Genomic DNA, 72089 nt, shown 5'->3' on the forward strand with positions numbered 1-72089 from the left:
TTTCTGTGATTCATCGTCAATAAGAAGGTCCAAGGGATACAGTAAACCTGAAGTGAAGCATCCGACTCTATAACTAGTGTCACAGAAATGGTTGAAAACACAGACAGTAGGAAGAGTCAGTCTTCTTGTACTTAAGTCGGCATTGTGCCTTTTGTATTTAATTCCGATGCTATTTCTGTGTTTCATCGACAATAAGAAGGTCCAAGGGTAACAGTAAACCTGAAGTGAAGCATCGGAATCTATAACTAGTATCACAGGAATGGTTCAAAACATAGACAGTAAGAAGAGTCAGTCTTCTTGTACTTAAGTCGGCATTGTAGCTTTTGTATTTAATTCCGATGCAATTTCTGTGTTTCATCGTCAATAAGCACGTCAGAGGGATACAGTAAACCTGCAGTGAAGCATCGGAATCTATAACTAGTGTCACAGGAATGGTTCAAAGCATAGTCAGTAAGAGGAGTCAGTCTTCTTGTCCTTAAGTCGGCATTGTGCCTTTTGTATTTAATTCCGATGCAATTTCTGTGTTTCATCGGCAATAAGGTCAGAGGGATACAGTTAACCTGAAGTGAAGCATCGGAATCTGTAACTAGTGTCACAGGATTGGTTCAAAACATAGTCAGTAAGAAGAGTCAGTCTTCTTGTACTTAAGTCGGCATTCTGCCTTCTGTATTTAATTCCGATGCTATTTCTGTGTTTCATCGTCATTAAGCAGGTCCAAGGGAAACAGTAAACCTGAAGTGAAGCATCGGAATCTATAACTAGTATCACAGGAATGGTTCAAAACATAGACAGTAAGAAGAGTCAGTCTTCTTGTACTTAAGTCGGCATTGTGGCTTTTGTATTTAATTCCGATGCAATTTCTGTGTTTCATCTTCAATATGGTCAGAGGGATACAGTAAACCTGAAGTGAAGCATCGGAATCTATAACTAGTGTCACAGGAATGGTTCAAAACATAGTCAGTAAGAAGAGTCAGTCTTCTTGTACTTAAGTCGGCATTGTGCCTTTTCTATTTAATTCCGATGCTATTTCTGTGTTTCATCGTCAATAAGAAGGTCAGAGGGATACAGTAAACCTGCAGTGAAGCATCGGAATCTATAACTAGTGTCACAGGAATGGTTGAAAGCATAGTCAGTAAGAGGAGTGAGTCTTCTTGTCCTTAAGTCGGAATTGTGCCTTTTGTATTTAATTCCGATGCAATTTCTGTGTTTCATCTTCAATAAGGTCAGAGGGATACAGTAAACCTGAAGTGAAGCATCGGAATCTATAACTAGTGTCACAGGAATGGTTGAAAACATAGTCAGTAAAAAGAGTCAGTCTTCTTGTACTTAAGTCGGCATTGTGCCTTTTCTATTTAATTCCGATGCAATTTCTGTGTTTCATCGTCAATAAGAAGGTCAGAGGGATACAGTAAACCTGAAGTGAAGCATCGGAATCTATAACTTGTGTCACAGGAATGGTTCAAAACATAGTCAGTAAGAAGAGTCAGTCTTCTTGTACTTAAGTCGGCTTTGTGCCTTTTGTATTTAATTCCGATGCAATTTCTGTGTTTCATCGTCAATAAGAAGGTCCAAGGGATACAGTAAACCTGAAGTGTAGCATCGGAATCTATAACTAGTTTCACTGGGATGTTTCAAAATATAGACAGTAAGAAGAGTCAGTCTTCTTGTACTTAAGTCGGCATTGTGAATTTTGTATGTAATTCCGATGCAAATTCTGTGATTCATCGTCAATAAGAAGGTCCAAGGGATACAGTAAACCTGAAGTGAAGCATCGGACTCTATAACTAGTGTCACAGAAATGGCTGAAAACACAGACAGTAGGAAGAATCAGTCCTCTTGTACTTAAGTCGGCATTGTGCCTTTTGTATTTAATTCCGATGCTATTTCTGTGTTTCATCGTCAATAAGAAGGTCCAAGAGAAACAGTAAACCTGAAGTGAAGCATCGGAATCTATAACTAGTATCACAGGAATGGTTCAAAACATAGACAGTAAGAAGAGTCAGTCTTCTTGTACTTAAGTCGGCATTGTGGCTTTTGTATTTAATTCCGACGCAATTTCTGTGTGTCATCGTCAATAAGAAGGTCAGAGGGATACAGTAAACCTGCAGTGAAGCATCGGAATCTATAACTAGTGTCACAGGAATGGTTCAAAGCATAGTCAGTAAGAGGAGTCAGGCTTCTTGTCCTTACGTCGGCATTGTGCCTTTTGTATTTAATTCCGATTCAATTACTGTGTTTCATCGGCAATAAAGTCAGAGGATACAGTAAACCTGAAGTGAAGTATCGGAATCTATAACTAGTGTCACAGGAATGGTTCAAAACATAGTCAGTAAGAAGCGTCAGTCTTCTTGTACTTAAGTGGGCATTGTGCCTTTTGTATTTAATTCCGGTGCTATTTCTGTGTTTCATCGTCAATAAGAAGGTCCAAGGGATACAGTAAACCTGAAGTGAAGCATCGGAATCTATAACTAGTGTCACAAGAATGGTTCAAAACATAGACAGTAAGAAGAGTCAGTCTTCTTGTACTTAGGTCGACATTGTGCCGTTTCTATTTAATTCCGATGCAATTTCTGTGTTTCATCGTCAATAAGAAGGTCAGAGGGATACAATAAACCTGATGTGAAGCATCGGAATCTATAATTAGTGTCACAGGAATGGTTCAAAACAAAGTCAGTAAGAAGAGTCAGTCTGCTTGTCCTTAAGTGGGCATTGTGCCTTTTGTATTTAATTCCGATGCAATTTCTGTGTTTCATCGTCAATAAGAAGGTCCAAGGGATACAATAATCCTGGAGTGTAGCATCGGAATCTATAACTAGTGTCACAGGAATGGTTCAAAACATAGTCAGTATGAGGAGTCAGTCTTCTTGTCCTTAAGTTGGCATTGTGCCTTTTGTATTTAATTCCGATGTAGTTTCTGTGTTAATTCGTCAAAAAGAAGGTCAGAGGGATACAGTAACCTGAAGTGAAGCATCGGAATCCACATCTAGTGTGACAGAATTGGTTCAAATCATAGGCATTAGGAAGTGTCAGTCTTCTTGTAATTAAGTCGGCATTGTGCCTTTTCTATTTAATTCCGATGCAATCTCTGTGTTTCATCGTCAATAAGAATGTCCAAGGGATACAGTAAACCTGGAGTGAAGCATCGGAATCTATAACTAGTGTCACAGGAATGGTTCAAAACATAGACAGTAAGAAGAGTCAGTCTTCTTGTCCTTAAGTTGGCATTGTGCCTTTTGTATTTAATTCCGATGTAATTTCTGTGTTACATCGTCAATAAGAAGGTCAGAGGGATACAGTAAACCTTAAGTGAAGCATCGGAATCCACAACTAGTGTCACAGGAATGGTTGAAAACATAGGCATTAGGAAGAGTCAGTCTTCTTGTACTTGAGTCGGCATTGTGCCTTTTCTATTTAATTCCGATGCAATTTCTGTGTTTCATCGTCAATAAGAATGTCAGAGGGATACAGTAAACCTGAAGTGAAGCATCGGAATCTATAACTTGTGTCACAGGAATCGTTCAAATCATAGTCAGTAAGAAGAGTCAGTCTTCTAGTACTTAAGTCGGCATTGTGCCTTTTGTATGTAATTCCGATGCAATTTCTGTGTTTCATCGCCAATAAGAAGGTCCAAGGGAAACAGTAAACCTGAAGTGAAGCATCGGAATCTATAACTAGTATCACAGGAATGGTTCAAAACATAGACAGTAAGAAGAGTCAGTCTTCTTGTACTTAAGTCGGCATTGTGGCTTTTGTATTTAATTCCGATGCAATTTCTGTGTTTCATCGTCAATAAGCAGGTCAGAGGGATACAGTAAACCTGCAGTGAAGCATCGGAATCTATAACTAGTGTCACAGGAATGGTTCAAAGCATAGTCAGTAATAGGAGTCAGTCCTCTTGTCCTTAAGTCGGAATTGTGCCTTTTGTATTTAATACCGATGCAATTTCAGTTGTTCATCGGCAATAAGGTCAGAGGGATACAGTAAACCTGAAGTGAAGCATCGTAATCTATAACTAGTGTCACAGGAATGGTTCAAAATATAGTCAGTAAGAAGAGTCAGTCTTCTTGTACTTAAGTCGGCATTGTGCATTTTGTATTTAATTCCGATGCTATATCTGTGTTTCATCGTCAATAAGAAGGTCCAAGGGAAACAGTAAACCTGAAGTGAAGCATCGGAATCTATAACTAGTATCACAGGAATGGTTCAAAACATAGACAGTAAGAAGAGTCAGTCTTCTTGTACTTAAGTCGGCGTTTTGGCTTTTGTATTTAATTCCGATGCAATTTCTGTGTTTCATCGTCAATAAGAAGATCAGAGGGATACAGTAAACCTGCAGTGAAGCATCGGAATCTATAACTAGTGTCACAGGAATGGTTGAAAGCATAGTCAGTAAGAGGAGTGAGTCTTCTTGTCCTTAAGTCGGCATTGTGCCTTTTGTATTTAATTCCGATGCAATTTCAGTGTTTCATCTTCAATAAGGTCAGAGGGATACAGTAAACCTGAAGTGAAGCATCGGAATCTATAACTAGTGTCACAGGAATGGTTCAAAACATAGTCAGTAAGAAGAGTCAGTCTTCTTGTACTTAAGTCGGCATTGTGCCTTTTCTATTTAATTCCGATGCAATTTCTGTGTTTCATCGTCAATAAGATGGTCAGAGGGATACAGTAAACCTGAAGTGAAACATCGGAATCTATAACTTGTGTCACAGGAATGGTTCAAAGCATAGTCAGTAAGAAGAGTCAGTCTTCTTGTACTTAAGTCGGCATTGTGCCTTTTGTATTTAATTCCGATGCAATTTCTGTGTTTCATCGTCAATAAGAAGGTCCAAGGGATACAGTAAACCTGAAGTGTAGCATCGGAATCTATAACTAGTTTCACTGGGATGTTTCAAAATATAGACAGTAAGTAGAGTCAGTCTTCTTGTACTTAAGTCGGCATTGTGCCTTTTGTATGTAATTCCGATGCAAATTCTGTGATTCATCGTCAATAAGAAGGTCCAAGGGAAACAGTAAACCTGAAGTGAAGCATCGGACTCTATAACTAGTGTCACAGAAATGGTTGAAAACACAGACAGTAGGAAGAGTCAGTCTTCTTGTAATTAAGTCGGCATTGTGCCTTTTGTATATAATTCCGATGCTATTTCTGTGTTTCATCGTCAATAACAAGGTCCAAGGGAAACAGTAAACCTGAAGTGAAGCATCGGAATCTATAACCAGTATCACAGGAATGGTTCAAAACATAGACAGTAAGAAGAGTCAGTCTTCTTGTACTTAAGTCGGCATTGTGGCTTTTGTATTTAATTCCGATGCAATTTATGTGTTTCATCGTCAATAAGAAGGTCAGAGGGATACAGTAAACCGGCAGTGAAGCATCGGAATCTATAACTAGTGTCACAGGAATGGTTCAAAGCATAGTCAGTAAGAGGAGTCAGGCTTCTTGTCCTTAAGTCGGCATTGTGCCTTTTGTATTTAATTCCGATGCAATGTCTGTGTTTCATCGGCAATAAAGTCAGAGGGATACAGTAAACCTGAAGTGAAGTATCGGAATCTATAACTAGTGTCACAGGAATGGTTCAAAACATAGTCAGTAAGAAGCGTCAGTCTTCTTGTACTTAAGTCGGCATTGTGCCTTTTGTATTTAATTCCGGTGCTATTTCTGTGTTTCATCGTCAATAAGAAGGTCCAAGGGATACAGTAAACCTGAAGTGAAGCATCGGAATCTATAACTAGTGTCACAAGAATGGTTCAAAACATAGACAGTAAGAAGAGTCAGTCTTCTTGTACTTAAGTCGACATTGTGCCTTTTCTATTAAATTCCTATGCAATTTCTGTGTTTCATTGTCAATAAGAAGGTCAGAGGGATACAATAAACCTGATGTGAATCATCGGAATCTATAATTAGTGTCACAGGAATGGTTCAAACTAAGTCAGTAAGAAGAGTCAGTCTGCTTGTCCTTAAGTGGGCATTGTGCCTTTTGTATTTAATTCCGATGCAATTTCTGTGTTTCATCGTCAATAAGAAGGTCCAAGGGATACAATAATCCTGGAGTGTAGCATCGGAATCTATAACTAGTGTCAAAGGAATGGTTCAAAACATAGTCAGTATGAAGAGTCAGTCTTCTTGTCCTTAAGTTGGCATTGTGCCTTTTGTATTTAATTCCGATGTAATTTTTGTGTTAATTCGTCAATAAGAAGGTCAGAGGGCTACAGTTAACTTGAAGTGAAGCATCGGAATCCACATCTAGTGTGACAGAATTGGTTCAAATCATAGGCATTAGGAAGAGTCAGTCTTCTTGTAATTAAGTCGGCATTGTGCCTTTTCTATTTAATTCCGATGCAATCTCTGTGTTTCATCGTCAATAAGACGGTCCAAGGGATACAATAATCCTGGAGTGAAGCATCGGAATCTATAAATAGTGTCACAGGTATGGTTCAAAACATAGTCAGTAAGAAGAGTCAGTCTTCTTGTACTTAAGTCGGCATTGTGCCTTTTGTATTTAATTCCGATGCAATTTCTTTGTTTCATCGTCAGTAAGTAGTTCCAAGGTATACAGTAAACCTGGAGTGTAGCATCGGAATCTATAACTAGTGTCACAGGAATGGTTCAAACATAGACAGTAAGAACAGTCAGTCTTCGTGTACTTAAGTCGGCATTTTGCCTTTTGTATTTCATTCCGATGCAATTTCTGTGTTTCAACGTCAATAAGAAGGTCAGAGGGATACAGTAAACCGGAAGTTAAGCATCGGAATCTATAACTAGAGTCACAGGAACGGTTCAAAGCATAGTCAGTGAGACGAGTCTGTCTTCTTGTGCTTAAGTCGGCATTGTGCCTTTTGTATTTAATTCCGATCCAATTTCTGTGTTTCATCTTCAATAAGAAGGTCCAAAGGAAATAGTAAACCTGGAGTGAAGCATCGGAATCTATAACTAGTGTCACAGGAATGGTTCAAAACATAGACAGTGAGAAGAGTCAGTCTTCTTGTACTTAAGTCGGCATTGTGCCTTTTGTATGTAATTGCGATGCAATTTCTGTGATTCATCGTCAATAAGAAGGTCCAAGGGATACAGTAAACCTGAAGTGAAGCATCGGACTCTAAAACTAGTGTCACAGAAATGGTTGAAAACACAGACAGTAGGAAGAGTCAGTCTTCTTGTACTTAAGTCGGCATTGTGCCTTTTGTATTTAATTCCGATGCTATTTCTGTGTTTCGTTGTCAATAAGAAGGTCCAAGGGAAACAGTAAACCTGAAGTGAAGCATCGGAATCTATAACTAGTATCACAGGAATGGTTCAAAACATAGACAATAAGAAGAGTCAGTCTTCTTGCACTTAAGTCGGCATTGTGGCTTTTGTATTTAATTCCGTTGCAATTTCTGAGTTTCATCGTCAATAAGAAGGTCAGAGGGATACAGTAAACCTGCAGTGAAGCATCGGAATCTATAACTAGTGTCACAGGAATGGTTCAAAGCATAGTTAGTAAGAGGAGTCAGTCTTCTTGTCCTTAAGTCGGCATTGTGCCTTTTGTAATTAATTCCGATGCAATTTCTGTGTTTCATCGGCAATAAGGTCAGAGGGATACAGAAAACCTGTAGTGAAGCATCGGAATCTATAACTAGTGTCACAGGAATGGTTCAAACATAGACAGTTAGAAGAGTCAGTCTTCTTAACTTAAGTCGGCATTGTGCCTTTTGTATTTAATACCAATGCTATATCTGAGTTTCATCGTCAATAAGAAGGTCAGAGGGATACAGTAAACCTGAAGTGAAGCATCGGAATCTATAACTAGTGTCACACGAATGGCTCAAAACATAGTCAGTAAGAAGAGTCAGTCTTCTTGCCCTTAAGTCGGCAGTGTGCCTTTTGTATTTCATTCCAATGCAATTTCTGTGTTTCATCGTCAATAAGAAGGTCCAAGGAATATAGTAAACCTGGAGTGAAGCACCAAAATCTATAACTAGTGTCACAGGAATGGTTCAAAACATAGACAGTAAGAAGAGTCAGTCTTCTTGTACTTAAGTCGGCATTGTGCCTTTTGTATGTAATTCCGATGCAATTTCTGTGATTCATCGACAATAAGAACGTCCAAGGGATACAGTAATCCTGAAGTGAAGCATCGGACTCTATAACTAGTGTCACAGAAATGGTTGAAAACACAGACATTAGGAAGAGTCAGTCTTCTTGTACTTAAGTCGGCATTGTGCCTTTTGTATTTAATTCCGATGCAATTTCTGTGTTTCATCGTCAATAAGAAGGTCCAAGGTATACACTAAACCTGAAGTGAAGCATCGGAATCTATAACTAGTGTCACAGGAATGGTTCAAAACCTAGTCAGTAAGAAGAGTTAGTCTTCTTGTAACTAAGTCGGCATTGTGCCTTTTGTATTTAATTCCGGTGCAATTTCTGTGTTTCATCGTCAAAAGGTTGGTCCAAGGGATACAGTAAACCTGGAGTGAAGCATTGGAATCTATAACTAGTGTCACAAGAATGGTTCAAAACATTGACAGTAAGAAGAGTCAGTCTTCTTGTACTTTAGTCGACATTGTGCCTTTACTATTTAATTCCGATGCTATATCTGTTTTTCATCCTCAATAAGAAGGTCAGAGGGATACAGTAAACAGGATGTGAAGCATCGGAATCTCTAATTAGTGTCACAGGAATGGTGCAAAACAAAGTCAGTAAGAAGAGTCAGTCTTCCTGTCCTTAAGTGGGCATTGTGCATTTTGTATTTAATCCGATGTAATTTCTGTGTTTCATCGTCAATAAGAAGGTCCAAGGGATACAATAATCCTGGAGGGTAGCATCGGAATCTATAACTAGTGTCACAGGAATGGTTCAAAACATAGACAGTAAGAAGAGTCTGTCTTCGTGAACATAAGTCGGAATTTTGCCTTTTGTATTTAATTCCGATGCAATTTCTGTGTTTCATCGTCACTAAGAAGGTCCAAGGGATACAGTAAACCAAAAGTGAAGCATCGGAATCTATAACTAGTGTCACAGGAATGGTTCAAAACATAGTCAGTAAGAAGAGTCAGTCCTCTTGTACTTAAGTCGGCAATGTGCCTGTTTTATTTCATTCCGATGCAATTTCTGTGTTTAATCGTCAATAAAAAGTTCCAAGGGATACAGTAAACCTGGAGTGAAGCATCGGAATCTATAACTAGTGTCACAGGAATGGTTCAAAACTTAGTAAGGAGAGTCAGTCTTCTTGTCCTTAAGTTGGCATTGTGCCTTTTGTATTTAATTCCGATGTAATTTCTGTGTTACATCGTCAATAAGAAGGTCAGAGGGATACAGTAAACCTTAAGTGAAGCATCGGAATCCACAACTAGTGTCACAGGAATGGTTCAAAACATAGGCATTAGGATGAGTCAGTTTTCTTGTACTTAAGTCGGCATTGTGCCTTTTCTATTTAATTCCGATGCAATTTCTGTGTTTCATCGTCAATAAGAAAGTCCAAGGGATACAGTAAACCAGGAGTGAAGCATCGGTATCTGTAACTAGTGTCACAGGAATGGTTCAAAACATAGACAGTAAGAAGAGTCAGTCTTCTTGTACTTAAGTCGGCATTGTGCCTTTTGTATGTAATTCCGATGCAATTTCTGTGATTCATTGTCAATAAGAAGGTCCAAGGGATACAGTAAACCTGAAGTGAAGCATCGGACTCTATAACTAGTGTCACAGAAATGGTTGAAAACACAGACAGTAGGAAGAGTCAGTCTTCTTGTACTTAAGTCGGCATTGTGCCTTTTGTATTTAATTCCGATGCTATTTCTGTGTTTCATCGTCAATAAGAAGGTCTAAGGGAAACAGTAAGGCTGAAGTGAAGCATCGGAATCTATAACTAGTATCACAGGAATGGTTCAAATCATAGACAGTAAGAAGAGTCAGTCTTCTTGTACTTAACTCGGCATTGTGGCTTTTGTATTTAATTCCGATGCAATTTCTGTGTTTCATCGTTAATAAGCAGGTCAGAGGGATACAGTAAACCTGCAGTGAAGCATCGGAATCTATAACTAGTGTCACAGGAATGGTTCAAAGCATAGTCAGTAAGAGGAGTCAGTCTTCTTGTCCTTAAGTTGGCATTGTGCCTTTTGTATTTAATTCCGATGCAATTTCTGTGTTTCATCGGCAATAAGGTCAGAGGGATACAGTAAACCTGAAGTGAAGCATCGGAATCTATAACTAGTGTCACAGGAATGGTTCAAAACATAATCAGTAAGAAGAGTCAGTCTTCTTGTACTTAAGTCGGCATTGTGCCTTTTGTATTTAATTCCGATGCTATTTCTGTGTTTCATCGTCAATAAGCAGGTCCAAGGGAAACAGTAAACCTGAAGTGAAGCATCGGAATCTATAACTAGTATCACAGGAATGGTTCAAAACATAGACAGTAAGAAGAGTCAGACTTCTTGTACTTAAGTCGGCATTGTGGCTTTTGTATTTAATTCCGTTGCAATTTCTGTGTTTCATCATCAATAAGAATGTCAGAGGGATACAGTAAACCTGCAGTGAAGCATCGGAATCTGTAACTAGTGTCACAGGAATGGTTGAAAGCATAGTCAGTAAGAGGAGTGAGTCTTCTTGTCCTTAAGTCGGCATTGTGCCTTTTGTATTTAATTCCGATGCAATTTCTGTGTTTCATCTTCAATAAGGTCAGAGGGATACAGTAAACCTGAAGTGAAGCATCGGAATCTATAACTAGTGTCACAGGAATGGTTCAAAACATAGTCAGTAAGAAGAGTCAGTCTTCTTGTACTTAAGTCGGCATTGTGCCTTTTCTATTTACTTCCGATGCAATTTCTGTGTTTCATCGTCAATAAGAAGGTCAGAGGGATACAGTAAACCTGAAGTGAAGCACCGGAATCTATAACTTGTGTCACAGGAATGGTTCAAAACATAGTCAGTAAGAAGAGTCAGTCTTCTTGTACTTAAGTCGGCATTGTGCCTTTTGTATTTAATTCCGATGCAATTTCTGTGTGTCATCGTCAATAAGAAGGTCCAAGGGATAGAGTTAACCTGAAGTGTAGCATCGGAATCTATAACTAGTATCACTGGGATGTTTCAAAATATAGACAGTAAGAAGAGTCAGTCTTCTTGTACTTAAGTCGGCATTGTGCCTTTTGTATGTAATTCCGATGCAATTTCTGTGATTCATCGTCAATAAGAAGGTCCAAGGGATACAGTAAACCTGACGTGAAGCATCGGACTCTATAACTAGTGTCACAGAAATGGTTGAAAACACAGACAGTAGGAAGAGTCAGTCTTCTTGTACTTAAGTCGGCATTGTGCCTTTTGTATTTAATTCCGATGCTATTTCTGTGTTTCATCGTCAATAAGAAGGTCCAAGGGAAACAGTAAACCTGAAGTGAAGCATCGGAATCTATAACTAGTATCACAGGAATGGTTCAAAACATAGACAGTAAGAAAAGTCAGTCTTCTTGTACTTAAGTCGGCATTGTGGCTTTTGTATTTAATTCCGATGCTATTTCTGTGTTTCATCGTCAATAAGAAGGTCAGAGGGATACAGTCAACCTGCAGTGAAGCATCGGAATCTATAACTAGTGTCACAGGAATGGTTCAAAGCATAGTCAGTAAGAGGAGTCAGGCTTCTCGTCCTTAAGTCGGCATTGTGCCTTTTGTATTTAATTCCGATGCAATTTCTGTTTCATCGGCAATAAAGTCAGAGGGATACAGTAAACCTGAAGTGAAGTATCGGAATCTATAACTAGTGTCACAGGAATGGTTCAAAACATAGTCAGTAAGAAGCGTCAGTCTTCTTGTACTTAAGTCGGCATTGTGCCTTTTGTATTTAATTCCGGTGCAATTTCTGTGTTTCATCGTCAATAAGAAGGTCCAAGGGATACAGTTAACCTGAAGTGAAGCATCGGAATCTATAACTAGTGTCACAAGAATGGTTCAAAACATAGACAGTAAGAAGAGTCAGTCTTCTTGTCCTTAAGTCGACATCGTGCCTTTTCTATTTAATGCCGATGGAATTTCTGTGTTTCATCGTCAATAAGAAGGTCAGAGGGATACAATAAACCTGATGTGAAGCATCGGAATCTATAATTAGTGTCACAGGAATGGTTCAAAACAAAGTCAGTAAGAAGTGTCAGTCTGCTTGTCCTTATTTGGGCATTGTGCCTTTTGTATTTAATTCCGATGCAATTTCTGTGTTTCATCGTCAATAAGAAGGTCCAAGGGATACAATAATCCTGGAGTGTAGCATCGGAATCTATAACTAGTGTCACAGGAATGGTTCAAAACATAGTCAGTATGAAGAGTCAGTCTTCTTGTCCTTAAGTTGGCATTGTGCCTTTTGTATTTAATTCCGATGTAATTTCTGTGTTAGTTCGTCAATAAGAAGGTCAGAGGGAGACAGTTAACCTGAAGTGAAGCATCGGAATCCACAACTAGTGTGACAGAATTGGTTCAAATGATAGGCATTAGGAAGAGTCAGGCTCCTTGTACTTAAGTCGACATTGTGCCTTTTCTATTTAATTCCGATGCAATTTCTGTGTTTCATCGTCAATAGGAAGGTCCGAGGGATACAGTAAACCTGAAGTGAAGCATCGGAATCTATAACTTACGTCACAGGAATGGTTCAAAACATAGACAGTAAGAAGAGTCAGTCTTCGTGTACTTAAGTCGGCATTTTGCCTTTTGTATTTAATTCCGATGCAATTTCTGTGTTACATCGTCAATAAGAAGGTCAGAGGGATAGAGTAAATCTGAAGTGAAGCATCGGAATCTATAACTAGGGTCACAAGAATGGTTCAAAACATAGACAGTAAGAAGGGTCAGTCTTCTTGTACTTAAGTCGACATTGTGCTTTTTCAATTTAATTCCGATGCTATTTCTGTGTTTCATCGTCAATATGAAGGTCAGAGGGATACAATAAACCTGAACTGAAGCATCGGAATCTGTAATTAGTGTCAGAGGAATGGTTCAAAAGAAAGTCAGTAAGAAGAGTCGGACTTCTTGTCCTTAAGTCGGCATTGTGCCTTTTGTATTTAATTCCGATGCAATTTCTGTGTTTCATCGTCAATAAGAAGGTCTGAGGGATAGAATAAACCTGAAGTGAAGCATCGGAATCTATAATTAGTGTCACATGAATGGTTCAAAACAAAGTCAATAAGAAGAGTCAGTCTTCTTGTACTTAAGTCGGCAATGTGCCTTTTGTATTTAATTCCAATGCAATATCTGTGTTTCATCGTCAATAAGAAGGACAGGGGGATACAGTAAACCTGAAGTGAAGCATCGGTATCCACAACTAGTGTCACAGGAATGGTTCAAAACATAGACATTAGGAAGAGTCAGTCATCGTGTACTTAAGTCAGCATTGTGCCTTTTCTATTTAATTCCGATGCAATTTCTGTGTTTCATCGTCAATAAGAAGGTCCAAGGGATATAGTAAACCGGAAGTGAAGCATCGGAATCAATAACTAGTGTCACAGGAATGGTTCAAACCATTGACAGTAAGAAGAGTCAGTCTTCTTGTACTTAAGTCGATATTGTGCCTTTCGTATTTAATTCCGATGCAATTTCTGTGTTTCATCGTCAATAAGAAGGTCAGAGGGATACAGTAAACCTGAAGTGAAGCATCGGAATCTATAACTAGTGTCAATGCAATGGTTCAAAACATAGACAGTAAGAAGAGTCAGTCTTCTTGTCCTGAAGTCGGCATTGTGCCTTTTGTATTTAATTCCGATGCAATTTCTGTGTTTCATCGTCAATAAGAAGTTCCAAGGGATACAGTAAACCTGGAGTGAAGCATCGGAATCTATAACTAGTGTCACTGGAATGGTTCAAAACATAGACATTAGGTAGAGTCATACTTCTTGTACTGAAGTCAGCTATGTGCCTTTTCTATTTAATTCCGAAGCAATTTCTGTGTCTCTTCTTCAATAAGAAGGTCATAGGGATACAGTAAACCTGGGGTGAAGCACCGGAATCTATAACTAGTGTCACAGTAATGGTTCAAATCATAGACAGTAAGAAGAGTCAGTCTTCGTGTACTTAAGTCGGCATTTTGCCTTTTGTATTTAATTCCGATGCAATTTCTGTGTTACATCGTCAATAAGAAGGTCAGAGGGATAGAGTAAACCTGAAGTGAAGCTTCGGAATCTATAACTAGGGTCACAAGAATGGTTCAAAACATAGACAGTAAGAAGGGTTAGTCTTCTTGTACTTAAGTCGACATTGTGCTTTTTCAATTTAATTCCGATGCAATTTCTGTGTTTCATCGTCAATAAGAAGGTCAGAGGGATACAATAAACCTGAAGTGAAGCATCGGAATCTGTAATTAGTGTCAGAGGAATGGTTCAAAAGAAAGTCAGTAAGAAGAGTCGGACTTCTTGTCCTTAAGTCAGCATTGTGCCTTTTGTATTTAATTCCGATGCAATTTCTGTGTTTCATCGTCAATAAGAAGGTCTGAGGGATACAATAAACCTGAAGTGAAGCATCAGAATCTATAATTAGTGTCACATGAATGGTTCAAAACAAAGTCAATAAGAAGAGTCAGTCCTCTTGTACTTAAGTCGGCAATGTGCCTTTTGTATTTAATTCCAATGCAATTTCTGTGTTTCATCGTCAATAAGAAGGACAGAGGGATACAGTAAACCTGAAGTGAAGCATCGGTATCCACAACTAGTGTCACAGGAATGGTTCAAAACATAGACATTAGGAAGAGTCAGTCATCTTGTACTTAAGTCAGCATTGTGCCTTTTCTATTTAATTCCGATGCAATTTCTGTGTTTCATCGTCAATAAGAAGGTCCAAGGGATATAGTAAACCGGAAGTGAAGCATCGGAATCTATAACTAGTGTCACAGGAATGGTTCAAAACATTGACAGTAAGAAGAGTCAGTCTTCTTGTACTTAAGTCGTTATTGTGCCTTTCATATTTAATTCCGATGCAATTTCTGTGTTTCATCGTCAATAAGAAGGTCAGAGGGATACAGTAAACCTGAAGTGAAGCATCGGAATCTATAACTAGTGTCAATGCAATGGTTCAAAACATAGACAGTAAGAAGAGTCAGTCTTCTTGTCCTTAAGTCGGCATTGTGCCTTTTGTATTTAATTCCGATGCAATATCTGTGTTTCATCGTCAATAAGAAGGTCATAGGGATACAGTAAACCTGGGGTGAAGCACCGCAATCTATAACTAGTGTCACAGTAATGGTTCAAAACATAGACAGTAAGAAGAGTCAGTCTTCTTGTACTTAAGTCGGCATTTTGCCTTTTGGATTTAATTCCGATGCAATTTCTGTGTTTCATCGTCAATAAAAAGGTTCAAGTGATACAGTAAACCCGAAGTGAAGCATCGGAATCTATAACTAGTGTCACAGGAATGGTTCAAAACATAGTCAGTAAGAAGAGTCAGTCTTCTTGTACTTTTGTCGGCATTGTGCCTTTTCTATTTAATTCCGATGCAATTTCTGTGTTTCATCGTCAATAACAAGGTCCAAGGGATACAGTAAATCTGAAGTGAAGCATCGGAACCAATAACTACTGTCACAGGAATGTTTCAAAACATAGTCAGTAAGAAGAGTCAGTCTTCTTGTCCTTAAATTGGCATTGTGCCTTTTGTATTTAATTCCGATACAATTTCTGTGTTTCATCGTCAATAAGCAGGTCAGAGGGATACAGTAAACCTGAAGTGAAGCATCGGAATCCACAACTAGTATCTCAGGAATGGTTCAAAACATAGACAGTAGGAAGAGTCAATCTTCTTGTACTCAAGTCGGCATTGTGCCTTTTGTATTTAATTCCGATGCAATTTCTGTGTTTCATCGTCAATTGTAAGGTCCAAATAATACAGTAAACCTGAAGTAAAGCATCGGAATCTATATATAGTGTCACAGGAATTCTTCAAAGTATTATCAGTAAGGAGAGTCAGTCCTCTTGTACTTAAGTCGGCATTGTGCCTTTTCCATTTTAATTCCGATGCAATTTCTGTGTTTCCTCGTCAATAAGAAGGTCGGAGGAGTACAGTAAAAATGAGATGAAGCATCAGAAACTATAACTAGTGTCAATGGAATGGTCGAAAGCATAGACCGTAAGAAGAGTCAGTCTTCTTGTACTTAAGTCGGCATTGTGCCTTTTGTATTTAATTCCGATTCAATTTCTGTGTTTCATCGTCAATAAGAAGGTCAGAGGGATACAGTAAACCTGAAGTGAAGCATCGGAATCTGTAACTAGTGTCACAGGAATGGTTCAAAACATAGTCAGTAAGAAGAGTCAGTGTTCTTGTCCTTAAGTCGGCATTGTGCCTTTTGTATTTAATTCCGATGCCATTTCTGTGTTTCATCGTCAATAAGAAGATCCAAGGTATATAGTAAACCTGGAGTGAAGCATCGCAATCTATACCTAGTGTCACATGAATGGTTCAAAACATAGACAGTAAGAAGAGTCAGTCTTCTTGTACTTAAGTCGGCATTGTGCCTTTTGTATTTAATTCCGATGCTATTTCTGTGTTTCGTTGTCAATAAGAAGGTCCAAGGGAAACAGTAAACCTGAAGTGAAGCATCGGAATCTATAACTAGTATCACAGGAATGGTTCAAAACATAGACAATAAGAAGAGTCAGTCTTCTTGCACTTAAGTCGGCATTGTGGCTTTTGTATTTAATTCCGTTGCAATTTCTGAGTTTCATCGTCAATAAGAAGGTCAGAGGGATACAGTAAACCTGCAGTGAAGCATCGGAATCTATAACTAGTGTCACAGGAATGGTTCAAAGCATAGTCAGTAAGAGGAGTCAGTCTTCTTGTCCTTAAGTCGGCATTGTGCCTTTTGTAATTAATTCCGATGCAATTTCTGTGTTTCATCGGCAATAAGGTCAGAGGGATACAGAAAACCTGTAGTGAAGCATCGGAATCTATAACTAGTGTCACAGGAATGGTTCAAACATAGACAGTTAGAAGAGTCAGTCTTCTTAACTTAAGTCGGCATTGTGCCTTTTGTATTTAATACCAATGCTATATCTGAGTTTCATCGTCAATAAGAAGGTCAGAGGGATACAGTAAACCTGAAGTGAAGCATCGGAATCTATAACTAGTGTCACACGAATGGCTCAAAACATAGTCAGTAAGAAGAGTCAGTCTTCTTGCCCTTAAGTCGGCAGTGTGCCTTTTGTATTTCATTCCAATGCAATTTCTGTGTTTCATCGTCAATAAGAAGGTCCAAGGAATATAGTAAACCTGGAGTGAAGCACCAAAATCTATAACTAGTGTCACAGGAATGGTTCAAAACATAGACAGTAAGAAGAGTCAGTCTTCTTGTACTTAAGTCGGCATTGTGCCTTTTGTATGTAATTCCGATGCAATTTCTGTGATTCATCGACAATAAGAACGTCCAAGGGATACAGTAATCCTGAAGTGAAGCATCGGACTCTATAACTAGTGTCACAGAAATGGTTGAAAACACAGACATTAGGAAGAGTCAGTCTTCTTGTACTTAAGTCGGCATTGTGCCTTTTGTATTTAATTCCGATGCAATTTCTGTGTTTCATCGTCAATAAGAAGGTCCAAGGTATACACTAAACCTGAAGTGAAGCATCGGAATCTATAACTAGTGTCACAGGAATGGTTCAAAACCTAGTCAGTAAGAAGAGTTAGTCTTCTTGTAACTAAGTCGGCATTGTGCCTTTTGTATTTAATTCCGGTGCAATTTCTGTGTTTCATCGTCAAAAGGTTGGTCCAAGGGATACAGTAAACCTGGAGTGAAGCATTGGAATCTATAACTAGTGTCACAAGAATGGTTCAAAACATTGACAGTAAGAAGAGTCAGTCTTCTTGTACTTTAGTCGACATTGTGCCTTTACTATTTAATTCCGATGCTATATCTGTTTTTCATCCTCAATAAGAAGGTCAGAGGGATACAGTAAACAGGATGTGAAGCATCGGAATCTCTAATTAGTGTCACAGGAATGGTGCAAAACAAAGTCAGTAAGAAGAGTCAGTCTTCCTGTCCTTAAGTGGGCATTGTGCATTTTGTATTTAATCCGATGTAATTTCTGTGTTTCATCGTCAATAAGAAGGTCCAAGGGATACAATAATCCTGGAGGGTAGCATCGGAATCTATAACTAGTGTCACAGGAATGGTTCAAAACATAGACAGTAAGAAGAGTCTGTCTTCGTGAACATAAGTCGGAATTTTGCCTTTTGTATTTAATTCCGATGCAATTTCTGTGTTTCATCGTCACTAAGAAGGTCCAAGGGATACAGTAAACCAAAAGTGAAGCATCGGAATCTATAACTAGTGTCACAGGAATGGTTCAAAACATAGTCAGTAAGAAGAGTCAGTCCTCTTGTACTTATGTCGGCAATGTGCCTGTTTTATTTCATTCCGATGCAATTTCTGTGTTTAATCGTCAATAAAAAGTTCCAAGGGATACAGTAAACCTGGAGTGAAGCATCGGAATCTATAACTAGTGTCACAGGAATGGTTCAAAACTTAGTAAGGAGAGTCAGTCTTCTTGTCCTTAAGTTGGCATTGTGCCTTTTGTATTTAATTCCGATGTAATTTCTGTGTTACATCGTCAATAAGAAGGTCAGAGGGATACAGTAAACCTTAAGTGAAGCATCGGAATCCACAACTAGTGTCACAGGAATGGTTCAAAACATAGGCATTAGGATGAGTCAGTTTTCTTGTACTTAAGTCGGCATTGTGCCTTTTCTATTTAATTCCGATGCAATTTCTGTGTTTCATCGTCAATAAGAAAGTCCAAGGGATACAGTAAACCAGGAGTGAAGCATCGGTATCTGTAACTAGTGTCACAGGAATGGTTCAAAACATAGACAGTAAGAAGAGTCAGTCTTCTTGTACTTAAGTCGGCATTGTGCCTTTTGTATGTAATTCCGATGCAATTTCTGTGATTCATTGTCAATAAGAAGGTCCAAGGGATACAGTAAACCTGAAGTGAAGCATCGGACTCTATAACTAGTGTCACAGAAATGGTTGAAAACACAGACAGTAGGAAGAGTCAGTCTTCTTGTACTTAAGTCGGCATTGTGCCTTTTGTATTTAATTCCGATGCTATTTCTGTGTTTCATCGTCAATAAGAAGGTCTAAGGGAAACAGTAAGGCTGAAGTGAAGCATCGGAATCTATAACTAGTATCACAGGAATGGTTCAAATCATAGACAGTAAGAAGAGTCAGTCTTCTTGTACTTAACTCGGCATTGTGGCTTTTGTATTTAATTCCGATGCAATTTCTGTGTTTCATCGTTAATAAGCAGGTCAGAGGGATACAGTAAACCTGCAGTGAAGCATCGGAATCTATAACTAGTGTCACAGGAATGGTTCAAAGCATAGTCAGTAAGAGGAGTCAGTCTTCTTGTCCTTAAGTCGGCATTGTGCCTTTTGTATTTAATTCCGATGCAATTTCTGTGTTTCATCGGCAATAAGGTCAGAGGGATACAGTAAACCTGAAGTGAAGCATCGGAATCTATAACTAGTGTCACAGGAATGGTTCAAAACATAGTCAGTAAGAAGAGTCAGTCTTCTTGTACTTAAGTCGGCATTGTGCCTTTTGTATTTAATTCCGATGCTATTTCTGTGTTTCATCGTCAATAAGCAGGTCCAAGGGAAACAGTAAACCTGAAGTGAAGCATCGGAATCTATAACTAGTATCACAGGAATGGTTCAAAACATAGACAGTAAGAAGAGTCAGACTTCTTGTACTTAAGTCGGCATTGTGGCTTTTGTATTTAATTCCGTTGCAATTTCTGTGTTTCATCATCAATAAGAATGTCAGAGGGATACAGTAAACCTGCAGTGAAGCATCGGAATCTGTAACTAGTGTCACAGGAATGGTTGAAAGCATAGTCAGTAAGAGGAGTGAGTCTTCTTGTCCTTAAGTCGGCATTGTGCCTTTTGTATTTAATTCCGATGCAATTTCTGTGTTTCATCTTCAATAAGGTCAGAGGGATACAGTAAACCTGAAGTGAAGCATCGGAATCTATAACTAGTGTCACAGGAATGGTTCAAAACATAGTCAGTAAGAAGAGTCAGTCTTCTTGTACTTAAGTCGGCATTGTGCCTTTTCTATTTACTTCCGATGCAATTTCTGTGTTTCATCGTCAATAAGAAGGTCAGAGGGATACAGTAAACCTGAAGTGAAGCACCGGAATCTATAACTTGTGTCACAGGAATGGTTCAAAACATAGTCAGTAAGAAGAGTCAGTCTTCTTGTACTTAAGTCGGCATTGTGCCTTTTGTATTTAATTCCGATGCAATTTCTGTGTGTCATCGTCAATAAGAAGGTCCAAGGGATAGAGTTAACCTGAAGTGTAGCATCGGAATCTATAACTAGTATCACTGGGATGTTTCAAAATATAGACAGTAAGAAGAGTCAGTCTTCTTGTACTTAAGTCGGCATTGTGCCTTTTGTATGTAATTCCGATGCAATTTCTGTGATTCATCGTCAATAAGAAGGTCCAAGGGATACAGTAAACCTGACGTGAAGCATCGGACTCTATAACTAGTGTCACAGAAATGGTTGAAAACACAGACAGTAGGAAGAGTCAGTCTTCTTGTACTTAAGTCGGCATTGTGCCTTTTGTATTTAATTCCGATGCTATTTCTGTGTTTCATCGTCAATAAGAAGGTCCAAGGGAAACAGTAAACCTGAAGTGAAGCATCGGAATCTATAACTAGTATCACAGGAATGGTTCAAAACATAGACAGTAAGAAAAGTCAGTCTTCTTGTACTTAAGTCGGCATTGTGGCTTTTGTATTTAATTCCGATGCTATTTCTGTGTTTCATCGTCAATAAGAAGGTCAGAGGGATACAGTCAACCTGCAGTGAAGCATCGGAATCTATAACTAGTGTCACAGGAATGGTTCAAAGCATAGTCAGTAAGAAGAGTCAGGCTTCTCGTCCTTAAGTCGGCATTGTGCCTTTTGTATTTAATTCCGATGCAATTTCTGTTTCATCGGCAATAAAGTCAGAGGGATACAGTAAACCTGAAGTGAAGTATCGGAATCTATAACTAGTGTCACAGGAATGGTTCAAAACATAGTCAGTAAGAAGCGTCAGTCTTCTTGTACTTAAGTCGGCATTGTGCCTTTTGTATTTAATTCCGGTGCAATTTCTGTGTTTCATCGTCAATAAGAAGGTCCAAGGGATACAGTTAACCTGAAGTGAAGCATCGGAATCTATAACTAGTGTCACAAGAATGGTTCAAAACATAGACAGTAAGAAGAGTCAGTCTTCTTGTCCTTAAGTCGACATCGTGCCTTTTCTATTTAATGCCGATGGAATTTCTGTGTTTCATCGTCAATAAGAAGGTCAGAGGGATACAATAAACCTGATGTGAAGCATCGGAATCTATAATTAGTGTCACAGGAATGGTTCAAAACAAAGTCAGTAAGAAGTGTCAGTCTGCTTGTCCTTATTTGGGCATTGTGCCTTTTGTATTTAATTCCGATGCAATTTCTGTGTTTCATCGTCAATAAGAAGGTCCAAGGGATACAATAATCCTGGAGTGTAGCATCGGAATCTATAACTAGTGTCACAGGAATGGTTCAAAACATAGTCAGTATGAAGAGTCAGTCTTCTTGTCCTTAAGTTGGCATTGTGCCTTTTGTATTTAATTCCGATGTAATTTCTGTGTTAGTTCGTCAATAAGAAGGTCAGAGGGAGACAGTTAACCTGAAGTGAAGCATCGGAATCCACAACTAGTGTGACAGAATTGGTTCAAATGATAGGCATTAGGAAGAGTCAGGCTCCTTGTACTTAAGTCGACATTGTGCCTTTTCTATTTAATTCCGATGCAATTTCTGTGTTTCATCGTCAATAGGAAGGTCCGAGGGATACAGTAAACCTGAAGTGAAGCATCGGAATCTATAACTTACGTCACAGGAATGGTTCAAAACATAGACAGTAAGAAGAGTCAGTCTTCGTGTACTTAAGTCGGCATTTTGCCTTTTGTATTTAATTCCGATGCAATTTCTGTGTTACATCGTCAATAAGAAGGTCAGAGGGATAGAGTAAATCTGAAGTGAAGCATCGGAATCTATAACTAGGGTCACAAGAATGGTTCAAAACATAGACAGTAAGAAGGGTCAGTCTTCTTGTACTTAAGTCGACATTGTGCTTTTTCAATTTAATTCCGATGCTATTTCTGTGTTTCATCGTCAATAAGAAGGTCAGAGGGATACAATAAACCTGAACTGAAGCATCGGAATCTGTAATTAGTGTCAGAGGAATGGTTCAAAACAAAGTCAGTAAGAAGAGTCGGACTTCTTGTCCTTAAGTCGGCATTGTGCCTTTTGTATTTAATTCCGATGCAATTTCTGTGTTTCATCGTCAATAAGAAGGTCTGAGGGATAGAATAAACCTGAAGTGAAGCATCGGAATCTATAATTAGTGTCACATGAATGGTTCAAAACAAAGTCAATAAGAAGAGTCAGTCTTCTTGTACTTAAGTCGGCAATGTGCCTTTTGTATTTAATTCCAATGCAATATCTGTGTTTCATCGTCAATAAGAAGGACAGGGGGATACAGTAAACCTGAAGTGAAGCATCGGTATCCACAACTAGTGTCACAGGAATGGTTCAAAACATAGACATTAGGAAGAGTCAGTCATCGTGTACTTAAGTCAGCATTGTGCCTTTTCTATTTAATTCCGATGCAATTTCTGTGTTTCATCGTCAATAAGAAGGTCCAAGGGATATAGTAAACCGGAAGTGAAGCATCGGAATCAATAACTAGTGTCACAGGAATGGTTCAAACCATTGACAGTAAGAAGAGTCAGTCTTCTTGTACTTAAGTCGATATTGTGCCTTTCGTATTTAATTCCGATGCAATTTCTGTGTTTCATCGTCAATAAGAAGGTCAGAGGGATACAGTAAACCTGAAGTGAAGCATCGGAATCTATAACTAGTGTCAATGCAATGGTTCAAAACATAGACAGTAAGAAGAGTCAGTCTTCTTGTCCTGAAGTCGGCATTGTGCCTTTTGTATTTAATTCCGATGCAATTTCTGTGTTTCATCGTCAATAAGAAGTTCCAAGGGATACAGTAAACCTGCAGTGAAGCATCGGAATCTATAACTAGTGTCACTGGAATGGTTCAAAACATAGACATTAGGTAGAGTCATACTTCTTGTACTGAAGTCAGCTATGTGCCTTTTCTATTTAATTCCGAAGCAATTTCTGTGTCTCTTCTTCAATAAGAAGGTCATAGGGATACAGTACACCTGGGGTGAAGCACCGGAATCTATAACTAGTGTCACAGTAATGGTTCAAATCATAGACAGTAAGAAGAGTCAGTCTTCGTGTACTTAAGTCGGCATTTTGCCTTTTGTATTTAATTCCGATGCAATTTCTGTGTTACATCGTCAATAAGAAGGTCAGAGGGATAGAGTAAACCTGAAGTGAAGCTTCGGAATCTATAACTAGGGTCACAAGAATGGTTCAAAACATAGACAGTAAGAAGGGTTAGTCTTCTTGTACTTAAGTCGACATTGTGCTTTTTCAATTTAATTCCGATGCAATTTCTGTGTTTCATCGTCAATAAGAAGGTCAGAGGGATACAATAAACCTGAAGTGAAGCATCGGAATCTGTAATTAGTGTCAGAGGAATGGTTCAAAAGAAAGGCAGTAAGAAGAGTCGGACTTCTTGTCCTTAAGTCAGCATTGTGCCTTTTGTATTTAATTCCGATGCAATTTCTGTGTTTCATCGTCAATAAGAAGGTCTGAGGGATACAATAAACCTGAAGTGAAGCATCAGAATCTATAATTAGTGTCACATGAATGGTTCAAAACAAAGTCAATAAGAAGAGTCAGTCCTCTTGTACTTAAGTCGGCAATGTGCCTTTTGTATTTAATTCCAATGCAATTTCTGTGTTTCATCGTCAATAAGAAGGACAGAGGGATACAGTAAACCTGAAGTGAAGCATCGGTATCCACAACTAGTGTCACAGGAATGGTTCAAAACATAGACATTAGGAAGAGTCAGTCATCTTGTACTTAAGTCAGCATTGTGCCTTTTCTATTTAATTCCGATGCAATTTCTGTGTTTCATCGTCAATAAGAAGGTCCAAGGGATATAGTAAACCGGAAGTGAAGCATCGGAATCTATAACTAGTGTCACAGGAATGGTTCAAAACATTGACAGTAAGAAGAGTCAGTCTTCTTGTACTTAAGTCGTTATTGTGCCTTTCATATTTAATTCCGATGCAATTTCTGTGTTTCATCGTCAATAAGAAGGTCAGAGGGATACAGTAAACCTGAAGTGAAGCATCGGAATCTATAACTAGTGTCAATGCAATGGTTCAAAACATAGACAGTAAGAAGAGTCAGTCTTCTTGTCCTTAAGTCGGCATTGTGCCTTTTGTATTTAATTCCGATGCAATATCTGTGTTTAATCGTCAATAAGAAGGTCATAGGGATACAGTAAACCTGGGGTGAAGCACCGCAATCTATAACTAGTGTCACAGTAATGGTTCAAAACATAGACAGTAAGAAGAGTCAGTCTTCTTGTACTTAAGTCGGCATTTTGCCTTTTGGATTTAATTCCGATGCAATTTCTGTGTTTCATCGTCAATAAAAAGGTTCAAGTGATACAGTAAACCCGAAGTGAAGCATCGGAATCTATAATTAGTGTCACAGGAATGGTTCAAAACATAGTCAGTAAGAAGAGTCAGTCTTCTTGTACTTTTGTCGGCATTGTGCCTTTTCTATTTAATTCCGATGCAATTTCTGTGTTTCATCGTCAATAACAAGGTCCAAGGGATACAGTAAATCTGAAGTGAAGCATCGGAACCTATAACTACTGTCACAGGAATGTTTCAAAACATAGTCAGTAAGAAGAGTCAGTCTTCTTGTCCTTAAATTGGCATTGTGCCTTTTGTATTTAATTCCGATACAATTTCTGTGTTTCATCGTCAATAAGCAGGTCAGAGGGATACAGTAAACCTGAAGTGAAGCATCGGAATCCACAACTAGTATCTCAGGAATGGTTCAAAACATAGACAGTAGGAAGAGTCAATCTTCTTGTACTCAAGTCGGCATTGTGCCTTTTGTATTTAATTCCGATGCAATTTCTGTGTTTCATCGTCAATTGTAAGGTCCAAATAATACAGTAAACCTGAAGTAAAGCATCGGAATCTATATATAGTGTCACAGGAATTCTTCAAAGTATTATCAGTAAGGAGAGTCAGTCCTCTTGTACTTAAGTCGGCATTGTGCCTTTTCCATTTTAATTCCGATGCAATTTCTGTGTTTCCTCGTCAATAAGAAGGTCGGAGGAGTACAGTAAAAATGAGATGAAGCATCAGAAACTATAACTAGTGTCAATGGAATGGTCGAAAGCATAGACCGTAAGAAGAGTCAGTCTTCTTGTACTTAAGTCGGCATTGTGCCTTTTGTATTTAATTCCGATTCAATTTCTGTGTTTCATCGTCAATAAGAAGGTCAGAGGGATACAGTAAACCTGAAGTGAAGCATCGGAATCTGTAACTAGTGTCACAGGAATGGTTCAAAACATAGTCAGTAAGAAGAGTCAGTCTTCTTGTCCTTAAGTCGGCATTGTGCCTTTTGTATTTAATTCCGATGCCATTTCTGTGTTTCATCGTCAATAAGAAGATCCAAGGTATATAGTAAACCTGGAGTGAAGCATCGCAATCTATACCTAGTGTCACATGAATGGTTCAAAACATAGACAGTAAGAAGAGTCAGTCTTCTTGTACTTAAGACGGCATTGTGCCTTCTGTATTTAATTCCTATGCTATTTCTGAGTTTCATCGTCAATAAGAAAGTCAGAGGGATAGAGTAAACCGGAAGTGAAGCATCGGAAACTATAACTAGTGTCACGGGAATGGTTCAATTCATAGTCAGTAAGATGAGTCAGTCTTCTTGTCCTTAAGTCGGCATTGTGCGTTTTGTATTTAATTCCAATGCAATTTCTGTGTTTCATCGTCAATAAGAAGGTCCAAGGGATATAGTAAACCTGGAGTGAAGCATCGGAATCTATAACTAGTGTCACAGGAATGGGTCAAAACATAGACAGTAAGAAGAGTCAGTCTTTTTGTACTTAAGTCGATATTATGCCTTTCGTATTTAATTCCAATGCAATTTCTGTGTTTCACCGTCCATAAGAAGGTCAGAGGGATACAGTACACCTGAAGTGAAGCATCGGAATCTATAACTAGTTTCACAGGAATGGTTAAAACATAGTCAGTATGAAGAGTCAGTCTTCTTGTCCTTAAGTCGGCATTGAGCCTTTTGTATTTAATTCCGATGCAATTTCTGTGTTTCATCGTCAATAAGAAGGTCCAAGGGATACAGTAAACCTGGGGTGAAGCACCGTAATCTATAACTAGTGTCACAGTAATGGTTCAAAACATAGACAGTAAGAAGAGTCAGTCTTCTTGTACTTAAGTCGTCATTGTGCCTTTTGTATTTAATTCCGATGCAATGTCTGTGTTTCATCGTCAATAAGGAGGTCCAAGGGATACAGTAAACCTGAAGTGAAGCATCGGAATCTATAACTAGTGTTACTGGAATGGTTCAAAATATAGAAAGTAAGAAGAGACAGTCTTCTTGTATTTAAGTCGGCATTGTGGCTTTTGTATTTAATTCCGATGCAATTTCTGTGATTCATCGTCAATAACAATGTCCAAGGGAAACAGTAAACCTGAAGTGACGCATCGGAATCTATAATTAGTGTCACAGGAATGGATCAAAACAAAGTCAGTAAGAAGAGACAGTCTCCTTGACCTTAAGTCGGCATTGTGCCTTTTGTATTTAATTCCGATGAAATTTCTGTGTTTCATCGTCAATAAGAAGGTCCAAGGGATAAAATACATCTCGAGTGTAGCATCGGAATCTATAACTAGTGTCACAGGAATGGTTCAAAGCATAGACCGTAAGAAGAGTCAGTCTCCGTATACTTAAGTCGGCATTTTGCCTTTTGTATTTTATTCCGACGCAATTTCTGTGTTTCAACGTCAATAAAAAGGTCCAAGAGATACAGTAAACCAGAAGTGAAGCTTCGGAATCTATAACTAGTGTCACAGGAATGGTTCAAAACATAGTCAGTAAGAAGAGTCAGTCTTCTTGCTCTTAAGTCGGCATTGTGCATTTTCTATTTAATTCCGATTCAATTTCTGTGTTTCATCGTCAATAACAAGGTGCAAGGGATACAGTAAACCTGAAGTGAAGCATCGGAATCCACAACTAGTGTTTCAGGAATGGTTCAAAACATAGACAGTAGGAAGAGTCAGTTTTCTTGTACTCAAGTCGACATTGTGCCTTTTGTATTTAATTTCGATGCAATTTCTGTGTTTCATCGTCAATAAGAAGGTCCAAGGGATACAGTAAACCTGAAGTGAAGCATCGGAATCTACAACTAGTGTCACATGATTGGTTCGAAATATAGACAGTAAGAAGATTCAGTTTTCTTGTACTATAGTCGGCATTGTGTCTTTTCTATTTAATTCCGATGCAATTTGTGTGTTTCATCGTCAATAAGGAGGTCAGAAGGATACAGCAAACCTGAAGTGAAGCATCGGAATCTGTAACTAGTGTCACAAGAATGGTTCAAAACATAGTCAGTAAGAAGAGTCAGTCTTCTTGTACTTAAGTCGGCATTGTGTCTTTTGTATTTAATTCCGATGCAATTTCTGTGTTTCATCGTCAATAAGAGGGTCAGAGGGATACAGTAAACCTGAAGTGAAGCATCGAAATCTATAACTAGTGTCACAGGAATGGTTCAAAACATAGACAGTAGGAAGAGTCAGTCTTCTTGTACTGAAGTCGGCATTGTGCCTTTAGTATTTAATTCCGATGCAATATCTGTGTTTCATCGACAATAAGAAGGTCCAAGGGTTACAGTAAACCTGGAGTGAAGCATCGGACTCTATAACTAGTGTCAATGCAATGGTTCAAAACATAGACAGTAAGAAGAGTCAGTCTTCTTGTCCTGAAGTCGGCATTGTGCCTTTTGTATTTAATTCCGATGCAATTTCTGTGTTTCATCGTCAATAAGAAGTTCCAAGGGATACAGTAAACCTGGAGTGAAGCATCGGAATCTATAACTAGTGTCACTGGAATGGTTCAAAACATAGACATTAGGTAGAGTCATACTTCTTGTACTGAAGTCAGCTATGTGCCTTTTCTATTTAATTCCGAAGCAATTTCTGTGTCTCTTCTTCAATAAGAAGGTCATAGGGATACAGTAAACCTGGGGTGAAGCACCGGAATCTATAACTAGTGTCACAGTAATGGTTCAAATCATAGACAGTAAGAACAGTCAGTCTTCGTGTACTTAAGTCGGCATTTTGCCTTTTGTATTTAATTCCGATGCAATTTCTGTGTTACATCGTCAATAAGAAGGTCAGAGGGATAGAGTAAACCTGAAGTGAAGCTTCGGAATCTATAACCAGGGTCACAAGAATGGTTCAAAACATAGACAGTAAGAAGGGTTAGTCTTCTTGTACTTAAGTCGACATTGTGCTTTTTCAATTTAATTCCGATGCAATTTCTGTGTTTCATCGTCAATAAGAAGGTCAGAGGGATACAATAAACCTGAAGTGAAGCATCGGAATCTGTAATTAGTGTCAGAGGAATGGTTCAAAAGAAAGTCAGTAAGAAGAGTCGGACTTCTTGTCCTTAAGTCAGCATTGTGCCTTTTGTATTTAATTCCGATGCAATTTCTGTGTTTCATCGTCAATAAGAAGGTCTGAGGGATACAATAAACCTGAAGTGAAGCATCAGAATCTATAATTAGTGTCACATGAATGGTTCAAAACAAAGTCAATAAGAAGAGTCAGTCTTCTTGTACTTAAGTCGGCAATGTGCCTTTTGTATTTAATTCCAATGCAATTTCTGTGTTTCATCGTCAATAAGAAGGACAGAGGGATACAGTAAACCTGAAGTGAAGCATCGGTATCCACAACTAGTGTCACAGGAATGGTTCAAAACATAGACATTAGGAAGAGTCAGTCATCTTGTACTTAAGTCAGCATTGTGCCTTTTCTATTTAATTCCGATGCAATTTCTGTGTTTCATCGTCAATAAGAAGGTCCAAGGGATATAGTAAACCGGAAGTGAAGCATCGGAATCTATAACTAGTGTCACAGGAATGGTTCAAAACATTGACAGTAAGAAGAGTCAGTCTTCTTGTACTTAAGTCGTTATTGTGCCTTTCGTATTTAATTCCGATGCAATTTCTGTGTTTCATCGTCAATAAGAAGGTCAGAGGGATACAGTAAACCTGAAGTGAAGCATCGGAATCTATAACTAGTGTCAATGCAATGGTTCAAAACATAACAGTAAGAAGAGTCAGTCTTCTTGTCCTTAGGTCGGCATTGTGCCTTTTGTATTTAATTCCGATGCAATATCTGTGTTTCATCGTCAATAAGAAGGTCATAGGGATACAGTAAACCTGGGGTGAAGCACCGCAATCTATAACTAGTGTCACAGTAATGGTTCAAAACATAGACAGTAAGAAGAGTCAGTCTTCTTGTACTTAAGTCGGCATTTTGCCTTTTGGATTTAATTCCGATGCAATTTCTGTGTTTCATCGTCAATAAAAAGGTTCAAGTGATACAGTAAACCCGAAGTGAAGCATCGGAATCTATAACTAGTGTCACAGGAATGGTTCAAAACATAGTCAGTAAGAAGAGTCAGTCTTCTTGTACTTTTGTCGGCATTGTGCCTTTTCTAATTAATTCCGATGCAATTTCTGTGTTTCATCGTCAATAACAAGGTCCAAGGGATACAGTAAATCTGAAGTGAAGCATCGGAACCTATAACTACTGTCACAGGAATGTTTCAAAACATAGTCAGTAAGAAGAGTCAGTCTTCTTGTCCTTAAATTGGCATTGTGCCTTTTGTATTTAATTCCGATACAATTTCTGTGTTTCATCGTCAATAAGCAGGTCAGAGGGATACAGTAAACCTGAAGTGAAGCATCGGAATCCACAACTAGTATCTCAGGAATGGTTCAAAACATAGACAGTAGGAAGAGTCAATCTTCTTGTACTCAAGTCGGCATTGTGCCTTTTGTATTTAATTCCGATGCAATTTCTGTGTTTCATCGTCAATTGTAAGGTCCAAATAATACAGTAAACCTGAAGTAAAGCATCGGAATCTATATATAGTGTCACAGGAATTCTTCAAAGTATTATCAGTAAGGAGAGTCAGTCCTCTTGTACTTAAGTCGGCATTGTGCCTTTTCTATTTAATTCCGATGCAATTTCTGTGTTTCCTCGTCAATAAGAAGGTCGGAGGAGTACAGTAAAAATGAGATGAAGCATCAGAATCTATAACTAGTGTCAATGGAATGGTCGAAAGCATAGACCGTAAGAAGAGTCAGTCTTCTTGTACTTAAGTCGGCATTGTGCCTTTTGTATTTAATTCCGATTCAATTTCTGTGTTTCATCGTCAATAAGAAGGTCAGAGGGATACAGTAAACCTGAAGTGAAGCATCGGAATCTGTAACTAGTGTCACAGGAATGGTTCAAAACATAGTCAGTAAGAAGAGTCAGTCTTCTTGTCCTTAAGTCGGCATTGTGCCTTTTGTATTTAATTCCGATGCCATTTCTGTGTTTCATCGTCAATAAGAAGATCCAAGGTATATAGTAAACCTGGAGTGAAGCATCGCAATCTATACCTAGTGTCACATGAATGGTTCAAAACATAGACAGTAAGAAGAGTCAGTCTTCTTGTACTTAAGACGGCATTGTGCCTTCTGTATTTAATTCCTATGCTATTTCTGAGTTTCATCGTCAATAAGAAAGTCAGAGGGATAGAGTAAACCGGAAGTGAAGCATCGGAAACTATAACTAGTGTCACGGGAATGGTTCAATTCATAGTCAGTAAGATGAGTCAGTCTTCTTGTCCTTAAGTCGGCATTGTGCGTTTTGTATTTAATTCCAATGCAATTTCTGTGTTTCATCGTCAATAAGAAGGTCCAAGGGATATAGTAAACCTGGAGTGAAGCATCGGAATCTATAACTAGTGTCACAGGAATGGGTCAAAACATAGACAGTAAGAAGAGTCAGTCTTTTTGTACTTAAGTCGATATTATGCCTTTCGTATTTAATTCCAATGCAATTTCTGTGTTTCACCGTCCATAAGAAGGTCAGAGGGATACAGTACACCTGAAGTGAAGCATCGGAATCTATAACTAGTTTCACAGGAATGGTTCAAACATAGTTAGTATGAAGAGTCAGTCTTCTTGTCCTTAAGTCGGCATTGAGCCTTTTGTATTTAATTCCGATGCAATTTCTGTGTTTCATCGTCAATAAGAAGGTCCAAGGGATACAGTAAACCTGGGGTGAAGCACCGTAATCTATAACTAGTGTCACAGTAATGGTTCAAAACATAGACAGTAAGAAGAGTCAGTCTTCTTGTACTTAAGTCGTCATTGTGCCTTTTGTATTTAATTCCGATGCAATGTCTGTGTTTCATCGTCAATAAGGAGGTCCAAGGGATACAGTAAACCTGAAGTGAAGCATCGGAATCTATAACTAGTGTTACTGGAATGGTTCAAAATATAGAAAGTAAGAAGAGACAGTCTTCTTGTATTTAAGTCGGCATTGTGGCTTTTGTATTTAATTCCGATGCAATTTCTGTGATTCATCGTCAATAACAATGTCCAAGGGAAACAGTAAACCTGAAGTGACGCATCGGAATCTATAATTAGTGTCACAGGAATGGATCAAAACAAAGTCAGTAAGAAGAGACAGTCTCCTTGACCTTAAGTCGGCATTGTGCCTTTTGTATTTAATTCCGATGAAATTTCTGTGTTTCATCGTCAATAAGAAGGTCCAAGGGATAAAATACATCTCGAGTGTAGCATCGGAATCTATAACTAGTGTCACAGGAATGGTTCAAAGCATAGACCGTAAGAAGAGTCAGTCTCCGTATACTTAAGTCGGCATTTTGCCTTTTGTATTTTATTCCGACGCAATTTCTGTGTTTCATCGTCAATAAAAAGGTCCAAGAGATACAGTAAACCAGAAGTGAAGCTTCGGAATCTATAACTAGTGTCACAGGAATGGTTCAAAACATAGTCAGTAAGAAGAGTCAGTCTTCTTGCTCTTAAGTCGGCATTGTGCATTTTCTATTTAATTCCGATTCAATTTCTGTGTTTCATCGTCAATGACAAGGTGCAAGGGATACAGTAAACCTGAAGTGAAGCATCGGAATCCACAACTAGTGTTTCAGGAATGGTTCAAAACATAGACAGTAGGAAGAGTCAGTTTTCTTGTACTCAAGTCGACATTGTGCCTTTTGTATTTAATTCCGATGCAATTTCTGTGTTTCATCGTCAATAAGAAGGTCCAAGGGATACAGTAAACCTGAAGTGAAGCATCGGAATCTACAACTAGTGTCACATGATTGGTTCGAAATATAGACAGTAAGAAGATTCAGTTTTCTTCTACTATAGTCGGCATTGTGTCTTTTCTATTTAATTCCGATGCAATTTGTGTGTTTCATCGTCAATAAGGAGGTCAGAAGGATACAGCAAACCTGAAGTGAAGCATCGGAATCTGTAACTAGTGTCACAGGAATGGTTCAAAACATAGTCAGTAAGAAGAGTCAGTCTTCTTGTACTTAAGTCAGCATTGTGTCTTTTGTATTTAATTCCGATGCAATTTCTGTGTTTCATCGTCAATAAGAGGGTCAGAGGGATACAGTAAACCTGAAGTGAAGCATCGAAATCTATAACTAGTGTCACAGGAATGGTTCAAAGCATAGTCAGTAAGAAGAGTCAGTCTTCTTGTCCTTAAGTCGGCATTGTGCCTTTTGTATGTAATTCCGATGCAATTTCTGTGTTTCATCGTCAATAAGACGGTCCAAGGGATACAGTAAACCTGGAGTGAAGCACCGGAATCTATAACTAGAATCACAGTAATGGTTCAAAACATAGACAGTAAGAAGAGTCGGTCTTCATGTACTTAAGTCGGCATTGTGCCTTTTGTATTTAATTCCGATGCAATTTCTGTTTTTCATCGTCAGTAAGAAGGTCCAAGGGATACAGTAAACCTGAAGTGAAGCATCGGAATCTATAACTAGTGTCACTGGAATGGTTCAAAATATAGAAAGTAAGAAGAGACAGTCTTCTTGTAGTTAAGTCGGCATTGTGGCTTTTGTATTTAATTCCGATGCAATTTCTGTGATTCATCGTCAATAAGAATGTCCAAGGGAAACAGTAAACCTGAAGTGACGCATCGGAATCTATAATTAGTGTCACAGGAATGGATCAAAACAAAGTCAGTAAGAAGAGTCAGTCTTCTTGACCTTAAGTCGGCATTGTGCCTTTTGTATTTAATTCCGATGCAATTTCTGTGTTTCTTCGTCAATAAGAAGGTCGGAGGGATATAGTAAACCTGAGATGAAGCATCAGAATCTATAACTAGTATCACAGGAATGGTTCAAATCATAGTCAGTAAGAAGAGTCAGTCTTCTTGTACTTAAGTCGGCATTGTGCTTTTGTATTTCATTCCGATGCAATTTCTGTGTTTCATCGTCAATAAGCAGGTCCAAGGGATACAGTAAACCTGAAGTGAAGCATCGAAATCTATAACTAGTGTCACAGGAATGGTTCAAAACATAGTCAGTAAGAAGAGTCACTCTTCTTGTACTTAAGTCGGCATTGTGCCTTTTGTATTTAATTCCGATGCAATTTCTGTAATTCATCGTCAATAAGAAGGTCCGAGGGATACAGTAAACCTGGAGTGAAGCATCGGAATCTATAACTAGTGTCAATGGAATGGTCCAAAACATAGTCAGTAAGAAGAGTCAGTCTTATTGTGCTTAAGTCGGCATTGTGATTTTTGTATTTAATTCCGATGCAATATCTGTGTTTAATCGTCAATAAGAATGTCCAAGGGATACAGTAAACCTGAAGTGAAGCATCGGTATCTATAACTAGTATTACAGGAATGATTCAAATCATTGTCAATAAGAATAGTCGGTCTTCATGTACTTAAGTCGTCATTGTGCCTTTTGTATTTAATTCCGATGCAATTTCTGTGTTTGATCGTGAATAAGAAGGTACAAGGGATACAGTAAACCTTGAAGTGAAGCCTCGGAATCTATAACTAGTGTCATAGGAATGGTTCGAAACATAGACAGTAGGAAGAGTAAGTGTTCTTGTACTTAAGTCGACATTGTGCCTTTTGTATTTAATTCCGATGCAATTTCTGTGTTTCATCGTCAACAAGAAGGTCCAAGGGATACAGTAAACCTGAAGTGAAGCATCGGAATCTACAACTAGTGTCACAGGATTGGTTCAAAATATAGACAGTAAGAAGATTCAGTCTTCTTGTACTATAGTCGGCATTGTGCCTTTTCTATTTAATTCCGATGCAATTTGTGTGTTTCATCGTCAATAAGGAGGTCAGAGGGATACAGCAAACCTGAAGTGAAGCATCGGAATCTGTAACTAGTGTCACAGGAATGGTTCAAAACATAGTCAGTAAGAAGAGTCAGTCTTCTTGTACTTAAGTCGGCATTGTGCCTTTTGTATTTAATTTCGATGCAATTTCTGTGTTTCATCGTCAATAAGAGGGTCAGAGGGATACAGTAAACCTGAAGTGAAGCATCGAAATCTATAACTAGTGTCACAGGAATGGTTCAAAACATAGTCAGTAAGAGGAGTCAGTCTTCTTGTCCTTAAGTCGGCATTGTGCCTTTTGTATGTAATTCCGATGCAATTTCTGTGTTTCATCTTCAATAAGAAGGTCCAAGGGATACAGTAAACCTGGAGTGAAGCACCGGAATCTATAACTAGAATCACAGTAATGGTTCAAAACATAGACAGTAAGAAGAGTCGGTCTTCATGTACGTAAGTCGGCATTGTGCCTTTTGTATTTAATTCCGATGCAATTTCTGTTTTTCATCGTCTGTAAGAAGGTCCAAGGGATACAGTAAACCTGAAGTGAAGCATCGGAATCTATAACTAGTGTCACTGGAATGGTTCAAAATATAGAAAGTAAGAAGAGACAGTCTTCTTGTACTTAAGTCGGCATTGTGGTTTTTGTATTTAATTCCGATGCAATCTTTGTGATTCATCGTCAATGAGAATGTCCAAGGGAAACAGTAAACCTGAAGTGAAGCCTCAGAATCTATAACTAGTGTCACAGGAATGGATCAATACATAGACAGTACGAAGAGTCAGTCTTCTTGTACTTAAGTCGGCATTGTGGCTTTTGTATTTAATTCCGATGCAATTTCTGTATTTCATCGTCAACAAGAAGGTCAGAGGGATACAGTAAACCTGAAGTGACGCATCGGAATCTATAATTAGTGTCACAGGAATGGTTCAAAACAAAGTCAGTAAGAAGAGTCAGTCTTCTTGAACTTAAGTCGGCATTGTGCCTTTTGTATTTAATTCCGATGAAATTTCTGTGTTTCATCGTCAATAAGAACGTCCAAGGGATACAATACACCTGGAGTGTAGCATCGGAATCTATAACTAGTGTCACAGGAATGGTTCAAACATAGACCGTAAGAAGTGTCAGTGTTCTTATACTTAAGTCGGCATTGTGCCTTTTGTATTCAATTCCGATGCAATTTCCGTGTTTCATCGTCAATAGGAAGGTCAGAGGGATACAGTAAACCTGAAGTGAAGCATCGGAATCTATAACTAGTGTCACAGGAATGGTTAAAAACATATTCAGTAAGAAGAATCAGTCTTCTTGTCCTTAAGTCGGCATTGAGACTTTTGTATTTAATTCCGATGCAATTTCTGTGTTTCATCGTCAATAAGAATGTCCAAGGGATACAGTAAACCTGGGGTGAAGCACCGGAATCTATAACTAGTGTCACAGTAATGGTTCAAAACATAGACAGTAAGAAGAGTCAGTCTTCTTGTACTTAAGTCAGCATTGTGCCTTTTGTATTTAATTCCGATGCAATGTCTGTGTTTCATCGTCAATAAGGAGGTCCAAGGGATACAGTAAACCTGAAGTGAAGCATCGGAATCTATAACTAGTGTTACTGCAATGGTTCAAAATATAGAAAGTAAGAAGAGACAGTCTTCTTGTACTTAAGTCGGCATTGTGGATTTTGTATTTAATTCCGATGCAATTTCTGTGATTCATCGTCAATAAGAATGTCCAAGGGAAACAATAAACCTGAAGTGACGCATCGGAATCTATAATTAGTGTCACAGGAATGGATCAAATCAAAGTCAGTAAGAAGAGTCAGTCTTCTTGACCTTAAGTCGGCATTGTGCCTATTGTATTTAATTCCGATGCAATTTCTGTGTTTCATCGTCAATAACAAGGTCGGAGGGATACAGTAAACCTGAGATGAAGCATCAGAATCTATAACTAGTATCACAGGAATGGTTCAAATCATAGTCAGTAAGAAGAGTCAGTCTTCTTGTACTTAAGTCGGCATTGTGCTTTTGTATTTCATTCCGATGCAATTTCTGTTTTTCATCGTCAGTAAGAAGGTCCAAGGGATACAATACACCTGGAGTGTAGCATCGGAATCTATAACTAGTGTCACAGGAATGGTTCAAAACATAGACAGTAAGAAGAGTCAGTCTCCGTGTACTTAAGTCGGCATTTTGCCTTTTGTATTTTATTCCGATGCAATTTCTGTGTTTCACCGTCAATAAGAAGGTCAGAGGGATACAGTACACCTGAAGTGAAGCATCGGAATCTATAACTAGTGTCACAGGAATGGTTCAAACATAGACAGTAAGAAGAGTCAGTCTTCTTGTACTTAAGTCGGCATTGTGCCTTTTGTATTTAATTCCGATGCAATTTCCGTGTTTCATCGTCAATAAGAAGGTCAGAGGGATACAGTAAACCTGAAGTGAAGCATCGGAATCTATAACTAGTGTCACAGGAATGGTTAAAAACATAGTCAGTAAGAAGAGTCAGTCTTCTTGTCCTTATGTCGGCATTGAGCCTTTTGTATTTAATTCCGATGCAATTTCTGTGTTTCATCGTCAATACGAAGGTCCAAGGGATACAGTAAACCTGGGGTAAAGCACCGGAATCTATAACTAGTGTCACAGTAATGGTTCAAAGCATAGACAGTAAGAAGAGTCAGTCTTCTTGTACTTAAGTCGGCATTGTGCATTTTGTATTTAATTCCGATGCAATGTCTGTGTTTCATCGTCAATAAGGAGGTCCAAGGGATACAGTAAACCTGAAGTGAAGCATCGGAATATAAAACTAGTGTTACTGGAATGGTTCAAAATATAGAAAGTAAGAAGCGACAGTCTTCTTGTACTTAAGTCGGCATTGTGGCATTTGTATTTAATTCCGATGCAATTTCTGTGATTCATCGTCAATAAGAATGTCCAAGGGAAACAGTAAACCTGAAGTGACGCATCGGAATCTATAATTAGTGTCACAGGAATGGATCAAAACAAAGTCAGTAAGAAGAGTCAGTCTTCTTGACCTTAAGTCGGCATTGTGCCTTTTGTATTTAATTCCGATGCAATTTCTGTGTTTCATCGTCAATAAGAAGGTCGGACGGATACAGTAAACCTGAGATGAAGCATCAGAATCTATAACTAGTATCACAGGAATAGTTCAAATCATAGTCAGTAAGAAGAGTCAGTCTTCTTGTACTTAAGTTGGCATTGTGCTTTTGTATTTCATTCCGATGCAATTTTTGTGTTTCATCGTCAATAAGAAGGTCCAAGGGATACAGTAAACCTAAAGTGAAGCATCGGAATCTATAACTAGTGTCACAGGAATGGTTCAAAACATAGTCTGTAAGAAGAGTCACTCTTCTTGTACTTAAGTCGGCATTGTGCCTTTTGTATTTAATTCCGATGCAATTTCTGTGTTTCATCGTCAATAAGAATGTCCGAGGGATACAGTAAACCTGAAGTGAAGCATCGGAATCCATAACTAGTGTCAATGGAATGGTCCAAAACTTAGACAGTAAGAAGAGTCAGTCTTAATGTACTTAAGTCGGCATTGTGCCTTTTGTATTTAATTCCGATGCAATATCTGTGTTTCATCGTCAATAAGAATGCCCAAGGGATACAGTAAACCTGTAGTGAAGCATCGGAATCTATAACTAGTGTCACTGGAATGGTTCAAAATATAGACAGTAAGAAGAGTCAGTCTTCTTGTACTTAAGTCGGCATTGTGTCTTTTGTATGTAATTCCGATGCAATTTCTTTGTTTCATCGTCAATAAGAAGGTCCAACGGATACAGTAAACCTGAAGTGAAGCATCGAAATCTATAACTAGTGTCCCTGGAATGGTTCAAACATAGACAATAAGAATTGTCAGTCTTCTTGTACTTAAGTCGGCATTGTGCCTTTTGTATTTATTTCCGATGCAATTTCTGTGTTTCATCGTCAATAAGAGGGTCAGAGGGATACAGTAAACCTGTAGTGAAGCACCTTAATCTATAACTAGAGTCACAGTAATGATTCAAAACATAGACAGTAAGAAGAGTCAGTCTTCTTGTACTTAAGTCGACATTGTGCCCTTTCTATTTAATTCCGATGCAATTTCTGTGTTTCATCGTCAATAAGAAGGTCAGAAGGATACAATAAACCTGAAGTGAAGCATCGGAATCTATAACTAGTGTCACAGGAATGGTTCAAAACATAGTCAGTAAGAAGAGTCAGTCTTCTTGTACTGAAGTCGGAATTGTGCCTTTTCTATTTAATTCCGATGCAATTTCTGTGTTTCATCGTCAATAACAAGGTCCAAGGGATACAGTAAACCTAGAGTGAAGCATCGGAATCTTTAATTAGTGTCAATGGAATGGTTCAAAACATAGACAGTAAGAAGAGTCAGTCTTCTTGTACTTAAGTCGGCATTGTGCCTTTTGTATTTAATTCCGATGCCATTTCTGTGTTTCATCGTCAATATGAAAGTCAGAGGGATAAAGTGAACCTTAAGTGAAGCATCGGTATCTATAGTTAGTGTCACAGGAACGGTTTAAAACATAGTCAGTAAGAAGAGTCAGTCTTCTTGTCCTAAAGTCGGCATTGTGCCTTTTGTATTTAATTCCGATGCAATTTCTGTGTTTCATCGGCAATAAGAAGGTCCAAGGGATACAGTAAACCTGAAGTGAAGCATCGGAATCTATAACTAGTGTCACAGGAATGGTTCAAAACATAGTAAGTAAGAAGAGTCAGTCTTCTTGTACTTAAGTCGGCATTGTGCATTTTCTATTTAATTCCGATGCAATTTCTGTGTTTCATCATCAATAACAAGGTCCAAGGGATACAGTAAACCTGAAGTGAAGCATCGGAACCTATAACTACTGTCACAGGAATGTTTCAAAACATAGTCAGTAAGAAGAGTCAGTCTTCTTGTCCTTAAGTTGGCATTGTGCCTTTTGTATTTAATTCCGATACAATTTCTGTGTTTCTTCGTCAATAAGCAGGTCAGAGGGATACAGTAAACCTGAAGTGAGGCATCGGAATCCACAACTAGTGTCTCAGGAATGCTTCAAATCATAGACAGTAGGAAGAGTCAGTCTTCTTGTACTCGAGTCGGCATTGTGCCTTTTGTATTTAATTCCGATGCAATTTCTATGTTTCATCGTCAATAAGAAGGTCCAAGGTATACAGTAAACCTGAAGTAAAGCATCGGAATCTGTAACTAGTGTCACTGGAATGGTTCAAACTATTATCAGTAAGAAGAGTCAGTCTTCTTGTACTTAAGTCGGCATTGTGCCTTTTCTATTTAATTCCGATGCAATTTCTGTGTTTCATCGTCACTAAGAAGGTCGGAAGGATACAATAAACCTGAAGTGAAGCATCGGAATCTATAACTAGTGTCACAGGAAATGTTCAAAACATAGACAGTAAGAACATTCAGTCTTCGTGTACTTAAGGCGGCATTTTGCCTTTAGTATTTAATTCCGATGCAATTTCTGCGTTTCATCGAGAATAAGAAGGTCCAAGGGATACAGTAAACCTGAAGTGAAGCATCGGAATCTACAACTAGTGAAACATGATTGGTTCAAAACATAGACAGTAAGAAGAGTCAGTCTTCTTGTACTTAAGTCGGCATTGTGCTTTTCTATTTTATTCCGATGCAATTTCTGTGTTACATCGCCAATTAGATGGTCAGAGGGATACAGTAAACCTGAAGTGAAGCATCGGAATCTATAACTAGTTTCACAGGAATGGTTCAAACATAGACAGTAAGAAGAGTCAGTCTTCTTGTACTTAAGTCGGCATTGTGCCTGTTGTATTTAATTCCGATGCAATTTCTGTGATTCATCGTCAATAAGAAGGTCCAAGGGATACAGTAAACCTGAAGTGAAGCATCGGACTCTATTACTAGTGTCACAGAAATGGTTCAAAACATAGACAGTAGGAAGAGTCAGTCTTCTTATACTTAAGTCGGCATTGTGCTTTTTGTATTTAATTCCGATGCAATTTCTGTGTATAATCGTCAATAAGAAGGACCACGGGAAGCAGTAAACCTGAAGTGAAGCATCGGAATCTATATCTAGTGTCACAGGAAAGGTTCAAAACATAGACAGTACGAAGAGTCAGTCTTCTTGTACTTAAGTCGGCATTGTGGCTTTTGTATTTAATTCCGATGCAATTTCTGTGTTTCATCGTCAATAAGAAAGTCAGAGGGATACAGTAAACCTGAAGAGAAGCATCGGAATCTATAACTAGTGTCACAGGAATGGTTCAAAACATAGTCAGTAAGAAGAGTCAGTCTTCTTGTCCTTAAGTCGGCATTGTGCCTTTTGTATTTAATTCCGATGCTATTTCTGTGATTCATCGGCAATAAGGTCATAGGGATACAGTAAACCTTAAGTGAAGCATCGGAATCTATAACTAGTGTCACAGGAATGGTTCATAACATAGTCAGTAAGAAGAGTCAGTCTTCTTGTACTTAAGCCGGCATTGTGCATTTTGTATTTAATTCCGATGCCATTTCTGTGTTTCATCGTCAATAAGAAAGTCAGAGGGATACAGTAAACCTGAAGTGAAGCATCGGAATCTATAGCTAGTGTCACAGGAATGGTTGAAACCATAGTCAGTAAGAAGAGTCAGTCTTCTTGGCCTTAAGTCGGCATTGTGCCTTTTGTATTTAATTCCGATGCAATTTCTGTGTTTCATCGTCAATAACAAGGTCCAAGGGATACAGTAAACCTGGAGTGAAGCATCGCAATAAATAACAAGTGTCAATGGAATGGTTCAAAATATAGACAGTAAGAAGAGTCAGTCTTCTTGTACTTAAGTCGGCATTGTGACTTTTGTATTTCATTCCGATGCATTTTCTGTGTTTCATCGTCAATAAGAAGGTCCAAGGGATACAGTAAACCTGAAGTGAAGCATCGGAATCTATAACTAGTTTCACAGGAATGGTTCAAAACATAGACAGTAGGAAGAGTCAGTCTTCTTGTACTGAAGTCGGCATTGTGCCTTTAGTATTTATTTCCGATGCAATTTCTGTGTTTCATTGTCAATAACAAGGTCCAAGGGTTACAGAGAACCTGGAGTGAAGCATCGGAGTCTATAACTAGTGTCAATGGAATGGTTCAAAACATAGACAGTAAGAAGAGTCAGTCTTCTTGTGCTTAAGTCGGCATTGTGCCTTTTGTATTTCATTGCGATGCAATTTCTGTGTTTCATCGTCAATAAGAAAGTCAGAGGGATACAGTAAACCTAAAGTGATGCATCGGAATCTATAGCTAGTGTCACAGGAATGGTTGAAATCATAATCAGAAAGAAGAGTCAGTCTTCTTGTTCTTAGGTCGGCATTGTGACTTTTGTATTTCATTCCGATGCATTTTCTGTGTTTCATCGTCAATAAGAAGGTCCAAGGGATACAGTAAACCTGGAGTGAGGCATCGGAATCTATAACTAGTGTCACAGGAATGGTTCAAAACATAGACAGTAAGAAGAGTCAGTCTTCTTGTACTTAAGTCGGCATTGTGCCTTTTGTATTTCATTTCGATGCCATTTCTGTGTTTCATCGTCAATAAGAAGGTCCAAGTGATACAGTAAACCTGAAGTGAAGCATCGGAATCTATAACTAGTGTCACAGGAATGGTTCAAAGCATAGTCAAAATGAAGAGTCGGTCTTCATGTACTTAAGTCGGCATTGTGCCTTTTGTATTTAATTCCGATGCAATTTCTGTGTTTCATCGTCAATAAGAAGGTCCAAGGCATACAGTAAACGTGAAGTGAAGCATCGGAATCTATAACGAGTGTCACACGAATGGTTCAAAACATTGACAGTAGGAAGCGTCAGTCTTCTTGTACTTAAGTCGGCATTGTGCCTTTTGTATTTAATTCCGATGCAATTTCTGTGTTTATCGTCAATAAGAAGGTCGAAGGGATACAGTAAACCTGAAGTGAAGCATCGGAATCCACAACTAGTGTCACAGGAATGGTTCAAAACATAGTCAGTAAGAAGAGTCAGTCTTCTTGTCCTTAAGTCGGCATTGTGCCTTTTGTATTTAATTCCGATGCATTTTCTGTGTCTCATCGTCAATAAGAAGGTCCAAGGGATACAGTAAACCTAGAGTGAAGCATCGGAATCTATATCTAGTGTCACAGGAATGGTTCAAAACATAGACAGTTAGAAGAGTCAGTATTCTTGTACTTATGTCGGCATTGTGCCTGTTGTATTTAATTCCGATGCAATTTCTGTGTTTCATCGTCAATAAGAAGGTCCAAGGGATACAGTAAACCTGAAGTGAAGCATCGGAATCTATGACTAGTGTCACAGGAATGTTTCAAAACATATTCAGTAGGAAGAGTCGGTCTTCATGTACTTAAGTCGGCATTGTGCTTTTTAATATTTAATTCCGATGCAATTCCTGTGTTTCATCGTCAATGAGAAGGTCCAAGGGATACAGTAAACCTCAAGTGAAGCTCCGGAAACTATAACTAGTGTCACAGGAATGGTTCAAAACATAGTCAGTTTGAAAAGTCAGTCGTCTTGGACTTAAGTCGGCATTGTGCCTCTTCTATTTAATTCCGATGCAATTTCTGTGTTTCATCGTCAATAAGAAGGTCAGAGGGATACAGTAAACCTGAAGAGAAGCATCCGAAACTATAACTAGTGTCACAGGAATGGTTCAAAATATAGTCAGTAAAAAGTGTCAGTCTTCTTGTACTTAAGTCGGCATTTTGCCTCTTGTATTCAATTCCGATGCAATTTCTGTGATTCATCGTTAATAAGAAGGTCGGAGGGATACAGTAAACCTGAAGTGAAGCATCGGAATCTATAACTAGTGACACAGGAATGGTTCAAAACATAGTCAGTAAGAAGAGTCAGTCATTTTGAACTTAAGGCGGCATTGTGCATATTGTGTTTAATTCCGATGCAAGTTCTGTGTTTCATCGTCAATAAGAAGGTCCAAGGGATACAGTAAACCGTAAGTGAAGCATCGGAATCTGTAAATAGTGTCACAGGAATGGTTCAAAACGTAGACAGTAAGAAGAGCCAGTCTTCTTGTACTTAAGTCGGCATTGTGCCATTTGTATTTAATTCGGATGCAATTTCTGTGTTTCATCTTCAATAAGAAGATCAGAGGGATACAGTAAACCTGAACTGAAGGATCGGAATCTATAACTAGTCTGACAGGAATGGTTCAAAACTTTGACAGAAGGAAGAGTCAGTCTTGTTGTACTTAAGATGGCATTGTCCTTTTTGTATCTAATTCCGAAGCAATTTCTGTGTTTCATTGTCAATAGGAAGGTCCAAGGGATACAGTAAACCTGAAGTGAAGCACCGGAATATATAACTACTGTCACAGGAATGGTTCAGTACATAGACAGTAAGAAGAGTCAGTCTTCTTGTACTTAAGTCGGTATTGTGCCTTTCGTATTTAATTCCGATGCAATTTCTGTGTTTCACCGTCAATAAGAAGGTCCAAGAGATACAGTAAACCTGAAGTGAAGCATCGGAATCTATAACTAGTGTCACAGGAATGGTTCAAAACATAGACAGTAAGAAGAGTCAGTCTTCTTGTACTAAGGTCGGCATTGTGCCTTTTCTATTTAATTCCGATGCAATTTCTGTGTTTAATCTTCATTAAGAATGTCCATGGGATACAGTAAACCTGAAGTGTAGCATCGGAATCAATAACTAGTGTCACAGGAATGGTTTAAAACATAGTCAGTAAGAAGAGTATGTCCTCTTGAAATAAGTCGGCATTGTGCCTTTTGTATTTAATTCCGATGCAATTTCTCTGCTTCATCGTCAATAAGAAGGCCCAAGGGATACAGTACACCTGGAGTGAAGCATCGGAATATATAACTAGTGTCACCTGAATGGTTCAAAGCATCGACAGTAAGAAGAGACAGTCTTCTTGTACTTAAGTCGACATTGTGCCTTTTCTATTTAATTCCGATGCAATTACTGTGTTTCATCGTCAATTAGAAGGTCAGAGGAATACAATAAACCTGAAGTGAAGCATCGGAATCTATAACTAGTGTCACAGGAATGATTCAACACAAAGTCAATAAGAAGAGTCAGTCTTCTAGTCCTTAAGTCGGCATTGTGCATTTTGTATTTAATTCCGATGCAATTTGTGTGTTTCATCGTCAATAAGATGGTCCAAGGGATACAGTAAACCTGAAGTGAAGCATCGGAATCTATAACTAGTGTCACAGGAATGGTTCAAAACATAGACAGTAAGAAGAGTCAGTCTTCTTGTACTAAGGTCGGCGTTGTGCCATTTGTATTTAATTCCGATACAATTTCTGTGTTTCATCGTCAATAAGAAGGCCCAAGGGATACAGTAAACCTGGAGTGATGCATCGGAATCTATAACTAGTATCACAGGAATGGTTCAAAACATAGACAGTAGGAAGAGTCAGTCATCTTGTCCTTAAGTCGGCATTGTGCCTTTTGTATTTAATTCCGATGTAATTTCTGTGTTTCATCGTCAATACGAAGATCAGAGAGATACATTAAACCTGAACTGAAGCATCGGAATCTATAACTAGTGTAATAGGAATGGTTCAAAACATTGACAGAAGGAAGAGTCAGTCTTGTTGTACTTAAGTCGGCATTGTCCTTTTTGTATTTAATTCCGAAGCAATTTCTGTGTTTCATTGTTTAAAGGAAGGTCCAAGGGATATAGTAAACCTGAAGTGAAGCATCGGAATATATAACTACTGTCAAAGGAATGGTTCAAAACATAGGCAGTAAGAAGAGTCAGTCTTCTTGTACTTAAGTCGGCATTGTGCCTTTTGCATTTAATTCCGATGCAATTTCTGTGTTTATCGTCATTAAGAATGTCCAAGGGATACAGTAAACCTGAAGTGTAGCATCGGAATCAATAACTAGTGTCACAGGAATGGTTTAAAACATAGTCAGTAAGAAGGGTCAGTCTTCTTGAACTAAGTCGGCTTTGTGCCTTTTGTATTTAATTCCGATGCAATTTCTGTGTTTCATCGTCAATAAGAAGGCCCAAGGGATACAGTAAACCTGGAGTGAAGCATCGGAATCTATAACTAGTGTCACAGGAATGGTTCAAAACATAGACAGTAGTAAGAGTCAGTCATCTTGTCCTTAAGTCGGCATTGTGCCTTTTGTATTTAATTCCGATGCAATTTCTGTGTTTCATCGTCAATAAGAAGGTCCAAGGGATACAGTAAACCTGGAGTGAAGCATCGGAATCTATAACTAGTGTCACAGGAATGGTTCAAAACATAGACAGTAGGAAGAGTCAGTCTTCTTGTACTTAAGTCGGCAATGTGCCTTTTGTATTTAATTCCGATGCAATTTCTGTGTTTCATCGTAAATAAGAAAGTCCAAGGTATACAGTAAACCTGAAGTGAAGCATCGGAATGTATAACTAGTGTCAATGCAATGGTTCAAAACATAGTCAGTAAGAAGAGACAGTCTTCTTGTTCTTAAGTCGGCATTGTGCCTTTTGCATTTAATTCCGATGCAATTTCTGTGTTTATCGTCATTAAGAATGTCCAAGGGATACAGTAAACCTGAAGTGTAGCATCGGAATCAATAACTAGTGTCACAGGAATGGTTTAAAACATAGTCAGTAAGAAGGGTCAGTCTTCTTGAACTAAGTCGGCTTTGTGCCTTTTGTATTTAATTCCGATGCAATTTCTGTGTTTCATCGTAAATAAGAAAGTCCAAGGTATACAGTAAACCTGAAGTGAAGCATCGGAATCTATAACTAGTGTCACAGGAATGGTTCAAAACATTGTCAGTGAGAAGAGTCACTCTTCTTGTACTTAAGTCGGCATTGTGCCTTTTGTATTTAAATCCGATGAAATTTCTGTGTTTCATCGTCAATAAGAAGGTCCAAGGGATACAGTAAACCTGGAGTGATGCATCGGAATCTATATCTAGTGTCACAGGAATGGTTCAAAACATAGACAGTTAGAAGAGTCAGTATTCTTGTACTTATGTCGGCATTGTGCCTTTTGTATTTAATTCCGATTCAATTTATGTGTTTCATCGTCAATAAGAAGGTCCAAGGGATACAGTAAACCTGAGGTGAAGCATCGGAATCTATAACTAGTGTCACAGGAATGGTTCAAAACATAGACAGTGGGAAGAGTCAGTCTTCTTGTACTGAAGTCGGCATTGTGCCTTTAGTATTTAATTCCGATGCAATTTCTGTGTTTCATCGACAATAAGAAGGTACAAGGGTTACAGTAAACCTGGAGTGAAGCATCGGAATCTATAACTAGTGTCAATGCAATGGTTCAAAACATAGTCAGTAAGAAGAGACAGTCTTCTTGTTCTTAAGTCGGCATTGTGCATTTTGTATTTAATTCCGATGCAATTTCTGCGTTTCATCGTCAATAAGAAGGTCCAAAGGATACAGTAAACCTGAAGCGAAGCATCGGAATCTATAACCAGTGTCACAGGAATGGTTCAAAACATAGACAGTAAGAAGAGTCAGTCTTCTTGAACTTAAGTCGGCATTGTGACTTTTGTATTTAATTCCGATGCATTTTCTGTGTTTCATCGTCAATAAGAAGGTCCAAGGGATACAGTAAACCTGGAGTGAAGCATCGGAATCTATAACTAGTGTCACAGGAATGGTTCAAAACATAGACAGTAAGAAGAGTCAGTCTTCTTGTACTTAAGTCGGCATTGTGCCTTTTGTATTTAATTCCGATGCAATTTCTGTGTTTCATCGTCAATAAGAAGGTCCAAGGGATACAGTAAGGCTGAAGTGAAGCATCGGAATCTATAACTAGTTTCACAGGAATGTTTCAAAACATAGTCATTAGGAAGAGTCGGTATTCATGTACTTAAGTCGGCATTGTGCCTTTTAATATTTAATTCCGACGCAATTTCTGTGTTTCATCGTCAATGAAAAGGTCCAAGGGATACAGTAAACCTCAAGTGAAGCTCCGGAATCTATAACTAGTGTCACAGGAATGGTTCAAAACATAGACAGTTTGAAAAGTCAGTCGTCTTGTACTTAAATCGGCATTGTGCCTTTTCTATTTAATTCCGATGCAATTTCTGTGTTTCATCGTCAATAAGAAGGTCAGAGGGATACAGTAAACCTGAAGTGAAGCATCCGAATCTATAACTAGTGTCACAGGAATGGTACAAAACATAGTCAGTATAGAGAGTCAGTCTTCTTGTACTTAAGTCGGCATTGTGCCTTTTATATTCAATTCCGATGCAATTTCTGTGTTTCATCGTCAATAAGAAGGTCAGAGGGATACAGTAAACGTGAAGTGAAGCATCGGAATCTATAACTAGTGTCACAGAAATGGTTCAAAACATAGTCAGTAAGATGAGTCAGTCTTTTTTAACTTAAGTCGGCATTGTGCATATTGTGTTTAATTTCGATGCAATTTCTGTGTTTCATTGTCAATAAGAAGGTCCAAGGGATACAGTAAACCTGAAGTGAAGCTTCGGAATCTATAAATAGTGTCACATAAATGGTTCAAAACGTAGACAGTAAGAAGAGCCAGTCTTCTTGTACTTAAGTCGGCATTGTGCCTTTTGTATTTAATTGGGATGCAATTTCTGTGTTTCATCGTCAATAAGAAGATCAGAGGGATACAGTAAACCTTAACTGAAGCATCGGAATCTATAACTAGTGTCACAGGAATGGTTCAAAACATTGACAGAAGGAAGAGTCAGTCTTGTTGTACTTAAGTCGGCATTGTCCTTTTTGTATTTAATTCCGAAGCAATTTCTGTGTTTCATTGTCAATAGGAAGTTCCAAGGGATACAGTAAACCTGAAGTGAAGCATCGGAATCTATAACTAGTGTCACAGGAATGGTTCAAAGCATACACAGCAGGAAGAGTCAGTCATCTTGTCCTTAAGTCGGCATTGTGCCTTTTGTATTTAATTCCGATGCAATTTCTGTGTTTCATCGTCAATACGAAGATCAGAGGGATACAGTAAACCTGAACTGAAGCATCGGAATCTATAACTAGTGTCATAGGAATGGTTCAAAACATTGACAGAAGGAAGAGTCAGTCTTGTTGTACTTAAGTCGGCGTTGTTCTTTTTGTATTTAATTCCGAAGCAATTTCTGTGTTTCATTGTCAATAGGAAGGTCCAAGGGGTACAGTAAACCTGAAGTGAAACATCGGAATATATAACTACTGTCACAGGAATGGTTCAAAACATAGACAGTAAGAAGAGTCAGTCTTCTTGTACTTAAGTCGGTATTGTGCCTTTTGTATTTAATTCAGATGCAATTTCTGTGTTTCACCGTCAATAAGAAGGTCCAAGGGATACAGTAAACCTGAAGTGAAGCATCGGAATCTATAACTAGTGTCGCAGGAATGGTTCAAAACATAGACAGTAAGAAGAGTCAGTCTTCTTGTACTAAGGTCGGCATTGTGCCTTTTGTATTTAATTCCGATGCAATTTCTGTGTTTCATCGTCATTAAGAATGTCCAAGGGATACAGTAAACCTGAAGTGTAGCATCGGAATCAATAACTAGAGTCACAGGAATGTTTTAAAACATAGTCAGTAAGAAGAGTCAGTCTTCTTGAACTAAGACGGCATTGTGCCTTTTGTATTTAATTCCGATGCAATTTCTGTGTTTCATCGTCAATAAGAAGGCCCAAGGGATACAGTAAACCTGGAGTGAACCATCGGAATCTATAACTAGTGTCACAGGAATGGTTCAAAACATAGACAGTAGTAAGAGTCAGTCATCTTGTCCTTAGTCGGCATTGTGCCTTTTGTATTTAATTCCGATGCAATTTCTGTGTTTCATCGTCAATACGAAGGTCAGAGGGATACAGTAAACCTGAAGTGAAGCATCGGGATCCAAAACTAGTGTCACAGGAATGGTTCAAAACATAGACAATAGGAAGAGTCAGTCTTCTTGTACTTAAGTCGGCATTGTGCCTTTTGTATTTAATTCCGATGCAATTTCTGTGTTTCATCGCCCATAAGAAGGTCCAAGGGATACAGTACACCTGGAGTGAAGCATAGGAATCTATAACTAGTGTCACAGCAATGGTTCAAATCATCGACAGTAAGAAGAGACAGTCTTCTTTTACTTAAGTCGACATTGTGCCTTTTCCTTCTAATTCCGATACAATTTCTGTTTTCATCGTCAATAAGAAGGTCAGAGGGATACAATAAACCTGAAGTGAAGCATCGGAATCTATAACTCGTGTCACAGGAATGGTTCCACACAAAGTCAGTAAGAAGAGTCAGTCTTCTTGTCCTTAAGTCGGCATTGTGCTTTTGTATTTAATTCCCATGGAATTTGTGTGTTTCATCGTCAATAAGATGATCCAAGGCATACAGTAAACCTGGAGTGTAGCATCGGAATCTATAACTAGTGTCACAGGAATGGTACAAAATATAGACAGTAAGAAGAGTCAGTCTTCGTGTACTTAAGTCGGCATTTTGCCTTTTGTAATAAACTCCGATGCAATTTGTGTGTGTCATCGTCAATAAGAAGGTCCAAGGGATACAGTAAACTTGAAGTGAAGCATCGGAATCTATAACTAGTGTCACAGTAATGGTTCAAAACATAGACAGTAAGAAGCGTCAGTCTTCTTGTCCTTAAGTCGGCATTGTGCCTTTTGTATTTAATTCCGATGCAATTTCTGTGTTTCATCGTCATTAAGAAGGTCCAAGGGATACAGTAAACCTGGAGTGTAGCATCGGAATCTATAACTAGTGTCACAGGTATGGTTAAAAACATAGACAGTAAGAAGAGTCAGTCTCCGTGTACTTAAGTCGACATTTTGCCTTTTGTATTTAAATCCGAAACAATTTCTGTGTTTCATCGTCAATATGAAGGTCCAAAAGATACAGTAAACCTGAAGTGAAGCATCGGAATCTATAACTAGTGTCACAGGAATGGTTCAAAACATAGTCAGTAAGAAGAGTCAGTCTTCTTGTACTTAAGTCGGCATTGTGCCTTTTCTAATTAATTCCGATGCAATTTCTGTGTTTCATCGTCAATAACAAGGTCCAAGGGTTACAGTAAACTTGGAGTGAAGCATCGGAATCTATAACTAGTGTCAATGGAATGGTTCAAAACATAGACAGTAAGATGGTCAGTCTTCTTGTACTTAAGTCGGCATTGTGCCTTTTGTATTTAATTCCGATGCAAATTCTGTGTTTCATCGTCAACAAGAATGTCAGAGGGATACAGTAAACCTGAAGTGAAGCATCGGAATCTATAGCTAGTGTCACAGGAATGGTTCAAACATAGTCAGTAAGAAGCGTAAGTCTTCTTGTTCTTAAGTCGGCATTGTGCATTTTGTATTCAATTCCGATGCAATTTCTGTGTTTCATCGTCAATAAGAAGGTCCAAGGGATACAGTAAACCTGGAGTGATGCATCGGAATCTATATCTAGTGTCACAGGAATGGTTCAAAACATAGACAGTTAGAAGAGTCAGTATTCTTGTACTTATGTCGGCATTGTGCCTTTTGTATTTAATTCCGATTCAATTTATGTGTTTCATCGTCAATAAGAAGGTCCAAGGGATACAGTAAACCTGAGGTGACGCATCGGAATCTATAACTAGTGTCACAGGAATGGTTCAAAACATAGACAGTAGGAAGAGTCAGTCTTCTTGTACTGAAGTCGGCATTGTGCCTTTAGTATTTAATTCCGATGCAATTTCTGTGTTTCATCGACAATAAGAAGGTCCAAGGGTTACAGTAAACCTGGAGTGAAGCATCGGAATCTATTACTAGTGTCAATGCAATGGTTTAATACATAGTCAGTAAGAAGAGACAGTCTTCTTGTTCTTAAGTCGGCATTGTGCATTTTGTATTTAATTCCGATGCAATTTCTGTGTTTCATCGTCAATAAGAAGGTCCAAGGGATACAGTAAACCTGGAGCGAAGCATCGGAATCTATAACCAGTGTCACAGGAATGGTTCAAAACATAGACAGTAAGAAGAGTCAGTCTTCTTGAACTTAAGTCGGCATTGTGACTTTTGTATTTAATTCCGATGCATTTTCTGTGTTTCATCGTCAATAAGAAGGTCCAAGGGATACAGTAAACCTGGAGTGAAGCATCGGAATCTATAACTAGTGTCACAGGAATGGTTCAAATCATAGACAGTAAGAAGAGTCAGTCTTCTTGTACTTAAGTCGGCATTGTGCCATTTGTATTTAATTCCGATGCAATTTCTGTGTTTCATCGTCAATAAGAAGGTCTAAGGGATACAGTAAGGCTGAAGTGAAGCATCGGAATCTATAACTAGTGTCAAAGGAATGTTTCAAAACATAGTCAGTAGGAAGAGTCGGTCTTCATGTACTTAAGTCGGCATTGTGCCTTTTAATATTTAATTCGGACGCAATTTCTGTGTTTCATCGTCAATGAAAAGGTCCAAGGGATACAGTAAACCTCAAGTGAAGCTCCGGAATCTATAACTAGTGTCACAGGAATGGTTCAAAACATAGACAGTTTGAAAAGTCAGTCGTCTTGTACTTAAATCGGCATTGTGCCTTTTCCAATTAATTCCGATGCAATTTGTGTGTTTCATCGTCAATAAGAAGGTCAGAGGGATACAGTAAACCTGAAGTGAAGCATCCGAATCTATAACTAGTGTCACAGGAATGGTACAAAACATAGTCAGTAAAGAGAGTCAGTCTTCTTGTACTTAAGTCGGCATTGTGCCTTTTATATTCAATTCCGATGCAATTTCTGTGTTTCATCGTCAATAAGAAGGTCAGAGGGATACAGTAAACGTGAAGTGAAGCATCGGAATCTATAACTAGTGTCACAGAAATGGTTCAAAACATAGTCAGTAAGAAGAGTCAGTCTTTTTTAACTTAAGTCGGCATTGTGCATATTGTGTTTAATTCCGATGCAATTTCTGTGTTTCATTGTCAATAAGAAGGTCCAAGGGATACAGTAAACCTGAAGTGAAGCATCGGAATCTATAAATAGTGTCACAGGAATGGTTCAAAACGTAGACAGTAAGAAGAGCCAGTCTTCTTGTACTTAAGTCGGCATTGTGCCTTTTGTATTTAATTGGGATGCAATTTCTGTGTTTCATCGTCAATAAGAAGATCAGAGGGATACAGTAAACCTTAACTGAAGCATCGGATTCTATAACTAGTGTCACAGGAATGGTTCAAAACATTGACAGAAGGAAGAGTCAGTCTTGTTGTACTTAAGTCGGCATTGTCCTTTTTGTATTTAATTCCGAAGCAATTTCTGTGTTTCATTGTCAATAGGAAGGTCCAAGGGATACAGTAAACCTGAAGGGAAGCATCGGAATCTATAACTAGTGTCAGAGGAATGGTTCAAAACATAGACAGTAGGAAGAGTCAGTCATCTTGTCCGTAAGTCGGCATTGTGCCTTTTGTATTTAATTCCGATGCAATTTCTGTGTTTCATCGTCAATACGAAGATCAGAGAGATACAGTAAACCTGAACTGAAGCATCGGAATCTATAACTAGTGTCATAGGAATGGTTCAAAACATTGACAGAAGGAAGAGTCAGTCTTGTTGTACTTAAGTCGGCGTTGTTCTTTTTGTATTTAATTCCGAAGCAATTTCTGTATTTCATTGTCAATAGGAAGGTCCAAGGGATACAGTAAACCTGAAGTGAAGCATCGGAATATATAACTACTGTCACAGGAATGGGTCAAAACATAGACAGTAAGAAGAGTCAGTCTTCTTGTACTTAAGTCGGTATTGAGCCTTTTGTATGTAATTCAGATGCAATTTCTGTGTTTCAACGTCAATAAGAAGGTCCAAGGGATACAGTAAACCTGAAGTGAAGCATCGGAATCTATAACTAGTGTCACAGGAATGGTTCAAAACATAGACAGTAAGAAGAGTCAGTCTTCTTGTTCTAAGGTCGGCATTGTGCCTTTTGTATTTAATTCCGATGCAATTTCTGTGTTTCATCGTCATTAAGAATGTCCAAGGGATACAGTAAACCTGAAGTGTAGCATCGGAATCAATAACTAGAGTCACAGGAATGTTTTAAAACATAGTCAGTAAGAAGAGTCAGGCTTCTTGTACTTAAGTCGGCATTGTGCCTTTTGTATTTAATTCCGATGCAATTTCTGTGTTTCATCGTCAACAAGAATGTCAGAGGGATACAGTAAACCTGAAGTGAAGCATCGTAATCCAATACTAGTGTCACAGGAATGGTTCAAAACATAGACAGTAGGAAGAGTCAGTCTTCTTGTACTTAAGTCGGCATTGTGCCTTTTGTATTTAATTCCGATGCAATTTCTGTGTTTCATCGTCAATAAGAAAGTCCAAGGTATACATTAAACCTGAAGTGAAGCATCGGAATCTATAACTAGTGTCACAGGAATGGTTCAAAACATTGTCAGTGAGAAGAGTCACTCTTCTTGTACTTATGTCGGCATTGTGCCTTTTGTATTTAATTCCGATGCAATTTCTGTGTTTCATCGTCAATAAGAAGGTCCAAGGGATACAGTAAACCTGAGGTGAAGCATCGGAATCTATATCTAGTGTCACAGGAATGGTTCAAAACATAGACAGTTAGAAGAGTCAGTATTCTTGTACTTATGTCGGCATTGTGCCTTTTGTATTTAATTCCGATTCAATTTATGTGTTTCATCGTCAATAAGAAGGTCCAAGGGATACAGTAAACCTGAGGTGAAGCATCGGAATCTATAACTAGTGTCACAGGAATGGTTCAAAACATAGACAGTAGGAAGAGTCAGTCTTCTTGTACTGAAGTCGGCATTGTGCCTTTAGTATTTAATTCCGATGCAATTTCTGTGTTTCATCGACAATAAGAAGGTCCAAGGATTACAGTAAACCTGGAGTGAAGCATCGGAATCTATTACTAGTGTCATTGCAATGGTTCAAAACATAGTCAGTAAGAAGAGACAGTCTTCTTGTTCTTAAGTCGGCGTTGTGCATTTTGTATTTAATTCCGATGCAATTTCTATGTTTCATCGTCAATAAGAAGGTCCAAGGGATACAGTAAACCTGGAGCGAAGCATCGGAATCTATAACCAGTGTCACAGGAATGGTTTAAAACATAGACAGTAAGAAGAGTCACTCTTCTTGAACTTAAGTCGGCATTGTGCCTTTTGTATTTAATTCCGATGCAATTTCTGTGTTTCATCGTCAACAAGAATGTCAGAGGGATACAGTAAACCTGAAGTGAAGCATCGTAATCCAATACTAGTGTCACAGGAATGGTTCAAAACATAGACAGTAGGAAGAGTCAGTCTTCTTGTACTTAAGTCGGCATTGTGCCTTTTGTATTTAATTCCGATGCAATTTCTGTGTTTCATCGTCAATAAGAAAGTCCAAGGTATACATTAAACCTGAAGTGAAGCATCGGAATCTATAAATAGTGTCACAGGAATGGTTCAAAACGTAGACAGTAAGAAGAGCCAGTCTTCTTGTACTTAAGTCGGCATTGTGCCTTTTGTATTTAATTGGGATGCAATTTCTGTGTTTCATCGTCAATAAGAAGATCAGAGGGATACAGTAAACCTTAACTGAAGCATCGGATTCTATAACTAGTGTCACAGGAATGGTTCAAAACATTGACAGAAGGAAGAGTCAGTCTTGTTGTACTTAAGTCAGCATTGTCCTTTTTGTATTTAATTCCGAAGCAATTTCTGTGTTTCATTGTCAATAGGAAGGTCCAAGGGATACAGTGAACCTGAAGTGAAGCATCGGAATCTATAACTAGTGTCACAGGAATGGTTCAAAACATAGACAGTAGGAAGAGTCAGTCATCTTGTCCGTAAGTCGGCATTGTGCCTTTTGTATTTAATTCCGATGCAATTTCTGTGTTTCATCGTCAATACGAAGATCAGAGGGATACAGTAAACCTGAACTGAAGCATCGGAATCTATAACTAGTGTCATAGGAATGGTTCAAAACATTGACAGAAGGAAGAGTCAGTCTTGTTGTACTTAAGTCGGCGTTGTTCTTTTTGTATTTAATTCCGAAGCAATTTCTGTATTTCATTGTCAATAGGAAGGTCCAAGGGATACAGTAAACCTGAAGTGAAGCATCGGAATATATAACTACTGTCACAGGAATGGGTCAAAACATAGGCAGTAAGAAGAGTCAGTCTTCTTGTACTTAAGTCGGTATTGTGCCTTTTGTATTTAATTCAGATGCTATTTCTGTGTTTCAACGTCAATAAGAAGGTCCAAGGGATACAGTAAACCTGAAGTGAAGCATCGGAATCTATAACTAGTGTCACAGGAATGGTTCAAAACATAGACAGTAAGAAGAGTCAGTCTTCTTGTACTAAGGTCGGCATTGTGACTTTTGTATTTAAATCCGATGCAATTTCTGTGTTTCATCGTCATTAAGAATGTCCAAGGGATACAGTAAACCTGAAGTGTAGCATCGGAATCAATAACTAGAGTCACAGGAATGTTTCAAAACATAGTCAGTAAGAAGAGTCAGTCTTCTTGAACTTAAGTCGGCATTGTGCCTTTTGTATTTAATTCCGATGCAATTTCTGTGTTTCATCGTCAACAAGAATGTCAGAGGGATACAGTAAACCTGAAGTGAAGCATCGTAATCCAATACTAGTGTCACAGGAATGGTTCAAAACATAGACAGTAGGAAGAGTCAGTCTTCTTGTACTTAAGTCGGCATTGTGCCTTTTGTATTTAATTCCAATGCAATTTCTGTGTTTCATCGTCAATAAGATGGTCCAAGGTATACAGTAAACCTGAAGTGAAGCATCGGAATCTATAACTAGTGTCACAGGAATGGTTCAAAACATTGTCAGTGAGAAGAGTCACTCTTCTTGTACTTAAGTCGGCATTGTGCCTTTTGTATTTAATTCCGATGCAATTTCTGTGTTTCATCGTCAATAAGAAGGTCCAAGGGATACAGTAAACCTGGAGTGATGCATCGGAATCTATATCTAGTGTCACAGGAATGGTTCAAAACATTGACAGTTAGAAGAGTCAGTATTCTAGTACTTATGTCGGCATTGTGCCTTTTGTATTTAATTCCGATTCCATTTATGTGTTTCATCGTCAATAAGAACGTCCAAGGGATACAGTAAACCTGAGGTGAAGCATCGGAATCTATAACTAGTGTCACAGGAATGGTTCAAAACATAGACAGTAGGAAGAGTCAGTCTTCTTGTACTGAAATCGGCAATGTGCCTTCAGTATTTAATTCCGATGCAATTTCTGAGTTTCATCGACAATAAGAAGGTCCAAGGGTTACAGTAAACCTGGAGTGAAGCATCGGAATCTATTACTAGTGTCAATGCAATGGTTCAAAACATAGTCAGTAAGAAGAGACAGTCTTCTTGTTCTTAAGTCGGCATTGTGCATTTTGTATTTAATTCCGATGCAATTTCTGTGTTTCATCGTCAATACGAAGGTCCAAGGGATACAGTAAACCTGGAGCGAAGCATCGGAATCTATAACCAGTGTTACAGGAATGGTTCAAAACATAGACAGTAAGAAGAGTCAGTCTTCTTGAACTTAAGTCGGCATTGTGACTTTTGTATTTAATTCCGATGCATTTTCTGTGTTTCATCGTCAATACGAAGGTCCAAGGGATACAGTAAACCTGGAGTGAAGCATCGGAATCTATAACTAGTGTCACAGGAATGGTTCAAAACATAGACAGTAAGAAGAGTCAGTCTTCTTGTACTTAAGTCGGCATTGTGCCATTTGTATTTAATTCCGATGCAATTTCTGTGTTTCATCGTCAATAAGAAGGTCATGGGATACAGTAAGGCTGAAGTGAAGCATCGGAATCTATAACTAGTGTCACAGGAATGTTTCAAAACATAGTCAGTAGGAAGAGTCGGTCTTCATGTACTTAAGTCGGCATTGTGCCTTTTAATATTTAATTCGGACGCAATTTCTGTGTTTCATCGTCAATGAAAAGGTCCAAGGGATACAGTAAACCTCAAGTGAACCTCCGGAATCTATAACTAGTGTCACAGGAATGGTTCAAAACATAGACAGTTTGAAAAGTCAGTCGTCTTGTACTTAAATCGGCATTGTGCCTTTTCCATTTAATTCCGATGCAATTTCTGTGTTTCATCGTCAATAAGAAGGTCAGAGGGATACAGTAAACCTGAAGTGAAGCATCCGAATCTATAACTAGTGTCACAGGAATGGTACAAAACATAGTCAGTAAAGAGAGTCAGTCTTCTTGTACTTAAGTCGGCATTGTGCCTTTTATATTCAATTCCGATGCAATTTCTGTGTTTCATCGTCAATAAGAAGGCCAGAGGGATACAGTAAACGTGAAGTGAAGCATCGGAATCTATAACTAGTGTCACAGAAATGGTTCAAAACATAGTCAGTAAGAAGAGTCAGTCTTTTTTAACTTAAGTCGGCATTGTGCATATTGTGTTTAATTCCGATGCAATTTCTGTGTTTCATTGTCAATAAGAAGGTCCAAGGGATACAGTAAACCTGAAGTGAAGCATCGGAATCTATAAATAGTGTCACAGGAATGGTTCAAAACGTAGACAGTAAGAAGAGCCAGTCTTCTTGTACTTAAGTCGGCATTGTGCCTTTTGTACTTAATTGGGATGCAATTTCTGTGTTTCATCGTCAATAAGAAGATCAGAGGGATACAGTAAACCTTAACTGAAGCATCGGAATCTATAACTAGTGTCACAGGAATGGTTCAAAACATTGACAGAAGGAAGAGTCAGTCTTGTTGTACTTAAGTCGGCATTGTCCTTTTTGTATTTAATTCCGAAGCAATTTCTGTGTTTCATTGTCAATAGGAAGGTCCAAGGGATACAGTAAACCTGAAGTGAAGCATCGGAATCTATAACTAGTGTCACAGGAATGGTTCAAAACATAGACAGTAGGAAGAGTCAGTCATCTTGTCCGTAAGTCGGCATTGTGCCTTTTGTATTTAATTCCGATGCAATTTCTGTGTTTCATCGTCAATACGAAGATCAGAGGGATACAGTAAACCTGAACTGAAGCATCGGAATCTATAACTAGTGTCATAGGAATGGTTCAAAACATTGACAGAAGGAAGAGTCAGTCTTGTTGTACTTAAGTCGGCGTTGTTCTTTTTGTATTTATTTCCGAAGCAATTTCTGTATTTCATTGTCAATAGGAAGGTCCAAGGGATACAGTAAACCTGAAGTGAAGCATCGGATTATATAACTACTGTCACAGGAATGGGTCAAAACATAGACAGTAAGAAGAGTAACTCTTCTTGTACTTAAGTCGGTATTGTGCCTTTTGTATTTAATTCCGATGCAATTTCTGTGTTTCATCGTCATTAAGAATGTCCAAGGGATACAGTAAACCTGAAGTGTAGCATCGGAATCAATAACTAGAGTCACAGGAATGTTTTAAAACATAGTCAGTAAGAAGAGTCAGTCTTCTTGAACTTAAGTCGGTATTGTGCCTTTTGTATTTAATTCAGATGCAATTTCTGTATTTCATCGTCAATAAGAAGGCCCAAGGGATACAGTAAACCTGGAGTGAACCATCGGAATCTATAACTAGTGTCACAGGAATTGTTCAAAACATAGACAGTAGTAAGAGTCAGTCATCTTGTCCTTAGTCGGCATTGTGCCCTTTGTATTTAATTCCGATGCAATTTCTGTGTTTCATCGTCAATACGAAGGTCAGAGGGATACAGTAAACCTGAAGTGAAGCATCGGGATCCAAAACTAGTGTCACAGGAATGGTTCAAATAATAGACAGTAGGAAGAGTCAGTCTTCTTGTACTTAAGTCGGCATTGTGCCTTTTGTATTTAATTCCGATGCAATTTCTGTGTTTCATCGCCAATAAGAAGGTCCAAGGAATACAGTAAACCTGAAGTGAAGCATCGGAATCTATAACTAGTGTCACAGGAATGGTTCAAAACATTGTCAGTGAGAAGAGTCAGTCTTCTTGTACTTAAGTCGGCATTGTGCCTTTTGTATTTAATTCCGATGCAATTTCTGTGTTTCATCGTCAATAAGAAGGTCCAAGGGATACAGTACACCTGGAGTGAAGCATAGGAATCTATAACTAGTGTCACAGCAATGGTTCAAATCATCGACAGTAAGAAGAGACAGTCTTCTTTTACTTAAGTCGACATTGTGCCTTTTCTATCTAATTCCGATGCAATTTCTGTTTTTCATCGTCAATAAGAAGGTCAGAGGGATACAATAAACCTGAAGTGAAGCATCGGAATCTGTAACTAGTGTCACAGGAATGATTCAACACAAAGTCAGTAAGAAGAGTCAGTCCTCTTCTCCTTAAGTCGGCATTGTCCATTTCGTATATAATTCCGATGCAATTTGTGTGTTTCATCGTCAATAAGATGGTCCATGGGATACAGTAACCTGGAGTGTAGCAACGGAATCTATAACTAGTGTCACAGGAATGGTTCAAAATATAGACAGAAAGTAGAGTCAGTCTTCGTGTACTTAAGTCGGCATTTAGCCTTTTGTAATTAACTTCGATGCGATTTCTGTGTTTCATTGTCAATAAGAAGGTCCAAGGGAAACAGTAAAAATTAAGTGAAGCATCAGAATCTATAACTAGTGTCACAGGAATGGTTGAAAACATAGACGGTAAGAAGAGTCAGTCTTCTTGTACTTAAGTCGGCATTGTGGCTTTTGTATTTAATTCCGATGCAATTTCTGTGTTTCATCGTCAATAAGAAGGTCAGAGGGATACAATAAACCTGAAGTGAAGCATCGGAATCTATAACTAGAGTCACAGGAATGGTTCAAAACATAGTCAGTAAGAAGAGTCAGTCTTCTTGTCCTTAAGTCGGCATTGTGCCTTTTGTATTTAATTCCGATGCAATTTCTGTGTTTCATCGGCAATAAGGTCAGAGGGATACAGTAAACCTGAAGTGAAGCATCGGAATCTATAACTCGTGTCACAGGAATGGTTCCACACAAAGTCAGTAAGAAGAGTCAGTCTTCTTGTCCTTAAGTCGGCATTGTGCTTTTGTATTTAATTCCCATGGAATTTGTGTGTTTCATCGTCAATAAGATGATCCAAGGGATACAGTAAACCTGGAGTGTAGCATCGGATTCTATAACTAGTGTCACAGGAATGGTTCAAAATATAGACAGTAAGAAGAGTCAGTCTTCGTGTACTTAAGTCGGCATTTAGCCTTTTGTATTAAACTACGATGCAATTTCTGTGTGTCATCGTCAATAAGAGGGTCCAAGGGATACAGTAAACTTGAAGTGAAGCATCGGAATCTATAACTAGTGTCACAGTAATGGTTCAAAACATAGACAGTAAGAAGCGTCAGTCTTCTTGTCCTTAAGTCGGCATTGTGCCTTTTGTATTTAATTCCGATGCAATTTCTGTGTTTCTTCGTCATTAAGAAGGTCCAAGGGATACAGTAAACATGGAGTGTAGCATCGGAATCTATAACTAGTGTCACAGGAATGGTTAAAAACATAGACAGTTAGAAGAGTCAGTCTCCGTGTACTTAAGTCGACATTTTGCCTTTTGTATTTAAATCCGGTGCAATTTCTGTGTTTCATCGTCAATATGAAGGACCAAAAGATACAGTAAACCTGAAGTGAAGCATCGGAATCTATAACTAGTGTCACAGGAATGGTTCAAATCTTAGACAGTACGAAGAGTCAGTCTTCTTGTACTTAAGTCGGCATTGTGGCTTTTGTATTTAATTCCGATGCAATTTCTGTGTTTCATCGGCAATAAGAAGGTCCAAGGGATACAGTAAACCTGAAGTGAAGCATCGGACTCTATTACTAGTGACACAGAAATGGTTCAAAACATAGACAGTAGGAAGAGTCAGTCTTCTTATACCCAAGTCGGCATTGTGCCTTTTGTATTTAATTCCGATGCAATTTCTGTGTATAATCGTCAATAAGAAGGACCAAGGGAAGCAGTAAACCTGAAGTGAAGCATCGAAATCTATAACTAGTGTCACAGGAATGGTTCAAATCTTAGACAGTACGAAGAGTCTATCTTCTTGTACTTAAGTCGGCATTGTGGCTTTTGTATTTAATTCCGATGCAATTTCTGTGTTTCATCGCCAATAAGAAGGTCCAAGGTATACAGTAAACCTGAAGTGAAGCATCGGAATCTATAACTAGTGTCACAGGAATGGTTCAAAACATTGTCAGTGAGAAGAGTCAGTCTTCTTGTACTTAAGTCGGCATTGTGCCTTTTGTATTTAATTCCGATGCAATTTCTGTGTTTCATCGTCAATAAGAAGGTCCAAGGGATACAGTACACCTGGAGTGAAGCATAGGAATCTATAACTAGTGTCACAGCAATGGTTCAAATCATCGACAGTAAGAAGAGACAGTCTTCTTTTACTTAAGTCGACATTGTGCCTTTTCTATCTAATTCCGATGCAATTTCTGTTTTTCATCGTCAATAAGAAGGTCAGAGGGATACAATAAACCTGAAGTGAAGCATCGGAATCTGTAACTAGTGTCACAGGAATGTTTCAACACAAAGTCAGTAAGAAGAGTCAGTCTTCTTGTCCTTAAGTCGGCATTGTCCATTTTGTATATAATTCCGATGCAATTTGTGTGTTTCATCGTCAATAAGATGGTCCATGGGATACAGTAACCTGGAGTGTAGCAACGGAATCTATAACTAGTGTCACAGGAATGGTTCAAAATATAGACAGAAAGTAGAGTCAGTCTTCGTGTACTTAAGTTGGCATTTAGCCTTTTGTAATAAACTTCGATGCGATTTCTGTGTTTCATCGTCAATAAGAAGGTCCAAGGGAAACAGTAAAAATTAAGTGAAGCATCAGAATCTATAACTAGTGTCACAGGAATGGTTGAAAACATAGACGGTAAGAAGAGTCAGTCTTCTTGTACTTAAGTCGGCATTGTGGCTTTTGTATTTAATTCCGATGCAATTTCTGTGTTTCATCGTCAATAAGAAGGTCAGAGGGATACAATAAACCTGAAGTGAAGCATCGGAATCTATAACTAGAGTCACAGGAATGGTTCAAAACATAGTCAGTAAGAAGAGTCAGTCTTCTTGTCCTTAAGTCGGCATTGTGCCTTTTGTATTGAATTCCGATGCAATTTCTGTGTTTCATCGGCAATAAGGTCAGAGGGATACAGTAAACCTGAAGTGAAGCATCGGAATCTATAACTCGTGTCACAGGAATGGTTCCACACAAAGTCAGTAAGAAGAGTCAGTCTTCTTGTCCTTAAGTCGGCATTGTGCTTTTGTATTTAATTCCCATGGAATTTGTGTGTTTCATCGTCAATAAGATGATCCAAGGGGTTACAGTAAACCTGGAGTGTAGCATCGGAATCTATAACTAGTGTCACAGGAATGGTTCAAAACATAGTCAGTAAGAAGAGTCAGTCTTCTTGTCAATAAGTCGGCATTGTGGCTTCTGTATATAATTCCGATGCAATTTCTGTGTATTATCGTCAATAAGAAGGTCAGAGGGATACAGTAAACCTGAAGAGACGCATCGGAATCTATAACTAGTGTCACAGGAATGGTTCAAACATAGTCAGTAAGAAGAGTCAGTCTTCTTGTCCTTAAGTCGGCATTGTGCCTTTTGTATTTAATTCCGATGCAATTTCTGTGATTCATCGGCAATAAGGTCAGAGGGATACAGTAAACCTGAAGTGAAGCATCGGAATCTATAACTAGTGTCACAGGAATGTTTCAAAACATAGTTAGTAGGAAGAGTCGGTCTTCATGTACTTAAGTCGGCATTGTGCCTTTTGTATTTAATTGCGATGCAATTTCTGTGTTTCATCGACAATGAGAAGGTCCAAGGGATACAGTAAATCTCAAGTGAAGCTCCGGAATCTATAACTAGTGTCACAGGAATGGTTCAAAACATAGTCAGTAAAACGAGTCAGTCTTCTTGTACCTAAGTCGGTATTGTGCCTTTTGTATTTAATTCCGATGCAATTTCTGTGTTTCACCGTCAATAAGAGGGTCCAAGGGATACAGTAAACCTGAAGTGAAGAGTCGGAATCTATAACTAGTGTCACAGGAATGGTTAAAAAAAAAATCAGTTAGAAGAGTCAGTCTTCCAGTACTTAAGTCGGCATTGTACCTTTTCTATTTAATTCCGATGCAATTTCTGTGTTTCGTCGTCAATAACAAGGTCCAAGCGTTACAGTAAACCTGGAGTGAAGCATCGGAATCTATAACTAGTGTCACAGGAATGGTTCAAAACATAGACAGTAAGAAGAGTCAGTCTTCGTGTACTTAAGTCGGCATTTTGCCTTTTGTATTTAATTCCGATGCAATTTCTGTGCTTCATCGTCAATGTGAAGGTCCAAAGGATACAGTAAACCTGAAGTGAAGCATCGGAATCTGTAACTAGTGTCACAGGAATGGTTCAAAACATAGTCAGTAAGAAGAGTCAGTCTTCTTGTACTTAAGTCGGCATTGTGCCTTTTCTATTTAATTCCGATGCAATTTCTGTTTTTCATCGTCAATAACAAGGTCCAAGGGTTGCAGTAAACCTGGAGTGAAGCATCGGAATATATAACTAGTGTCAATGGAATGGTTCAAAACATAGACAGTAAGAAGAGACAGACTTCTTGTACTTAAGTCGGCATTGTGCCTTTTGTATTTAATTCCGATGCAATTTCTGTGTTTCATCGTCAACAAGAATGTCAGAGGGATACAGTAAACCTGAAGTGAAGCATCGGAATCTATAGCTAGTGTCACAGGAATGGTTAAAACATAGACAGTAAGAAGAGACAGTCTTCGTGTACTTAAGTCGGCATTGTGACTTTTGTATTTAATTCCGATGCAATTTCTGTGTTTCATCGTCAACAAGAATGTCAGAGGGATACAGTAAACCTGAAGTGAAGCATCGGAATCTATAACTAGTGTCACAGGAATGGTTCAAAATATAGTCAGTAGGAAGAGTCGGTCTTTATGTACTTAAGTCGGCATTGTGCCTTTTATATTTAATTCCGATGCAATTTCTGTGTTTCATCGTCAATAAGAAGGACCAAGGGTTACAGTAAACGTGAAGTGAAGCATCGGAATCTATAACGAGTGTCACAGGAATGGTTCAAAACATTGACAGAAGGAAGAGTCAGTCTTCTTGTACTTAAGTCGGCATTGTGCCTTTTGTATTTAATTCCGATGCAATTTCTGTGTTTATCGTCAATAAGATGGTCGAAGGGATACAGTAAACCTGAAGTGAAGCGTCTGAATCCACAACTAGTGTCACAGGAATGGTTCAAAACATAGTCAGTAAGAAGAGTCAGTCTTCTTGTCCTTAAGGCGGCATTGTGCCTTTTGTATTTAATTCCGATGCAATTTCTGTGTCTCATCGTCAATAAGAAGGTTAAAGGGATACAGGAAACCTCAAGTGAAGCTCCGGAATCTACAACTAGTGTCACAGGAATGGTTCAAAACATAGACAGTTTGATAAGTCAGTCGTTTTGTACTTAAGTCGGGATTGTGCATTTTCTATTTAATTCCGATGCAATTTCTGTGATTCATTGGTTATAAGGTCAGAGGGATACAGTAGAACTGAAGTGAAGCATCGGAATCTATAACTAGTGTCACAGTAATGTTTCAAAACATAGTCAGTTGGAAGAGTCGGTCTTCATGTACTTAAGTCGGCATGTGCCTTTTGTTTTTAATTCCGATGCAATTTCTGTGTTACATCGTCAATGAGAAGGTCCAAGGGAAACAGTAAACCTCAAGTGAAGCTCCGGAATCTATAACTAGTGTCACACGAATGGTTCAAAAAATAGACAGTTTGAAAAGTCAGTCGTCTTGTACTTAAGTCGGCATTGTGCATTTTCTATTTAATTCCGATGCAATTTCTGTGTTTCATCGTCAATAAGAAGGTCAGAGGGATACAGTAAACCTGACGTGAAGCATCAGAATCTATAACTAGTGTCACAGGAATGGTTCAAAACATAGTCAGTAAGAAGAGTCAGTCTCTTTGAACATAAGTCGGCATTGTGCATTTTGTGTTTAATTCCGATGCTATTTCTGTGTTTCATCGTCAATAAGAAGGTCCAAGGGATACAGTAAACCTGAAGTGAAGCATCGGAATCTATAAATAGTGTCACAGGAATGGTTCAAAACGTAGACAGTAAGAAGAGTCAGTCTCCTCGTACTTAAGTCGGCATTGTGCCTTTTGTATTAAATTCCGATGCAATTTCTGTGTTTCATCTTCAATAAGAAGATCAGAGGGATACAGTAAACCTGAACTGAAGCATCGGAATCTATAACTAGTGTCACAGGAATGGTTCAAATCATTGACAGAAGGAAGAGTCAGTCTTCTTGTACTTAAGTCGGCATTGTGCCTTTTGTATTTAATTCCGATGTAGTTTCTGTGTTTCATCGTCAACAAGAATGTCAGAGGGATACAGTAAACCTGAAGTGAAGCATCGGAATCTATAGCTAGTGTCACAGGAATGGTTCAAACATAGTCAGTAAGAAGAGTCAGTCCTCTTGTTATTAAGTCGGCATTGTGCATTTTGTGTTTAATTCCGATGCAATTTCTGTGTTTCATCGTCAATACGAAGGTCCAAGGGATACAGTAAACCTGGAGCGAAGCATCGGAATCTATAACTAGTGTCACAGGAATGGTTCAAAACATAGACAGTAAGAAGAGTCAGTCTTCTTGAACTTAAGTCTGCATTGTGCCTTTTGTATTTAATTCCGATGCATTTTCTGTGTTTCATCGTCAATAAGAAGGTCAGAGGGATACAGTACACCTGGAGTGAAGCATCGGAATCTATAACTAGTGTCACAGGAATGGTTCAAAACATAGACGGTAAGAAGAGTCAGTCTTCTTGTACTTAAGTCGGCATTGTGCCTTTTGTATTTAATTCCGATGCAATTTCTGTGTTTATCGTCAAAAAGAAGGCCGAAGGGATACGGTAAACCTGAAGTGAAGCATCGGAATCCACAACTAGTGTCACAGGAATGGTTCAAAACATAGTCAGTAAGAAGAGTCAGTCTTCTTGTCCTTAAGTCGGCATTGTGCCTTTTGTATTTAATTCCGATGCAATTTCTGTGTCTCATCGTCAATAAGAAGGTTAAAGGGATACAGTAAACCTGGAGTGTAGCATCGGAATGTATAACTCGTGTCACATGAATGGTTCAAATCATAGACAGAAAGAAGAGTCAGTCTTCGTGTACTTAAGTCGGCATTTTGCCTTTTGTATTTAATTCCGATGCAATTTCTGTTTTTCATCGTCAATAAGAAGGTCAGAGGGATACAGTAAACCTGAAGTCAAGCATCCGAATCTATAAGTAGTGTCACAGGAATGGTTCAAAACATAGTCAGTAAAAAGAGTCAGTCTTCTTGTACTTAAGTCGGCGTGGTGCATTTTGTATTCAATTCCGATGCAATTTCTGTGTTTCATCGTCAATAAGAAGGTCAGAGGGATACAGTAAACCTGAAGTGAAGCGTCAGAATCTATAAATAGTGTCACAGGAATGGTTCAAAACGTAGACAGTAAGAAGAGTCAGTCTTCTTGTACTTAAGTCGGCATTGTGCATTTTGTATTTAATTCCGATGCAATATCTGTGTTTCATCGTCAATAAGAAGATCAGAGAGATACAGTAAACCTGAACTGAAGCATCGGAATCTATAACTAGTGTCACAGGAATGGTTCAAAACATTGGCAGAAGGAAGAGTCAGTCTTCTTGTACTTAAGTCGGAATTGTGCCTTTTGTATTTAATTCCGATGCAATTTCTGTGTTTCATCGTCAATAAGAAGGTCCAAAGGAAATAGTAAACCTGGAGTGAAGCATCGGAATCTATAACTAGTGTCACAGGAATGGTTCAAATCATAGACAGTGAGAAGAGTCAGTCTTCTTGTACTTAAGTCGGCATTGTGCCTTTTCTATTTTATTCCGATGCAATTTCTGTGTTTCATCGTCAATAAGAAGGTCAGAGGGATACAGTAAACCTGAAGTGAAGCATCGGAATCTAGAACTTGTGTCACAGGAATGGTTCAAAACATAGTCAGTAAGAAGAGTCAGTCTTCTTGTACTTAAGTCGGCATTGTGCCTTTTATATTTAATTCCGATGCAATTTCTGTGTTTCATCGTCAATAACAAGGTCCAAGCGTTACAGTAAACCTGGAGTGAAGCATCGGAATCTATAACTAGTGTCACAGGAATGGTTCAAAACATAGACAGTAAGAAGAGTCAGTCTCTCTGAACTTAAGTCGGCATTTTGCATTTTGTGTTTAATTCCGATGCTATTTCTGTGTTTCATTGTCAATAAGAAGGTTAAAGGGATACAGTAAACCTCAAGTGAAGCTCCGGAATCTACAACTAGTGTCACAGGAATGGTTCAAAACATAGACAGTTTGAAAAGTCAGTCGTCTTGTACTTAAGTCGGCATTGTGCCTTTTGTATTTAATTCCGATGCAATTTCTGTGATTCATTGGCAATAAGGTCAGAGGGATACAGTAGAACTGAAGTGAAGCATCGGAATCTATAACTAGTGTCACAGTAATGTTTCAAAACATAGTCAGTAGGAAGAGTCGGTCTTCATGTACTTAAGTTGGCATGTGCCTTTTGTTTTTAATTCCGATGCAATTTCTGTGTTTCATCGTCAATGAGAAGGTCCAAGGGATACAGTAAACCTCAAGTGAAGCTCCGGAATCTATAACTAGTGTCACACGAATGGTTCAAAACATAGACAGTTTGAAAAGTCAATCGTCTTGTACTTAAGTCGGCATTGTGCATTTTCTATTTAATTCCGATGCAATTTCTGTGTTTCATCGTCAATAAGAAGGTCAGAGGGATACAGTAAACCTGACGTGAAGCATCAGAATCTATAACTAGTGTCACAGGAATGGTTCAAAACATAGTCAGTAAGAAGAGTCAGTCTCTCTGAACTTAAGTCGGCATTGTGCATTTTGTGTTTAATTCCGATGCTATTTCTGTGTTTCATTGTCAATAAGAAGGTGCAAGGGATACAGTAAACCTGAAGTGAAGCATCGGAATCTATAAATAGTGTCACAGGAATGGTTCAAAACGTAGACAGTATGAAGAGTCAGTCTCCTCGTACTTAAGTCGGCATTGTGCCTTTTGTATTAAATTCCGATGCAATTTCTGAGTTTCATCTTCAATAAGAAGATCAGAGGGATACAGTAAACCTGAACTGAAGCATCGGAATCTATAACTAGTGTCACAGGAATGGTTCAAATCATTGACAGAAGGAAGAGTCAGTCTTCTTGTACTTAAGTCGGCATTGTGCCTTTTGTATTTAATTCCGATGCAGTTTCTGTGTATCATCGTCAACAAGAATGTCAGAGGGATACAGTAAACCTGAAGTGAAGCATCGGAATCTATAGCTAGTGTCACAGGAATGGTTCAAACATAGTCAGTAAGAAGAGTCAGTCCTCTTGTTATTAAGTCGGCATTGTGCATTTTGTATTTAATTCCGATGCAATTTCAGTGTTTCATCGTCAATACGAAGGTTCAAGGGATACAGTAAACCTGGAGCGAAGCATCGGAATCTATAACTAGTGTCACAGGAATGGTTCAAAGCATAGACAGTAAGAAGAGTCAGTCTTCTTGAACTTATGTCTGCATTGTGCCTTTTGTATTTAATTCGGATGCATTTTCTGTGTTTCATCGTCAATAAGAAGGTCCAAGGGATACAGTACACCTGGAGTGAAGCATCGGAATCTATAACTAGTGTCACAGGAATGGTTCAAAACATAGACAGTAAGAAGAGTCAGTCTTCTTGTACTTAAGTCGGCATTGTGCCTTTTGCATTTAATTCCGATGCAATTTCTGTGTTTATCGTCAAAAAGAAGGCCGAAGGGATACAGTAAACCTGAAGTGAAGCATCGGATTCCACAACTAGTGTCACAGGAATGGTTCAAAGCATAGTCAGTAAGAAGAGTCAGTCTTCTTGTCCTTAAGTCGGCATTGTGCCTTTTGTATTTAATTCCGAAGCAATTTCTGTGTCTCATCGTCAATAAGAAGGTTAAAGGGATACAGTAAACCTGGAGTGTAGCATCGGAATGTATAACTCGTGTCACATGAATGGTTCAAATCATAGACAGAAAGAAGAGTCAGTCTTCGTGTACTTAAGTCGGCATTTTCCCTTGTGTATTTAATTCCGATGCAATTTCTGTTTTTCATCGTCAATAAGAAGGTCAGAGGGATACAGTAAACCTGAAGTCAAGCATCCGAATCTATAACTAGTGTCACAGGAATGGTTCAAAACATAGTCAGTAAAAAGAGTCAGTCTTCTTGTACTTAAGTCGGCATTGTGCATTTTGTATTCAATTCCGATGCAATTTCTGTGTTTCATCGTTAATAAGAAGGTCAGAGGGATACAGTAAACCTGAAGTGAAGCGTCAGAAAATATAAATAGTGTCACAGGAATGGTTCAAAACGTAGACAGTAAGAAGAGTCAGTCTTCTTGTACTTAAGTCGGCATTGTGCATTTTGTATTTAATTCCGATGCAATATCTGTGTTTCATCGTCAATAAGAAGATCAGAGAGATACAGTAAACCTGAACTGAAGCATCGGAATCTAAAACTAGTGTCACAGGAATGGTTCAAAACATTGACAGAAGGAAGAGTCAGTCTTCTTGTACTTAAGTCGGCATTGTGCCTTTTGTATTTAATTCCGATGCAATATCTGTGTTTCATCGTCAATAAGAAGGTCCAAAGGAAATAGTAAACCTGGAGTGAAGCATCGGAATCTATAACTAGTGTCACAGGAATGGTTCAAAACATAGACAGTGAGAAGAGTCAGTCTTCTTGTACTTAAGTCGGCATTGTGCCTTTTCTATTTAATTCCGATGCAATTTCTGTGTTTCATCGTCAATAAGAAGGTCAGAGGGATACAGTAAACCTGAAGTGAAGTATCGGAATCTAGAACTTGTGTCACAGGAATGGTTCAAAACATAGTCAGTAAGAAGAGTCAGTCTTCTTGTACTTAAGTCGGCATTGTGCCTTTTCTATTTAATTCCGATGCAATTTCTGTGTTTCATCGTCAATAACAAGGTCCAAGCGTTACAGTAAACCTGGAGTGAAGCATCGGAATCTATAACTAGTGTCACAGGAATGGTTCAAAACATAGACAGTAAGAAGAGTCAGTCTTCGTGTACTTAAGTCGGCATTTTGCCTTTTGTATTTAATTCCGATGCAATTTCTGTGTTTCATCGTCAATATGAAGGTCCAAAGGATACAGTAAACCTGAAGTGAAGCATCGGAATCTGTAACTAGTGTCACAGGAATGGTTCAAAACATAGTCAGTAAGAAGAGTCAGTCTTCTTGTACTTAAGTCGGCATTGTGCATTTTCTATTTAATTCCGATGTAATTTCTGTTTTTCATCGTCAATAACAAGGTCCAAGGGTTGCAGTAAACCTGGAGTGAAGCATCAGAATATATAACTAGTGTCAATGGAATGGTTCAAAACATAGACAGTAAGAAGAGACAGTCTTCTTGTACTTAAGTCGGCATTGTGCCTTTTGCATTTAATTCCGATGCAATTTCTGTGTTTCATCGTCAACAAGAATGTCAGAGGGATACAGTAAACCTGAAGTGAAGCATCGGAATCTATAGCTAGTGTCACAGGAATGGTTCAAACATAGTCAGTGAGAAGAGTCAGTCTTCTTGTTCTTAAGTCGGCATTGTGCATTTTGTATTTGATTCCGATGCAATTTCCGTGTTTCATCGTCAATACGAAGGTCCAAGGGATACAGTAAGCCTGGAGCGATGCATCGGAATCTATAACTAGTGTCACAGGAATGGTTCTAAACATAGACTGTAAGAAGAGTCAATCTTCTTGAACTCAAGTCGGCATTGTGCCTTTTGTATTTAATTCCGATGCATTTTCTGTGTTTCATCGTCAATAAGAAAGTCCAAGGGATACAGTAAACCTGGAGTGAAGCATCGGAATCTATCACTAGTGTCACAGGAATGGTTCAAAACATAGACAGTAAGAAGAGTCAGTCTTCTTGTACTTAAGTCGGCATTGTGCCTTTTGTATTTAATTCCATTGCAATTTCTGTGTTTCATTGTCAATAAGATGGTCCAAGGGATACAGTAAACCTGAAGTGAAGCATCGGAATCTATAACTAGTGTCACAGGAATGGTTAAAAATATAGTCAGTAGGAAGAGTCGGTCTTCATGTACTTAAGTCGGCATTGTGCCTTTTATATTTAATTCCGATGCAATTTCTGTGTTTCATCGTCAATAAGAAGGTCCAAGGGTTACAGTAAACGTGAAGTGAAGAATCGGAATCTATAACGAGTGTCACAGGAATGGTTCAAATCATTGACAGAAGGAAGAGTCAGTCTTCTTGTACTTAAGTCGGCATTGTGCCTTTTGTATTTAATTCCGATGCAATTTCTGTATCTCATCGTCAATAAGAAGGTTAAAGGGATACAGTAAACCTCAAGTGAAGCTCCGGAATCTATAACTAGTGTCACAGGAATGGTTCAAAACATAGACAGTTTGAAAAGTCAGTCGTCTTGTACTTAAGTCGGCATTGTGCCTTTTGTATTTAATTCCGATGCAATATCTGTGATTCATTGGCAATAAGGTCAGAGGGATCCAGTAAACCTGAAGTGAAGCATCGGAATCTATAACTAGTGTCACAGGAATGTTTCAAAACATAGTCAGTAGAAAGAGTCGGTCTTCATGTACTTAAGTCGGCATTGTGCCTTTTGTATTTAATTCCGATGCAATTTCTGTGTTTCATCGTCAATGAGAAGGTCCAAGGGATACAGTAAACCTCAAGTGAAGCTCCGGAATCTATAACTAGTGTCACACGAATGGTTCAAAACATAGACAGTTTGAAAAGTCAGTCGTCTTGTACTTAAGTCGG

The sequence above is a fragment of the Schistocerca serialis genome, chromosome 9, assembly GCF_023864345.2.
Source record: "Schistocerca serialis cubense isolate TAMUIC-IGC-003099 chromosome 9, iqSchSeri2.2, whole genome shotgun sequence".
Taxonomy (NCBI): domain Eukaryota; kingdom Metazoa; phylum Arthropoda; class Insecta; order Orthoptera; family Acrididae; genus Schistocerca; species Schistocerca serialis.